We start from the raw sequence: 72,089 nt of genomic DNA, 5'->3' as shown, positions 1-72,089 counted from the left end.
ATCCATACATGACTACTGGAGAAACCATAGCCTTAACTAGACGGACCTTTGTTGGCAAAGTAATGTTTCTGCTTTTTAATATGCTATCTAAGTTGGTCATAACTTTCCTTCCAAGGAGTAAGCGTCTTTTAATTTCATGGCTGCAATCACCATCTGCAGTGATTTTGGAGCCCCCAAAAATAAAGTCTGACACTGTTTCCACTGTTTCTGCATCTATTTGCCATGAAGTGACGGGACCAGATGCCATGATCTTAGTTTTCTGAATGTTGAGTTTTAAGCCAACTTTTTCACTCTCCTCTTTCACTTTCATCAAGAGACTTTTTAGTTCCTCTTCACTTTGCCCTAAGGGTGGTGTCATCTGCATATCTGAGGTTATTGATATTTCTCCCAGCAATCTTGATTCCAACTTGTGCTTCTTCCAGCCCAGCATTTCTCATGATGTACTCTGCATAGAAGTTAAATAAGCAGAGTGGCAATATACAGCCTTGATGTACTCCTTTTCCTATTTGGAAGCAGTCTGTTGTTCCATGTCCAGTTCTAACTGTTGCTTACTGACCTGCATATAGGTTTCTCAAGAGGCAGGTCAGGTAGGTGTGTAATGACATCTCATTGTTGTTTTAACCCATAATTCCTTATGATGTATAATGTTAAGCGTATTTTTGTGTGCTCATTTTCCATGTGCATATCTTCTCTGATGAGGTTCTTGTTCAAATATTCTGCCCAACTTAAAGCTGGGTTGTTCATTTTCCTACTGTTGAGTTTTTAAGAGTAATTTATACATTTTAGATCACATTCCTTATCAGATAAGTCTTTTGCAAATTTTTTTCCACTTGTGGCTTGTCATTTCCAACAGTACCTTTTGAGGTGAGTATTTTAATTTTAATAAATTCCAACTTATCAAAATTTTTCATGAACTTTTTGATGTTTTATCTAAAACTTACCTTAAATCTTAGTTTTGAAGGATTATTTTTCCAGGAATTAGTCCATTTTTTTTACAGTGTTTTCTTTTTAATGCATTACATTTTCAACCCTAGATTTTTCTCTTTATTTTAGTTAGTTAGTTCAGTCTCTCAGTCATGTATGAGTCTTTGTGACCCCATGGACTGCAGCACACCGGGCTTTCCTGTCCATCACCAATTCTCGGAGCTTGCTCAAACTCATGTACATCAAGTCTGTGACGCCATCCAAGCATCTTATCCTCTGTCATCCCCTTCTCCTGCCTTCAATCTTTCCCAGCATCAGGGTCTTTTCCAATGAGTCAGTTCTTCACATCAGGTGGCCAAAGTATTGGAGTTTTAGCTTCAGCATCAATCCTTCCAATGAATATTCAGGACTGATTTCCTTTAGGATGGACTTGTTTGACCTCCTTTCAGTACAAGGGACTCTCAAGAGTCTTCTCCAACACCACAGTTCAAAAGAATCAATTCTTTATCACTCAGCTTTCTTCACAGTCTAACTCTCACATCCGTACATGACTACTGGAAAAACCACAGCTTTGACTAAATGGACCTTTGTTGGCAAGGTTATGCCTCTGTTTTGTAATATGCTGTCTAGGTTGGTCAGAGCTTTTCTTCCAGGGAGTAAGCACCTTTTAATTTCAGGGCTGCAGTCACCATCTGCAGTGATTTTGGAGCCCCCAAAAATAAAGTCTGTCACTGTTTCCATTGTTTCCCCATCTATTTGCCACGAAGAGATGGGACTGGATGCCATGATCTTGGTTTTCTGCATGTTGAGTATTAAGCCAACTTTTTCACTCTCCTCTTTCACTTTCATCAAGAGGCTCTTTAGTTCTTCTTTGCTTTCTGCCATAAGGGTGCTGTCATCTACATATCTGGCTCCCAGCAATCTTGATTCCAGCTTGGGCTCCATCCAGCTCAGCATTTCGCACTATGTATTCTGCATATAAGTTAAATGAGTAAGATGACAATATACAGCCTTGATGTATTCTTTCCCCAATTTTGAACCAGTCTGTTGTTCCATGTCCAGTTCTAACTGTTGCTTCTTGACCTGCATACAGATTTCTCAGGAGGCAGATAAGGTGGTCTGGTATTCTCATCTCTTGAAGAATTTTCCACAGTTTGTTGTGATCCACAGAGTCAAAGGCTTTGGCATAGTCAATGAAGCAGAAGTATATAGTTTTCTGAAACTCTCTCGCTTTTTCAATGATTCAAAGGATGTTGGCAATTTGATCTCTTGTTCCTCTGCCTTTTCTAAAACCAGCTTGGACATCTGGAGGTTCATGGTTCACATACTGTTGAAGCCTGGCTTGGAGAATTTTGAGCGTTACTTTGCTAGCATGTGAGATGAGTGCAATTGTGTGGTAGTTTGAGCATTCTTTGGCATTGTCTTTCTTTGGGATTGGGATGAAAAATGACCTTTCCAGTCCTGTGGCCACTGCTGAGTTTTCTAAATTTGCTGGCATATTGAGTGCAGCACTTTCACAACATCATCTTTTAGGATTTGAAATAGGTCAACTGGAATTCCATCACATCCACTAGCTTTGTTCGTAGTGATGCTTTCCAAGGCCCCCTTGACTTCACATTCCAGGATGTCTGGCTCTAGGTGAGTGATTACACCATTGTGGTTATCTGGGTCATGAAGATTATTTTTGTACAGTTCTTCTGTGTATTCTTGCCACCTCTTCTTAATATCTTCTGCATCTGTTAGATCCATACCATTTCTGGCCTTTATTGTGCCCCTTTTTGCATGAAATGTTCCCTTGGTATCTCTAATTTTTTTGAAGAGATCTCTACTCTTTCCCATTCTGTTGTTTTCCTCTATTTCTTTGCATTGATCACTGAGGAGGGCTTTCTTATCTCTCCTTCCTATTCTTTGGGACTCCACATTCAAATGAGTATATCTTTCCTTTTCTCCTTTGCCTTTAGGTTCTCTTCTTTTCTCGGCTATTTGTAAGGCCTCCTCAGACAAACATTTTGCCTTTTTGCATTTCTTTTTCTTGGGGATGGTCTTGATCCCTGCCTCCTGTACAATGTATGAACCTCTGTCCGTAGTTCTTTAGGCACTCAGTCTATCAGATCTAACCCCTTGAATTTATTTGTCACTTCTACTGTATAATCATAAGGGATTTGATTTAGGTCATACCTGGATGCTCTAGTGGTTTTCCCTACTTTCTTCAGTTTAAGTCTGAATTTGGCAATAAGGAGCTCATGATCTGAGCCTCAGTCAGCTCCCGGTCTTGTTTCTGTTGACTATATAGAGCTTCTCCATCTTTGGCTGCAAAGAATATAATCAATCTACTTTCAGTATTGACCATCTGGTGATGTATATGTGTAGAGTCTTCTCTTGTGTTGTTTGAAGAGGGTGTTTGCTATGACCGGTGCATTCTATTCGCAAAACTCTGTTAGCCTTTGCCCTGCTTCATTGTATACTCCAAGGCCAAATTTGTCTGTTACTCCCGGTATCTCTTGACTTCCTATTTTTGCATTCCAGTCCCCTATAATGAAAAGGCCATCTTTTTTGGGTGTTAGTTCTAGGAGGTCTTGTAGGTTTTCATAGAACTCTTTATTTTATATCCTCCTATTTTCTCTTCATTATGTTCATATTTTCTTTTGAATCCTCCCACATATTAATAACAGCTGTTTGAAAGTACTTGGCAGATGATTTCAAAATCTGTGTCATTCCTGGGTCTGTTTCTAATGACTAATATTTTCCTTGACTGTGATCTCATTTTTTGCTTCTTAGTCTAACTGGTAATTTTGGATTGGTTGTTGAACTTTGTGAATTTTACATAGTTGAGTTCTGGATTTTGTTGAATTTTCAAAGAAGAGGCCTGGGCTTTGTTCTGGAAGCCTGTTAAGGATCTTGAGGATGAGCTCCATCCTTTCAAGGCTTGTGTTTAGATTTTTTAAAGGGAGGTTCTAGATTAGCTTTTACTTTGGGTCTTTATTAATTTATTCCTACCCCTAGAGTGTGGTCCTTCTGCATTTTCTGCTATGTGTTCAAAACAAGGGCTCTTCACTTTGGCTCACTGGATCCAACATTTCCCAGTCTTACGTGTGAACTACGTGTTGTCCAGTTTTCCTTTGTCTGACTTCATGAGGTTTCATCCTGTGCACGTGAGGCTCCATGCCCAGTAAGACACTCGGGGAGATGCCTGTGCAGATTTGGGGAACTCCATTTCGGTACAGCGCTTTTGGTCCTGTGGTCCACACGCTTGATCTGCCTCAGCTTCCCCATCCTCTGAGTGCTCTGCTTAACTCATGATTCTGCTGTTCTCTACTTGTATTCACCCTCCTTGGGCTTCCCTGGTGGCTCCACTGGTAAAGAATGCACCTGCAATACAGAAGACCCCAGTTTGATCCCTGGATCAGAAAGATTCCCAGAAGACGAGATAGGCTACCCACTCCAGTTTTCTTGGGTTTCTCTGGTGGCTCAGAGGGTAAAGAATTTGCCTGTAATGAGAGAGACCTGGGTTTGATCCCTGGGTTTGAAAGATCCCCTGGAGAAGGGAATAGTTATATGTGTGGGTATATACATATTTTTTTTTCTTTTTTTTTTTTTTTTACAAAAGGGATCATACAGGATACACTGCTTGTAGTTAATTTTATGCACATCCTTCCAGGTCTGATCATGCATTTTTCTTTCTGTAAATCTTCAAAAATTTCATATTTACTGCTGGACATGAAGACCAGACCCTTGTCCTAGTATAGTTCTCCTTTCCTGTGTTCTCCTGGCATCCAATACCTCCCTCTGTCATGGCACTTTTTCTGTTCTGAATGGTAATCACTGACCTGCCCGCTCACCTATATTGACTGAAGCATGGGGCAGGCACCATGGCCAGTTATCTCCAAGACCTTTGCAATGTTTTTGACCCTTAGAAGTCTTAATACTTTTCTTGAAAATCAATTACTTATATTGATTAATGAAGGAATAATTTTGTTGCATTTTAGGCTAACATTTCCTGGGCATGCATCTGTGCTGGGAACCCTTCAAAGCTATTTTATGTATTTCTTATTTAATCCCCAAGTCATCCCAACGAGGTAGACACTATTTATGGAAGATTAGTAACTCAGTCATGCCTTTGCCATTCTAAGTAGTACAAGATTCCATTTCAGGCAGTCTGACACTAAAATCTGTGCTTGTAATCTGTACTCCATATTTTATTCTTGTCTTGATTGTTGCCATTCCCCAAACTCATAACCATATAGTAAAATCCTACATCGTATTTTTCCATTAGTTCTTCTAGTGTCAAAGGATCAAACCTTGGCAAACAGCCCATGGATATCACAGAGGAAGCTGCCAGAGCCCCAAAGAGCCACAGACAGCAGTTTACCCATTTAATTCTGCCAGGGTGAGATAGTCCTGGCAATTCATTCCATGCTCTCATTAGAGCAATTATCCAGCTAATTGCTCTGATCTGGATTTGGCTGAGGCAGTGACTGCAGCTGGGGAGCCCTGAAGAACAAACAGATGGACTGCAAGAGAGTTCTGAAGGAGGCCTGGGTGGGGGAGCTGGTCTCTGCGCCCCAAACATGCTGTTCCACACCAGTCATCCTGTGTTTATTCACAGGACTTGCTTCTCTTCTCTACCACCATCAGCAGATAAGGGCTTCTGGGAGGCTCTGGTAAAGGTGACCCCTGAAACTTGGAAACAGCAGAAACGAGGCTGTTATTTGAGAGGATGTCTATCTGATCATCAAGTCGTGGATTGGGCCAGAGATGTGCAAAGTCACCAAGGTGATGGAATTGTTCCCAGGCCAGTGAGGCTCGACTGTCACCCAACCTTTGTTAAAGCAGCTAAAAATAGGATGTTTCAATGAGAGATAGGGTGGAGGCTGGTTAGTGTTGCAACCATGTAGTTTGATTCTGTTTCTTCACTCCCTTACAGAAATTGTTCCTAAGAACACCTCCCCCCGCCCAATGATACTCCTTACTAGGTTCAAGGACCTACTCGGTGGTCATTTCTCTGACTCTGCAGCTTATGACTGGAACCTTTAACGTTGGTTAAATCCCCAGCTTGCTCCATGGTCTTTTGGGGTCAGAGCTATTATAGAGAGGATGTCTCTAGAACACCAGCCTTCTCTGGTCAAGAGTCAAAACCAAAATAAATTAAAACCAGCATGATATCCTGGGGGATGAGAGACACCCTTAAAGTTGTAATGTGTCTATATGTGCACTCAATTATGTCTGACTCTTTGCGACCCCACAGACTGTAGCCTGCCAGTATCCTCCCTTTGGATGAGTAAGGCAGAGCTCACCAGCTTTGAGTGGACCCAGAGTGGGTCCAGAGGTGGTACCAGCAGTTTGCCATGTGGGCCCCATGACCTGAAGGCCCTGGACAGCAGAGGTATCCTCGGTGGAAAAACACACCTAGAGGCTTTATGGTGAACTCAATAGAAGAGTCTCGGGTTCCAGAGCAAGGACATGCCCTCTGCAGCACGAAGGCTCCACTAAGACAGATTCGTTGCTGGTCTTGCTCACTCGGGATCCCCTGGGGCTCTGTCATTGTCAGTGAACTTGAATCTGGGGAATGAAAGTCCCTGCTGAGGCAGAAGCCCCCACATTCAGACCCCACTCGTCTCCTGGTCTTACTTCTCATTCAATCTGATTTCTTACCCACCTCCTGCTCCCATGCTCCAGCCCCACTGTCCCCTTGCTGTGGCTCAGGGTCCAGCCCCCCTGCTGCCCCCCCCCCCCCCCCGGGACACAGTCTAGATGGTCCATGGCCCTGCCCTCACTTCACTCAGCTCTGCTCCTGTGAGCGTGTCCACACACTGTGGGGGAAGGTCCAGCAGTCCTTGACTTCTTTGATTTTTCTCCAGTGAGCATCACGGCTGACTGTGTGTCTCCTTCCTAGAAAACAGGCCCAGGGGAGGGGGCAGGGGTTCATTGCTGCCCTCCCCCCCCAGGTCCCATAACATTGCCTGGCACACAGTCTGCACTCAATAAATATTTCTGGGATGCATGAAGTTCAAGGAGTGGCTGCGTGTAACAAAGTTGCACCAGACTCTTTGCTGCAAAGTTGCTCAGAGTCTTCAGCATGCAGTGTGCATGTGAGTTTCTTGAATGGGGGAGGCAGTAGGAAGAAGAATTTCCAAAACCCATTTCACTATGGAATCATCTTCAACAACTCCCAAGGCAGCAAATAGTGGGAAACTCTGTACTAAGGTACTTTCGGTCCAGGAGAGGGATGCTGGTAGGGAAAGGAGAGATGCTGGCAGGGAAGAGAGATAGTGGAAGGGCAGGGAGGGATGCTGGCCAGGAAGGGCTGGTTGGTCCTCTCCTGCAGTATCCTCTGTGCTTTCAATTCTTCCCCACCTGCTCTTCTAAAACTGACTCCACATTTGAGCCCATCGTCTTCCTTGGTCATTGTTCATCCTGGTGACCTTGGCATTCTTCTCTGCCACCAGGAACTGACCTTGATGCTAAGAATGAAAGTGAGCCCACGAGCCTACCAGTATTCCACATTGCTGCCTTACCTGTGTATCACCATCTACCTGCATGGATATCTACCTTCCTGCTTAGACACCCAGCTGGTTGATGATGGGAGACAGATACACTCTCATCAGAGGACTGAGCCAGTGGCTGTGAGATGAATGAACAGAACTACCCAGTCAGTCCCAATGGCTAAACTTCCTCTCTTTTTAGAAATCCTTTGGGCTTTCTACGAGCTCCTGTGGGTCTCAGGGAACAGGGATTTCATAGGATGAGTTTGTTTCAAGCCCAAATGGGGGTTCTGACGGGGGAGTGATTGGTGGGGAGCAGCCTTGAGAACAGGGGTGCTATTGGAAGAGATTTCCCTGTAATGGCCTGAGGCAGCAGCAGCCATACCTGGGGGCCAAGAAAAGTGCAAAGCTTTGACATCACATCCAGGGTGTTCTCAGCTTAGAAACTAAAGGGAAAGACATGGGTTCCAGGAATGGATTCCCAAGATGGGGAAACATGGAGCTGAGGCAGGGAGGCTCAGGAGTCCAGGCAGGTGGGCCCACAGGGGTCCCAGGACTCAATATACTCATTGCAGCTGGAGGCCAGTGCATGGAATGGGGCTGAGTAAGCTTTGAGAGAAAAACGTGTAAATGAATTGATCTTGGCAGCTGCAACAGAAGAAGGTGCTGGTTGGGGAAGACCTCAAACCAGAGTTCTGAAGATGCCTTCCCATAAGACCCATAGCGACTCTCTCCTGGTGTAAGTTCTCGGCAGTGGGCAAGGCTGGCCCTCTGTCCCCAGAATGATGCTTGCCGTTCCTATGACAGCTGACTCTGGTGGGGATGTGCTGTAGGGCATGGTTGTCTGGGCATTTCTCGGAGCTAGAAATGGCTTGGTTGGAAATAGACTGGACGGGTTTAAAACCCAGGGTGTGTGGCCCAAAGCCACAGGGCCGGGTTTGAGCTGTGTCACTTGTGCAAGCATCCAATGTGTTAAACTTCTGTTGACTCCTAGACTTAAGTGAGACAGTGATTATAAGGTGAATAGCAGTTTTTCCATTTATCATCATCATCACTAGTGTCTATTGAACTTTGACAATGAGTATGGATTGAGCAGATAAAATGAATTTTCAATGTTCTGGAATAGAAATAACAGGAGATGAGGGGACAAAAGTTCTTTTAAAAAGGTAGGGTTACCAGAAGTACAGGGGGTGCAGTGGTAAAGCATCCACCTGTCAAGCAGGTGATGCGGGCTCGACATTTGGGTCAGGAAGATCCCCCGGAGAGGGAAATGGCAACCCACTCCAGTATTCTTGCCTGCAGAATTCCATGGACAGAGGCGCCTGGTGGGCTACAGTCCATGGGGTCGCACAGAGTCGGACACGACTTAGCGACTAAGCACACATGCACTGCTTGCCTGCTTTTGGGCATTAAATGCGTTCTTTTGGATTCAATTTCTTACTTTCAGAAAAGTCTGTTCCATCATATAAAGACATGGCTGGTTTCATCTGGGTCTGTTGTTCTGCTGAGGAGTGGCTGTAGGTCTAAACGTGGCTCCTTTTCCAGGAAGTCTGTCTTTTCTCTCTTATCGACTTGGTCAGTGTCTTTTTGTCTTTGTGGTATTGTGCAGTTGCATTATAACACATCTGGACAGGTTTTATATTTATTTATACTTCTTGGGATCCAAACCCTCTAAATCTGAGGAGTTAATTCTTCCATCCATTCTGGAAAATTCACTGCTGCTACTTTCTCTAATAGTCCCTCCCCCTCAGCCTCCTTCTGCTAAACTTTGACATCTGTCGGGCCTTTTTCACTCTAATCCCATGTCTCTTAATGGCTCCTTCATAAAATTTTATTTTTAAACCTCCCCGTGCTCTGTGAGTGCATTCCTAGGTCTCCCCTCCAGCCACCCGTTTTGTCCTTTGGCTTTTAAACCCATCTGCTGAATTTTAAATTTTGGTGGTTGGTAGTTGATGTTGGTTTACACTGAAGTGTGATCTATCAGTTTAATTGGGGCCATATATTTCTCCCACAGTCCCCGCCGTGGGGCGGGCTCCTTGCCTGTGGGGTCTGTGGCCTCCTCCCTGCCTTGGGTGGGGTGTAGAGACCACACTGGGGTCCCTCCCTGGACTGCAGGTACACCAGGCCCAGACACGTTCATGCATAAGCAGTGGGACACACAGATATACACACATACACATACACAGACACATACAGTTACAAACATGCACAGATGCACACGTCCAGACAAACACACAGACACAGATACAGACACACAAGCCTAGAGACACACAAATGTACATGTGCATAATATGCGCAGACACACAAGCACACACACAGATGGCCACCTCGCTCCAGCCAGGGGCTGTGGCCTCGGCCTAGATGCTTCCAGCTCTGTTTGTCAGGACTTCTATTTCAGCCTCCAGGGCTTCCCTCCCCCGTGGAGAGCCCAGCTGTGAATTGACACGTCTGTTTGCATATTTGACCCTGGTCTGTAGGACTTTGCCATGGGAAGATGTCAGGTGAGTCTCACCATCCCAGAGGTGAGGTTTGGTGACTTTCAGACGCTCTGTGGGCCTCTCTGCATGAAGCTTTCCACCTTCGTGAGGAGTCTTGAGGGATGCTGGCCCCTGCACACCTGTGCCCTCTAGCCAGGTGAGTGGTGTGCCCACATCCTAGTCCCTTCAGTCTGTTGATGCACCTTGGTATTTTCCTTAAGTTTTGGTATTAATAAAAATTTTGTGTGTGTTTCTGTTCACATGCTTTCAGAGTTTCTCTGTGGTAGACACAGTGGTGGGTTAAATGGTTATTGTTGTGGGTGTTTAATCAGTCATGTCCAACTCTTTGCGACCCCAAGGACCCTAGCCTGCCAGGCTCCTCTGTCCATGGATTTCTCCAGCCAAGAATACTGGAGTGGGTTGCCATTTCTTTCTCCAGGGGATCTTCCTGACCCAGGGATCAAACCTGCGTCTCTTGCATTGGCAGGCAGATTGTTTACTGCTGAGCCATCAGGGAAGCTGTTGGGTTAAACAGTGCATCATGTTTAATTTGAAAACTATTCCCATATTTCTCCAAATAACAAGGTGGGTCCCCACTGACTGATGATGTTTGAGTGGCTTCACTTCACTCCAACCTCAACAAGACTTCTTAGTCTTGTTTGTTGTATGGTGACAGTGACCACTCAGGGAGAGAAAGCAGGGTAAGGGCACAGAGAGGTGGAGTCTTACACTGGGATTGGTGGTGCGGTTGCCTGCAGTGCGCAAGGGAGGGACCATGCAGACGACCCACCTGGGAGAGGCATTTCAGGAAAGGAACCAGAAAATGCAGAGGCCCTGGGGCAGCAGGTCCCAGGACAGGAGGCAGGGCAGAGAAAGAAAGGGGAGGGGTGAACTTAAGAAGGGGTGGGAGCAGGAATGGGGTCTGGAATTTCTCCGTGTGGATGCTGGAGGTGATTCCAAGCAAGCAGAAGACTATTTACAGCCTTTGAGCCAAGATGGGAAAACATTGCCTTTTGTCTTAGGAGGTCATTCTGGCTGTGGTGTCAGGACTGTGAGGGGACTGTGCAGATGTGCAGAAATCAGGCAGGAGGCTCCTGTGCAAACCAGGAGGCATATGGCAGACTTGGAGGGAACTGGTGCAAGTCACGAGAAAGTGAGTGATCGGGGAACTGTTTGAAGGTGGAGTCAACAGGATTTGCTGAAATTGTGTGTGTAGGTGTGTTTGAGATATGCATGAGTACTCAGATAGATGGTAGAAAGATATATACACAGATATTGGGTTGGCCAAAAAGTAACTTTGTAAGGGTTTTTCTGTAACATCTTATGGAAAAAAATTGAGTGAACTTTTTGACCAATCCAGTAGATAGATGCCTGTACATCCGTGCTCGTGTCCAACTCTGTGATGCCATGGACTATAGCCTGCCAGGCCTCCTGTCCATAGGATTCTCCAGGCAAGCATACTGGAGTGGATTGTCATTTCCTCCTCCAGGGGATCTTCCTGACCCAGGGATCGAACCTGCATCTTTGGCATCTCTTGCATTGGCAGGTGGGTTCTTTACTCCTGAACTACTGAGGATAGACAGATGCATTGACAGATAGATCAGTGGATAGATAGAGAGATAAATAGACAGATAAACAATAGGTTGATAATTGTGACAAATAGATGATAGATGCACAGATTGACAGACAGATACTAGATTGATATTATGCATAGATGGATGTATTCAGAGATGGATGGATGGATACTTGACAGGTTGCTAATAGGTAAGTAGAAAAGTGGAGAAAGGAAAAATAGAGAAGCCGGTGTGGGATGCAAAGTTTGGGGCCCATGTCAATGGGTGGCTGGGATGAAGTTTGATGAGATGGGGAAGAAAATGAGAAACAGGTGGGGGGGTGGTGTGAGTTTGCCCAGTTACCATGACAAAATTCCAACGACCTGTGCAGCTTGAACAACGGACATTGATCTTCTTCCAGTTCCACAGGCCACAAGTCCAAGACTAAGGTATGGGCAGATTCAGGGTCTGGTGAGGGCCCGCTCTCTGGCTTGTAGATGACTGTCTTCTCGCTGTGGGCTCTCATGGCTTTTCTGTGTGTGGGTGGAGAGAAAGCTCTAGTGTCTCCTCCTCTTCTTATAAGACACCAGTCCTATTGGATCAGGGTCTCCAAAAAGGTCCAGGAACCCAATTCCAGTGTGTGTGTGTGTGTGTGAAGGTCTCCCTACACCAATAAGTGATTCTTGGATGCCATCAGTGTCTCTGAGAAGCCCACTCAATTCTACTACTCTCTACGCAGAGATGAATCAGTTGCCACGTGTGCAGGACTCAGTCCCCAAAGACTACCCTCTACTTCAGATGCCAGCCCCAAACCCAAGCTGTCACCTGTGCTTCTGATGGCTGGCTATAAATCAAATCTTCCCATGACCACCATCTTGGGTTCACTTAATTTGATAGAACTGCTCACAGAACTCAAGAACACCAGCTTGGGGCTTCTCTGGTGGTCCAGTGGTTAGGACTTTGCCTTCTAATGCTGGGGGCGTGGGTTCCATCCCTGGTTGGGGAGCTAAAACCTCTCATGCCTTGTGGGCAAAACACCAGAACATAAGCAACAGAAGCAATATTGGAACAAATGCAATAAAGACTTAAAAAATAAAGAACACCAGTTAACTTACTAATTATTGATTTATTATAAAAGGATGTGATGAATAGATGAACAGGGCAAGGTGTGGAGGAAGGGCAGGGGCTCCCAAGACTCTCCAGGTTCCCATTCTTCCCAACCTCCGTGAGTTCAACTCGGAAGCTCTCCAAGCCACGTCCTTTTGGGTTATTATGGAGGTGTCATTAGAGACGTGATTGATTAAATCATTGGCCACTGGTGATTGGTTCAACTTCCAGCTCCTTTCCCCTCCCTAGAGGTCAAGGGTGAGACTGAAGTTTCCAAGCTTCTAACACAGGGTCAGTTCTCCTGGTGACCAGCCCCATCCTTGGGTGGAGTCCAAAGTCACCTTCCTTAAGCATATTCATGGATGGAGGACAAACACTCAGAGGCAGAATTTTAATTCCCTTGGTCTTGTTAATGTTGCAAACAAGACAACCATTTATCCTGGGGGCTGTCCTGGGCATTGTGAGAGGTCCAGCAGCATCCCAGCATTCCTGGTCTCCACTCACACGATGCCAGTATTAGCTCCCAATTGTGATGGCCAAGAATGTCTCCAGACATTGCCCCCCACCCCATCCCTGCTGAAAACTACCATCTGGTCTGGACCAACCTGATTTCCAAGGATGAGAACATTGCAGATCTATAGAGGATGACCATCTCCGGGTAGCCTTGTGTACATGTCCCGGTACCTGAGGGGAAAACGGATGGTGTCCTAGAACCACAGATCACATAGCATTCTGGCGTCTCCTGTCCTTACAAAATCACAGTGTGCACCCCCCAACTACACAACTCATTGTTTGTGAGAAAAAGCAAACATGATGATCGTGGCTTGAAAACTAAAAGTGTTAGTCGCTCGTCGTGTCCTACTCTTTGCAACCCCATGGACTGTAGCCCGCCAGGCTCATTTGTCCATGGAATTCTCCATGGCAAGAATACTGGAGTGGGTAGCCATTCTCTTCTCCAGGGGATCTTTCTGACCCAGGAATTGAACCTGGGTCTCCCACATTGCAGGTAGATTCGTTACCACCTGAGCCACAAGGGAAGCCCCCAATCATGGTTTAATAGACATAAAATAGTTTACTCTCATCAAATGATTACCTTGCCATCCATCCATGGACAAAAAGGTTGACTTCTGACACTCAGCCAGCCTGAGTTTAGCAGCTGACCACCGAGTCAATGGCTATCATGTTTTAATATGAATTATTTGCACACAGCTTGAGGAGTTTATCTAGCGCAAACTGTCAAACCTGGAAGATTTAAAAACCAAATCTTTTTGCATAATTAATCAGCCAAGGGGAAACTCTCTGAAATAAGGTGTTGGAAGCTCTTACTCTGGGAAGCTGAGGGCAGAGCAGGGCTGCAATGCAATTAGTGGAGAACTGTCCAGCCTGCCGGCCTCAGCTTGGGAACAATTAAATGATCTATTTCTCTGTCATTAGCCTCCAGCCCAGATGCTGAGGGCTTGAATCCTTACAAGAAGATCTGCAGAGATGCCCACACCACCTTCCCAGGATGCCTCTCTGAAGGATGCCCGTGAACTCTGCCTGACCTTAGGGCTCATTCTGGACCCCCTGGTCCCTCTGCCTCTGATGTTTCTAGTTGAGAAGGGACGAGGGTGCTAGACCACCAGTCTGGGACCCTGGACCCAGGAATGGAACAGCGCTCCCTGTGTTGAGGAGCTGTCCCTTTTCCTCTTACAAAGTGATGCTTCTCTTACTTTCTCTCATGGTTTTCAGGAAGAACATGAAGCAGAAATGTTCAGAAGAGCTGGTTCCTGCAAACCAGTAGCTGAACAATTGCAATGTGCTTGGGAGATGCTGGCTGTCCTTCTCCAAGGGGCAGGTGGCCCTGAGTCGGGGATCCGTTGGGCAGCAAGGGGTGAGCACTTCACCTCTGCCTCACCTGTGACTCACACATCTCTCTGAGCATCAATGTTGTCACCTGTGAAGTGGAGGAGTTACAGCTCCCACCCCCGGCTTCCTCTGTCCCATGACATTGTGGCCCCTCCCATCGGCAAGCCTGGGGGAAACTAGAAACATAGGAGGCTGGGACTGTGGACTTGGGTGCAAGCTTGGGGAACACAGAGGAAAGAGATGAATAAGGAGCCCACTCCTGGGGGTGACCGAGATGACCAAGTGGGGTGACATGCCAGGCACAGAGGACCTTCAACCAGGGCTAGCAATGTAGCACCCATGCTCCCTCCAGAAATTTGGGAGGATTTGTCCCTGACTGCCTGCACCTCTCAACTGGGAAAGAGGAAGAAGTCTCTATGTTAATTCGACTCAGGAGCTATGGTGAGGATGGGGGCCACCCTCGGGGTTAAGGTCACCTTCTTCAATGTTCCAACCCTGAGGGGTGAATTATCACCTTCAGGGTCTGCAGGGATTTCAGGCATGAATGAGGGGCAGTTGCTGTTTTGGGGGCAGGGACATTTTCTGGGAAGGGAGGGTGCAGATGGTCCCCGAGGAGCTGAGCTTCCAGCTCATGGACCCACTGGGGAGAACACATGGTCAGGAGGCTGGTTTTGTCCTCGGCCTCCTTCACTGGGGCTGGGCATGTGGCTAATCAGGAGCAAGTGTCTCACTTCATCAAGGACCATTCAATACCACGCACCCTGAGTGATGTAAGACCTAAAGCTCACCCTCAGTCCCCGAAGGTCTCCTGGTCTTGGGATGTGACGATGTGCAGTCAACTGGCCAGGCCCAGGGAACAGAGAGTCAGGCCTAAGAGTCACATTAGGTGGCCATGGGAGGGGAGGCTGCTGGGTGAGGGGTCTGCTGGAGAGGAGCCTGCATCTTAGAGGGACAGACAGAGATGCTGGAGCCTTCTCTGCAGCAGAGAGAACATTCTAGAAACTCACCCACCAGCCTAGCCCTCCCTGCCAGCCCCAGCGCCACTCTGCCCCTGGAGATGCATGTGTGTTGCTAAGTGCCTCAGTCATGTCTGACTCTTTGCGACCCCGTGGACTGTAGTCTGCCAGGCTCCTCTGTCCATGGGATTCTCCAGGCAAGAATACTGGAGTGGCTTGCCATTACCTACTCCAGGGGATCTTTCTGACCGAGGATTGAACCTACATCTCCTGTGACTCCTGATTTGCAGGTGGATTCTTTACCGCTGAGCCACTCTCATCCTACCCATCGCTTTGTTGTGTCTGTGTTTATCTGCTGTGCTTCTCTTCCCTCAATAACAGAACTCAAAGACTGAATTAATGTAGCAATATTCCATCACAGAAGCCTTGAAGCCATATTCCTTCCAAAGACCACTCTGAGAAGGGTGGGGGAGGCTTTGTCTCCCAGCTGGTCTCTGCTCAGGATGCCTTGTCATCCTTTTGCCCAGACAGACAGCCATGGCAGCATCTGCCTGACCTTGAAGCTGCAGTTATAGAGGCCATCTGATGGAGCCAATATCTGCTTTCCCTTCTTTATTCTCCCACCTCAGATTTTTCAAATAAAGCGGGAAAAGGCCAAAAGGAAAACAGCAAGAGTCAAAGGGATGAATGAATAAAAGCAGAGCCAGGCTGCATCCCCAGACCTCAGCCACGTCTGCAAACAAAGCATTTTTTGTTGAAAAGCCTCGGGTCCCCCCAAGTCATTGTCCGGGATAGGAGGTTATTTGCTCCATCATGGCTGGGCCAGCGCTCTGTTGGACATTTTCCTCGAGTAAAAGTGTTGGTTCCAGGATGATGAGAACTATGCTCTGTCCATGGTGCTCCGTATTGATTGTGTGGAAATTGGCTGTGGGTCCAGCCACTTGCTGGTTGATTTATTATTTTCAATCAAGCAGCTTGTTGGGCTGTTAAGGTCATTGGGGTCTCCAGGGCCTGGGCCTGATTCAGTTATTTCCATTATTGAGACACAACCCAAATTAACTGAACCATCTATGTTTTCTTTTAGTGGGAAGCTGGGGAGCAAATGCAAAATCCATCATGAGTTTTATTTTCCATGGAAACGTAACAGGGTAATGAGAAAGTGCCTAGTCCTCCAAGAGACACCCAGGGAGCAGGGAGTGGGGTATTCATTCGCCCCAACCAGCTTCCCAGTGTCATCAAGAAGCTGATGTGTGTGATGTGACAGAGATGTGACAACCCCCTGACGTGTGGGATCCTTAATGGACTTTTCCTCGTACCACCCAGGTGCATTCTTGTTTGGACACAGGCTTTACCTGGGGCTCTTTTTTTGGGGCACAGTGCTGAAAACCCAGCTCGCTTTCTCTGGGTTAAAGAATCAAGGCGGTACTGGCCTGAAGAGCAGAGAACCCCAGGACGGCTCCTGCTTCTGGCCAGGCTGGGTCAGGCTCACTGTTGTGGCTTCTGCCCTCAGGGTTGGCCTCATTCTCAGGCAGCCCTTGGAGCTATACCTGTCCCCTCTCAGGTTCATGAGAATCACACGAAACAGATTCTTCCAGTGTTGCCTGTAGAAGCCAGAGGGTCTTTCCTTTCCCATTAATTAGCCTGCAGGCAGGCCCCTTGGAGGTCACCTTGGGATGGATCCCATGACCATCCCCGAATCAGTCTCTCTTACCATAAGGCTGGACCTAGATCAGCTGACAGTGGTCCTGGTGAAACTTTGGAGACAGGGTTAATACCTTCTAATCCCATGACTGGGAGTTGAGGGGCTTTCTTCTCTGGGGCTGCCGGAGTGCTGGGGGGAAGGGAATCATGCCCACCATGAAGCCCCCTGCCCACTCTGCATGTGTCCCCAACACCCAGGGGGAGGAGAGCTGACTCTTCCACATCTTTCCAGTCTTGACAACAGAAGAGTTTGTAGGGCTCTGTCTTCAGGTGGGAAGGCTGAAAACTTCCCCAAATGTCCATCAGCTCCCAGGGACCCTCCACCACCCAGCTTCCCTCTTGGGGATGGTGACATTGCTCCGCAGTTGACTTCATACCCTGTGCCTCTTAACCTGGGCTCTAGGTGGGGTGTGGGGTGGATGGTCCCAGAACCAGGGTCAATCTCCACATCCCATGAACACTTCTTGACGGTCAGCCCAGGACCATGGGGATCACCTTTGCCTTGGCTTCTTTTCATCAGCTCCTCTCTTCCAAACTAACCTAAATATTAAAAGGAAATTTAACCATCACATGATTCATTTTTTGTCATAAATTCCAACCAGAGAAATATGATCACCTTGCCCCTCCCAATCCTGACCCTCTTCCTCAGGAGCAACCCCAGTTGAGACCTTTCTAGACATTTCTAAATGACATTTTTATTCTGTATTTCTTCTTGGAAGTTTCAAGATTTTGCTTTTAACACCTGCTCTGCAAAGCATTTCTTTCTTTCTTTCTTTAATGAGTTACTTATTTATTTGGCTGCATCAGGTATGAGAGATCTTTCATTGGGGCTCATAGACCCTCCAGTAGTGGTATGAGGGCTCAGCAGTTACGGTGTTCTGGCTTAGCTGCTTCGTGGCATGTGGGAACTTAGTTCCCCGACCAGGGATCAAACCCACGTCCCCTGCATTGGAAGGAGGATTGTTAATCACTGGACTGCCAAGGAAGTCCCCAAGCATTGCTTTCTGTAATTTACTTGACAGTATTCAGTTGAAGCTGTGAAACCCCGATCCAGGCTATTTGGACCTGGTGAAGGAGAGGTGTCAGCGGTTCACACTCCCAGACTTGCCCTTGTGTGACGAATGGGCCAAGCATCCCTGGGCTTCTGAACTTTTACCTTTGGCCAGGGGACCCTGCCCAAGACTGCACCCTGTGAGGTGTGGAGGGGGTCTTGCTGCAGAGCAGCTGTGGTCAGGAGCATGATGGACAGTGCATGGGTAAATGGCTATCAGGAGACTGGGAATTAAGCTGTCTTAGTGCTGAGGATGGGCAGGGAAGGCCTAATGCGGGGCACAGACCAGGCAGATGGAAGGGGCCCAGAACTCTGAGCAACGGGCCTGGAGAGCACAAGGCCATGGGGCAGTTCCTCCCCTGGTCGGTTGCTGCTCTCCTGTTGCCTTGCTTGTTCTCACCTGGAGTGTCCTTTTCCAAATGTGGTTCCCCCATGTTTCTCCTTTCCTCCTCTGCCCCTCCCTCTTTCCCTCCTTCCTTCTTTCCTTCCTGTTGTTTAAAGCCCTGCTCCACACTTGTGTTCTTGGGGGTTTTGTAAATGAGATAGCTCTCTGTCCTAATTGTTGACTCCTGGGTAATCAGCCAGCAGTTCAGCGATGATGCAGAGTAACTGCAAAGAGCAAGAGGGCCTACTTGGGGTTGTTGTTGTTCAGTCACTAACTTTGTGTCCGACTCTGCAACCACATGGACTGCAGCCCTGCTAGGCTTCCCTGTCCTTCTCCATCTCCCAGAGTTTGCACAAATTTGTGTCCATTGAGTTGGCAATGCCATCCAACCATCTCATCCTCTGTCATCCCCTTTTCCTCCTGCCTTCAATCTTCCCCAGTATCAGGGTCTTTCCCAATGAGTTGGCTCTTTGCGTCAAGTGACCAAAGTATTGGAGCTTCAGCATCAATCCTTCCAATGAATATTCAGGGTTGATTTCCTTTAGAATGGACTGGTTGGATCTCCTTGCAGTCCAAGGGACTCTCAAGAGTCTTCTGTTAACACCACAGTTCAAAAGCATCACTTCCTCGGCACTCAGCTTTCTTTATAGTCCAACTCTTACATCCATACATGGCTACTGGAAAAACCATAGCCTTGACTAGATGGACTTTTGTTGTTAAAGTAATGTCTCTGCTTTTTAATATACTGTCTAGGTTGGTCATAACTTTCCTTCCAAGGAGTAAGCATCTTTTAATTTCATGGCTGCAATCACCATCTGCTGTGATTTGGGAGCCCCCCAAAATAAAGTCAGCCACTGTTTCCACTGTTTCCCCACTTATTTGCCATAAAGTGATGGGACTGGATGCCATGATCTTAGTTTTCTGAGTGTTGAGCTTTAAGCCAACTTTTTCACTCTCCTCTTTCACTTTCATCAAGAGGCTCTTTAGTTCCTCTTCACTTTCTGCCATAAGGGGCTTTCTGCCACATTTGACTGTGTGGGTCACAATAAATTGTGGAAAATTCTGAAGGGATGGGAATACCAGACCACCTGACCTGCCTCTTGAGAAACCTGTATGCAGGTTAGGAAGCAACAGTTAGAACTGGACCTGGAACAACAGACTGGTTCCAAATAGGAAAAGGAGTACGTCAAGGCTGTATATTGTCATCCTGCTTATTTAACTCATATGCAGAGTACATCATGAGAAACACTGGGCTGGAAGAAGCACAAGCTGGAATCAAGATTGCTGGGAGAAATATCAATAACCTCAGATATGCAGATGACACCACCCTTATGGCAGAAAGTTGTTGCTTTAAGGGTTAGAATAAACATCCTTAGGTTTAACAGTCTACTTAAAGTTGATACTGAATGAGTTCACGTGTGATGTGGAAACCTTGCAACTTTGTAGATGCATTTAACTCTCCTGACCACCCTTATGCTGTAACAGTTGTGTGCACACATCTACATATGTTGGAATATATGAAGTGAGTTTATAACTTCACAAGACAATTGTTATGATTTTTGCCTAAATAATCATATGTATTTTAACAAAATTTAGAGGAAGACATAGTAGAGCTAGTAGTAAAGAACCCACCTGCCAATGCAGGAGACAATGAGGCATGGGTTTGATCCCTGGGTTGGGAGGATCCCTGGAGAAGGAAATGGCAACCCACTCCAGTATTCTTGCCTGGAGAATCCCATGGATAGAGCAGCCTGATGGGCTACAGTCCGTGGGGTTTCAAAGAGTTGGACACGACTGAAGCAGCTTAGCATGCATGTCAGTCTTTTATACGTACTCAAATATTTACTACTCATTATCCTCTTTTTTGTTTTCTGAAGATGCAAATTTCTCTCTGGCATCATTTTGACTTCCTTCAGTTTGACAACTTTCTTCAGTATTTTTGTAGCGCATGTGTGCTGACAATGAATTCTGAGGGTTTCTTAAAATGTCTTTATTTCCCCTTCAGTTTTGAAATTTATTCTGTGTATAGGATCCTCTGTTGATAGTGTTTTCATCCTTTAGGATTTTAAAGGTGCTGTTTCACTGTCAGTCAAATGGTCAAGTAGTTTCTGGTGAGAAGTCTTGAATAATTCAAATTATTTTTTCTGTGTATGTGACCTATTTATCTGATTGCTTTTAGGATTTCTGCTTCATATTCTTTTTTTAAAAAAATTATGAAACTAGGCACATATTTTTGGCATTATACTATTTGTGGTTTGCTGAACTTCTTTAAATTGTATATTTACATCTTTCACCAGTTTGGGAAGTTGTGGGCCATTATTACTTCAAATGTTTTTTTCTATTCGTTCTTTCTCATGTCTCCTCTAGAATTGCTTATATTTTAAAGTCAGTCCCAGAGATTCAATTAATTTCTTTTCTAATGTTTTTCTCTTTATTCTTTAGATTGGATAATTTCTATTGATCTATTTTCAGGTTCATTGACTTTCCTTTTAAACACAATGTATAACATTGTTTTTATGCTTAGAATGTTTAACACGATGATATCCTACTGTTTCATTGGTTTGCAATTCGTGTTTTTCCACCTAACATTGTGTGAGAAATCTAATTTTTTAAATTGATCTATTCTGCTATTAAACCCATTATGAAGCCCATAATTTCAGATATCCTAATTTTTAGCTCTAAAGTTTCCATTTGATTTGTTTTAACATTTAAATTTCTCTCCTGAGAGTTCCTATAATATCTTTTCACTTATTCCTTTCCCTCCTGTAGCCTTGTTAGAATGGCTGTGTTGTAGACTTTGTTAATTTCAGCATTTGGGTCATGATGGTGGTTGGTTCTCTTTTTACATGAGAATGAGTTCCACTCTCATGGTTTCTTGTATACTGAATAATTTTGGATAGCATCCTGGATGTTGTGATTACTGTGTGTGGAGACTGTGGTTTCGGTTATGTTTTTCCATGAAGTATTATTTCTTTGTTTCAGCAGAAAAGTAATTCAGACAGAATCAAACCACAAACTCTGTCTCATCTACAGGTGGTGACAGCTCTGATCTCAGCTCATTTCTTTGTGGGTTCTATTGCTGCTGTTTTCATTTTTAATTGGGTCGGTTGCAGTCTGCAGCATGAATGGAGCATTTCAGGTCATTCAAAGACTTGGGCAGAGTTTACATGCAGAGCCTGGACTTCCCCCTTTTGCTCCAGCCTTTACGAGTTTCCCTTCTCACTCACGAGCATCAGCAACCTTGTGACTCCCTTTTCCTGGGCAGAGAGATGGTGGGTTTTCTATCAGAGATTCAGCTGCACTGAATCTTGATGGAAGCAACACAAAGATGGGGCACTCTTCATGTGCTGATTCCTTGTTCCAGGTTTAGGCTTCCTTCCCACCTTTGTTTACTTTCTAGAGACTTGAAGTAGGTTTTTGTTTTGGCTAAATTTATTGTTGTTTTCTGTGTAAGGGTCATTTCTCTTGTTTGCTCAACTTTTAAATTAATCTTGTCTTTAAACTCCTGGGTGATGAGAAACTATGCCTCCAGTTCTGCCAGGAATGGGATGAGGCTTGAAGGGGAAGGGTTGGGAAGGACAACATGAGAAAGTGAAAAGTGCTGGCAATTTATGGCCTGAATCCCTGCTTCCATCACAGCAAATTGGAATTTTTTTTCTTTGTTCTTTTATATATGGACATTTCAAGTAAGAGATATTATAAAATTGGTATTGGCTAAAGCATACTTGAAAACCACTCTGTTTAAATACTCTCCAAGTTCTGAAGGTCTAAGAAACCTGCTGGCTTCAAGGGACTTTAGGAATGCTGTGTTTAGAAGCCTAATCCTTGAGCCAGACTGACTTGCATTTGAATCTATTTGCCACTTACTAGTTGTGTAGCCTGGGGCTAGTTCCTTACCACCAGTATCTTCTATTTTTCATCTTTAAGATGGAGAGAGCCATAATGTACTATAGAATGGTGTGAGAATCCAAAGAGATGATGAATATTTAAGTTTTGGCAGAGGGATGGCATATGGTAAGAGTGTTTTAAGGACTGAATATTTGTATCCCCTCAGTTTCATAAGTTGAAGTCTTACATTGATTAAAAAAAGATGCACAGCATAACAGTTGCAAATTAAGTTTTATTTGGGAGCAAAATCAGGACTGTAGCCTGGGAGACAGCACCTCAGATAGCTCTGAGAGATTGCTCCAAAGAGGTGGGGGGGTAGGGTGGGGAAGGTCAATATATAAGATTTTGGTAAAGGAGGAGTTCAATGTAATCAAGCATTTATCTCATTAAGTGTTTTCTGTGAGTTACAAGGAGCTGATGTCACCATGAAGGGATTTAGCACTTTTCTAGTTATGAGGAGATGCAAGGATTGGGATCATGAAATCGGTTCCTGAAAATATCTAAAGACCTGTTCTACCAGTTTCCCTAGGACACATGGTGGAAGTGACAAATAGATTCAAGGGATCAGATCTGACAGAGAGCCTGAAGAACTATGGACACGGGTTCATAACATTACACAGGAGATGGTAATCAAAACCATACTCAAGAAAAAGAAATGCAAAAATGCAAAATGGTTGCCTGAGGCAGCCTTACAAATAGCTGAGAAAAGAAGAGAAGCTAAAGGCAAAGGAAAGATACACTCATCTGAATGCAGAGTTCCAGAGAATAGCAAGGAGAGATAAGAAGCCTTCCTAAGTGAACAATGCAAAGAAATAGAGGAAAACAATAGAATGGGAAAGACTAGAGATCTCTTCAAGAAAATCAGCAATACCAAGGGAACATTTCATGCAAAGATGGGCACAATAAAGGCCAGAAACGGTATGGACCTAACAGATGCAGAAGATATTAAGAAGAGGTGGCAAGAACACACAGAAGAACTATACAAAAAGATCTTCATGACCCAGATAATCACGATGGTGTGATCACTGACCTAGAGCCAGACATCCTGGAATGTGAAGTCAAGTGGGCCTTAAGAAGCATCACTATGAACAAAGCTAGTGGAGGTGATGGAATTCCAATTGAGCTATTTCAAGTACTAAAAGATGTGAAAATGCTGCACTCAATATGCCAGCAGATTTGGAAAACTCAGCAGTGCCACAGGACTGGAGAAGGTCAGTTTTCATTCCAATCCCAAAGAAAGGCAAGGCCAAAGAATGCTCAAACTACCACACAATTGCACTCATCTCACATGCTAGCAAAGATAATGCTCAAAATTCTCTAAGTCAGACTTCAACAGTATGTGAACTGAGAACTTCCAGATGTTCATGCTGTATTTAGAAAAGACAGATGAAGTAGAGATCAAATTACCAACATCCACTGGATCATTGAAAAAGCAAGAGAGTTCCAGAAAAATATCTACTTCTGCTTTATTGACTACTCTAAAACCTTTGACCATGTGGGTCACAGCAAACTGTGGAAAATTCTTCAAGAGAGGGGAATACCAGATCACCTTACCTGCCTCCTGAGAAATCTGTATGTAGGTCAAGAAGCAACACTTAGAATGGGACATGGAACAATAGACTGGTTCAAAATTGGGAAAGGAGTACATCAAGACTGTATACTGTTACTCTGATTATTTAACTTATATGCAGAGTGCATCAGGTGAAATGCCAGGCTGAATGAAGCACAAACTGGAATGAAGATTGCTGGAAGAAATATCAATAACCTCATATTAGGCAGATGACACTACCCTTATGGCAGAAAGCAAAGAGGAACTAAAGAGCCTCTTGATGAAGGTGAAAGAGGAGAGTGAAAAAGCTGGCTTAAAATTCAGCATTCAAAAAATGAAGATCATGGCATTTGGTCCCATCACTTCATGGCAAATAGGTGGGGAAACAATGACAACAGTGACAGACTTTATTTTCTTGGTCTCCAAAATCACCACAGATGATGACTGTGGCCATGAAATTAAAAGACTCTTGCAACTTGAAAGAAAATCTATGACAAACCTAGACAGTGTATTAAAAAGCAGGGACATTATTTTGCCAACAAATGTCCCTATAGTCAAAGCTATGGTTTTTCCAGTAGTCATGTATGGATGTGAGAGTTGGACCGTAAAGAAGGCTGATGCTGAAGAATTGATGCTTTCGAACTGTGGTGCTTGAGAAGACTCTTGAGGGTCCCTTGGACAGCAATGAGATCAAACCAGTCAGTTCTAAAGGAAGTCAACCCTGAACCTTCATGCTAAAGCTGAAGGTGCAATCCTTTGGCCACCTGATTGGAAGAGCAGACTCACTGGAAAAGAGACAGTGATGCTCTTAAAGACCGAAGCCAAGTGGAGAAGGGGGCAAGAGAGGATGAGATGCTTGGATGGGATCACCAACTCCACGGATGTTTTAGCAAGCTCCAGGAGATGGTGAAGGACAGGGAAGCCTGGCTTGCTGCAGTCCACGGGGTCACAAAGAGTCAGACACGACTGAGCGACTGAACACAGTGCCTCACTCTTCACCCTGAACTCCCTTGAAGGGATGTTGAAGTTTGGCAGCTGCAGCATCACAGGGTTCAGTCTGCACAGAGGCAGATGGCCAATGCCTTTGGCAAGCACCAATTTGCACTTGACATCTACTTCCCAAATGTATGATCTTGGTGTGTGAGGAGGGAGATGGCTCATGATGGTATTAGTGCCTTTGTAAGAGACACCAGAGAGCTTTCTCTCTTTCATATGCACACACAGCAAGAAGGTGGCTTTCTACAAGCCACCACGTGGGTCCTCACCAGAACCTGACTATGCTGGCATTACAGCCTCTAGAACTAAATTAGAGAGAAAATAAACACATGAGAAAATAAAGGTGTGCTGTTTAAGTCCTCCAGAGTGTGATATTTTGTTAAGGCAGCCTGGGATTTACTAAGACATTTTGTATGCCACTGATAAGTATTCATTATCAAATGTGTATGGATGCTTCTGTGAGCAAAAGTGAAGGCACTGGAGAGTCTGGTGAGTTTCCAGAGAGAGCAAAGGAAGGGCCCTTTCACCGGCCCCACAAAGGCAATTGTATCCTTGGGACACTGATGCAGCTTTCGCCTGGAGCTCCCAGGACAGAGTTTCTCACTCATTATCAGAGACATGGCAGCTGCCACTTGGTCACTTTAGAATTGACAATCACGGGTCCCATTCATGACAGTTCCATTTCTCAGGATGAACTTGCCAGGAAGATTGCCTCTCTAACAGGTCACCTCCTGGGATGCAGCATATAGAAAATCTGGATTTAGAAAAAACACAGTGAGATTCCAGCGTGTGAGGGGGCAGCATCCATTGTACATCCCTCATGTCCCATTGCAAATAGCTGGCTTTCTTCTGATTCCTATTTGAGGAGTTTAAGTGGTGTGTCCAAACTGATGTTGGGAAAGATTGAAGGCAGGAAGAGGAGGAGGGAGAAGAAGGGGGTGGCAGAGGATGTGATGGTTAGATGGTATCATTGACTCGATGGACATAAATTTGAGCAAACTTCAGGAGATAGTGAAGGACAGGGAAGCCTGATACGATGCTGTCCATGCGGTCACAAAGCCGGACACGACTGAGCAACTGAACAACAACCAAACTGAAATCTGCTGTAGACTGAGTGGTGAGCACACTGCACTGTGTCTGCTCTCCCAAGAAGGCTCTGAGTGGGAAGGCAGGAGGTGATGTTGGGAGGGCCAGGAAGAAGAAAGATGTCAGGCTGACCAGGTCCAGCTTTTTCGCAAGGTCATCATCAAATGTGATTTTCCGAGTGCCACCTCATTGCTGCTGGCACAAATGAGACCCGGAGATTATTGGAAATCTGTAAGAAAATCTTGTCCTATGTCAGGCTCCTGACTAAGCCCATTCTTTTCCCCTCCCTGAGCAAAGGAAAGCTAACCCAAAAGGAAGCAGGAAAAACGTTTTGCTTTGGTCCAAACCTTTAAATCTTTTGTAGCTCGGAGGCTTGTCCTCATTTACAGAACAGGATTTAAACTTTGTGGGCCATAGTGGGGAGTTGGGAAGGAGAGAAGTCAGGGTTTAAGCTCAGCACCAAGAGAGCCCCCCTAAAAACTGAGGCCACTCTGGTGTGGTCCATGTTCTTATTTATCTTGACAAGTTTCCTTCATCACCTAACACTTCCCAGTATGAAAAAAGATTTCTTCCCCAGACTCAGAAGGTAAAATTTGCTTAATTTCAAGTCTGAGCTCACCCTCCTTTACCCACAGGGTTCCAGGGTCTGCAGTCTCATAGCAGAGAGATCGTAAAATCTGATAAGTGTTTTTCGACATCAGCAAAGGTCTCTGATAAGTACTTTTTGCTTTTTGTTTGTTTTCACCAAAATCAGCCCTTGTTTCCTGAAAAGACCAAGTGATAGGAGATGCCCTTTGCAAAGTTAGTGCACTCCACTGCCCTCCCTGCAATCTAGGTTTGCATGACAGGAAGGGTGTTTGTCTCTCTCTCTCTTTTTTTTTGGTGGTGGTGGTGGGGGGGGGGTTGTTGCTCAAATTTACAACTGTAGGAACAGGGTTTGGTGTCTGTGCCTTGAAGGATCTTGGAAAGGGAGATCCAGGGCCCAGAAAGAGGCAAGAGCTCACTCTATTCTACTCAGATTGAGAAGTCCCTGCTGCTGGAACAAACCAGGGCTCTAAGGCAAGGGGAAAAGAAATGTAGCTAATGGATGAAAAGTCAGGGCATTCCATCTGGGACGTATCTCAGAGAAGTGGGGCTCTGGGGAAGGGCCAGTACATCACAGGCACTCAGTAAGTGAATGACAAATGAATGAGTGACCTAATGAGTGAATGAGTCAGGGGACTCTGCCACACACATCTTTTTGTCGCCCACACGTCCTGACTCAGGGATGTGCATATAGAATTGCTTGATAAATGTTGAGTTAATAATGGGGCTGTTTTCAGTACTACAGGAATTCAGAGCCTTTACCATCCTAGGGGCTATGCACAAGCCTCAAGCTGCAGCTTTGGTTTCCTTGATGGAAGCAGAGAGGCTCCAAGTCCCTCCACCTGCTTCTAGAGTCACAGAACTGATGGAAGGACCATACTTCAGCTGATTTGCTTTCCAGCAATTTCCAGCCTCTTCTTTGCTAGTCCTATGGTGAATTGGACATGAATTTGAACAAACTCTAGGAGATACTGAAGGACAGAGGAGCCTGGTGTGTTGCAGTCCATGGGGTCATAAAGAGTCAGACATGACTTAATGACTGAACAACAAGAACAACATCGTGAATATTTGCCTATACTTTGGTCATTCTCTCAGACTCTACTGAATGATTCCAAACTTGTATACTGATTCGTAACAAGTAATTCATGGAACACCAAACCCTGTTCCTACAGTTGTAAATTTGAGCAACAACTCCCCCCTTCCAAAAAGAAAGAGAGAGAGAGGAAGACAAACACCCTTCCTGTCATGCAAACCTAGATTGCAGGGAGGGCAGTGGAGTGCACTAACTTTGCAAAGGGCATCTCCTATCACTTGGTCTTTTCAGGAAACAAGGGCTGATTTTGGTGAAAACAAACACAAAGCAAAAAGTACTTATCAGAGACCTTTGCTGATGTTGAAAAACACTTATCAGTGTAGAAATACAGATGTCACTTTCTACACTAGGGATTTTTAGGAAGGTTTAGGGTGAGATCTGGGGTGATGTTTTTGCCACTGTTGCCATATGTGGGGAAAGATTTCAGGGCAGTCTTGGCAGTTTTGAACTCATCTGTAGCACACAGGGTCATGTGTCTCCCTCTATTTGACCCAAATTCCCACCCCTCAGGGGTGGATCCAGACAAGCACACCAGGCCTCTGTGTCTGCATCTGAAGTTGGGAAGTTGGGTTTCACCACAGAACTTGGGCAGAAACTCTGCCTGAACTAATTTTCCTCCAGGCAACTTCATTGGAACCAAGTTTTATGTGGTAGATAATGAGAAAAGCAGCTGTAAAATCCTAAAGGAGTGAAAAATAATTTCCAAAGAGATCCTGAAAATCTCTTAGAATAAGAAAGTTGCATCAATTCTCTCAATTACTATGGGGAACATGCATCTGTAACACGCATTTTAATAGGCATTAAAGACATTTTAATGAGAAAACAACTTAAAAGTTGATAAATGTGTATCTTTTGTTGATACCCGGTAGAGACTTTTTGGGGAGGAGGGTAGAGATTGGGGGAGTCATTAGCATCAGGTTGCTTGATTAGGTGTTATATTGTTCTGAATAATTTAGCTGCTGAAGTTCAGGCTTGGATGCCTGCAGATTTGGGTGTGATTATCAAGAAGCTCTGAATTGATGCCTTTACACTGTGGTGCTGGAGAAGACTCTTGAAAGTCCCTTGCACAGCAAGGAGATCAAACCAATCCAACCTAAAGGATATCAAACCCTGAATGTTCGTTGGAAGAACTGCTGCTGAAGCTCCTATATTTTGGCTACCTGATGTGAAGAGGTGACTCATTGGGAAAGACCCACTTGCTGGGAAAGATTGAAGGCATAAGGAGAAGGGGGCAACAGAGGATGAGATGGTTAGATGGCATCATCACTTTAATGGACATGAGTTTGAGAAAACTCTGGGAAATGATGAAGGACAGGAGAGCCTGTTGTGCTGGAGTCCATGGGGTTGCAAAGAGTCAGACATGGCTTAACAACTGAACAACAATCAAGAGGCTCTGAGACTGTGATAAGATGGAGAACATCTATTTCTGAGATTGGGATTATGTCAAACCCTGGGACATGGGTGTCCAGCAGCCAACATCATAGAGTTCAAAACACTCCTTATTCTGCTCAAAACCAATTAGGCTGGAGAAGCAGGCCAAAAAGTCTGGGCTTATTGAAAAACTCAGGCCTGGTCAGGCTCAGGTTACCCTGACATGGGAAAGTGAAAACTTTGGAGACTGTTGGCCAGATTCCGTCCCTTGGTGTGGCCTGCAAGCCCCCTCCAGCACTGTGGGAAGAGCACTGGTTGGTCCTACACCACCACATGATGTCTGGTCCCCAGGCTGGGACAGCTGGATGAGGCAGGAGGCAACAGTGCCTTAGAGGCATCACCCACCTAATCATGTGACAGTTATTAACAGTAGCTATAGCCCAGCTACATTTAGACGCCATGCTCAGCATCCTACCTGGATTTCAACATTAGCTTTCTATTGCTCCATAACCAGAACCACATTTGGTGGCTTAAAGCATTATCCATTTATTATCTCAGTGCTTCTGTGGTCAAGAGTCCAGAACATGGCTTAACTTGGTTCTCTGCTCAAGATCTCATGAGGCTGCAAGTCAAGGTATCAGGTAGGATGTATTCTCATCAGGGGCCTGACTGGGGAAGAAACTGCATTTACATTTCCTAAGCTGGTTGATAGAATTGGTTGAATTCATTCCCTTGTGGTTGTAGGACTCAAGGTGACTTTCTTCTTTGTGGCCAGGAGAAGAGCCTGTTGCTGAATGTTCTGACTTCAGGGAGGGCTCCTGCCTATCACCTGATTAGGCCAGGACTGCGCAGGGTGATCTCTCTTTTGATTAATTAAATTTAACTGACTAGAGACCTTACTTACATCTGCAAAGTTCCTTCATCTTAGCTGTTTCCTATTTATTAGAAACAGGCTTCCCAGGTGACTCAGTGTACAGAATCTACCTGTCAATGTAGGAGGCACAAGAGATGCAGGTTCCATCTCTGGGTTGGGAAGATGCCCTGGAGTAGGAAATGGCAAACAGCTCCAGTATTCTTGCCTGAAAAATTCCATGGACAGAGGAGTCTGGTGAGCTACAGTCCATGGGGTTGCAAAGAGCTGAACATGACTGAACGACTGAGCAAATCACATTTATTATAATAGAAACAAGTCTTAAGTCCCATCCATATTTAAGGGGTGGGGTTTACACAAAAGCATGGATATTGGGAGCAGGAACCAATAAGGTCACTCTTGGGCATGTCCACCACAATTAGAATTATTCTCCCAAACCTCCGAGCTATCCTGTTCTCATCCCCATTCTGCCAACAAGGAAACCAAGGTCACAGAGATGCAGTGATTGTCCAATGACACCCAGCTAGAAATGGGTTGAATTCAAACCCAGAAGATCTGATTCCAGAGTCATGCACAGTAACAGCCTGTGTTCCTCGGTTAGAAAGTAGTGAAGCAGGGAAGTCCTACAGGAAAGGTCATGGTGGCTTTGCCATGTGTAATGTGTAGCATAAAAATAATAGGTTGTTTGCTCGTTGACATAAGCAAGCCCTGAATAAATGTTAATGACTACCTTGATGATTGTCATGTTTTTATTTTTTCAACTGAAGAAGTAAAGTGCAATGGAATTTCTACGGCTGGTAGAAATACACACAGTAGCTGGAGTGAGACAGCATTAGAGGAGTCAAGGTTAACAGAAGTTTACAAGAGAGGCATCACAACTCAAACTGTATTTCATTGTTGAGCATGATAAGACAGTCAGGGCAGCCCTTTCACTGAGCAACCCAGAGCCTTTTACACAGTGATCTCATATATTGTTCCAAACATTTGTCTGAGCATTTCTGTTATTCCCAAGTGAAGGATGAGGACTGGGGGTGATGGGTCACTCCTGCAGGGTCCACCAGATAAGTGGCAGAGGTAAGATGTGAATCCTAGTCCAGGGTTAGGTCCACTGTTCCGTTTCTGTGTAGAGTAACAATGACAGGCTGTGATCTATAATTCATCTGTAACTTGCCTTTGCTCATATAGCACCTGAGTTTCTTGAGGGCTGGACCCATTCTTGTACCTTGTGTCCTGCATGGAGCTTGGGGATGGCACTGGGGCTGACCTATTTCACAGAGGAGGTACATGGATCTAAGAGGCAATGGAGACCAGCATGCTACACCCCAGGGTTCTCTACTCTGAGCAGGCAATGATGGAGATTTACCATCTAGAAGGTGAGCTGGACAGCAGCCAAGTGAGCTGATGTGGGCCTGGGGACAAGGTGGTTGGCCAGCTCACATTTACTTTCTGGGTTTGTATTGGCTGTGGGATGAGAGTGGGTGTGCAGGTGGGCACAGGGATCCAGGGTGGATGGCGAAGGGCCTCCCCTTCTTGGCCTCGGCCATCTCTTTGGGGTTTGGGTTTGTCTTCCTTGCTTCTGGATGGGTGCATCACGGAGCAGGGATGTGGATTCTGGTCTGGACACCTGCCTGCCACTTGAGCTTCATAGTCTTTTCTTAGGGCCTACCTCTGCCTGGATGGGGTCTTCTCTGCTTCCTGGGTGACCAATATGGAGGATGAAATGGGTTCCAGACCCTGGATGAGTCACACCTTCTAAACTCTTCCAGGCATGCACTCAGCATTGTCTTTCCTTCCACCTGCAGGAATTAGGGCCATAAATACCTTATCAGATCAGGCTGCTACTTCCCTCCACCTAGATCCCCAGCCCCTCAGATCCTCTGCAGGTCCAGGGAGGGCCAGAGACAGGAGGGTGTTGGAAGTGCAGTGAATTGATATCAGAATAAAAGTGGGAGCTCACTGCAGATGCATTTTCTATGTGTAGGAATATTCAAGAAAAAATGACTCCTAGAATCCACAGAGAGAGAGAGAGAGAGAGAAGAGAGAGAGAAGAGAGAGACGAGGTCTACCAGAAGGCTCTGAGAATTACAAACATAGGCGATGGCTTATGATCCATCCACTGCTTTCAACACCTTCTCCATGGAGCTGCCAGACACACGAGCTATTGGTAATTAAACTTCCAGGAGCTAAATTCAACAGTTACATGTATTTTACAGAGAGCACAGTTTCCTTTGTCTTTCTTGCTCTCATTTTCTGTCTCTTCTTGTCCCACTCTGTCTAAATTTTGTGTGCTTAAGAGAGAAAGATGTGGACATAACAGAGAATTAATAGCATTTGAGCAGTGACTGGTATATGCAGTCTTACAAATGGCCTCCAAGCAATCTTGCTTCCTTGATTTTTACTACAGAAGCTCATCTAATGACCACTATTGGCAGAGATTCTATTAACCTCAATCACCACCTCCCCACTAGATGGCAGATCCTTTGGTGCCAAGAATTCCTGTCTTATCCTTCTTAGGAACTACAGCCACTCCAGGTTAATACCTGATGCAGGAAAGTCTCCATAAATGTTTGCTGGTTGATTTAAAATGAACTCACATGAAATAGGATTTCAGAAAAAGGAGCAATTGGTATTGGGTGAAATAGTCTCATATTTCAACTCCTTAATATAGTAGAGCAATCTGCAAGATGTCCAAGCATCCTGTGAGGGACATTTCTATGACTATAATATGACACATGGGCTTCCCAGGTGGCTCAGAGGTAAAGAATCTTCCTGCAATGTAGGAGACCTGGGTTCTATCCCTGGGCTGGGAAGATCCCTTCAAGAAGGAAATGGCAACCGCTACAGTATTCTTACCTGGAAAATCCTATGGACAGAGCCTGGCGGGCTACAGTCCATGGGGTCACAGAGTTGGACACAACTTAGTGACTGAGCGTGCACATATAATATGACTGACACACACACACATTGTATGTGCAGAATGGTGATCTGGGAGGGGATATGATAGCATTAGCTTAGGTTAACATCTGGTACCTCCCATATACCATGAAGGGTCACATGTGGCTCCTTATCGAGTTTGTTTGATGTGACACATGCCTAACGGGAACTATAGCCATGAGACCCAGCTATGGTCAATGAGATCCAAATGAAGTTATTGCAGAGAGTGGCCCTTCCCAAACACAAATCAAAGCCTTGCTGGAAGAAGGCTCTTTGTCCTTCACCCCTTCAACCTCCCCTTTTACTCCTCCCTGGAAGTGATGGCTGGAGGCATAGCAGCCACTCTGGGGCAATAAGCATAAAAGCCATAGTAATGATGGTAGAGCAGAAGAGGGAAGAACCTGCATCTTTGATCACCACGGATGGGCCCACAAGTTCAGGATTTCCCACCCTGTTGCATATGTTAAGTTTAACCCCCTGGGATTTCAGTTCAAGATGGTGGAATAGAAGGATGGGTGCTTATATCCTCTTGCAAGAGCACCAAAATCACAACTAGCTGTTGAACATCCATTGAACAGGAGGATGCTGGAACCTGCCACAGGGAACTATAGTCAATATCTTATAATAACCTATAATGGAAAATAATTTCAAAAATATTATATATGTATATGTATAACTGAATCACCTTGCTGTGCTTGACCTGAAACATTGTAAGTCAACTATGCTCCAATAAAATATATATATTAAGGAAAGAAAAAAGAAAAAATTTTTTAACCCCCTCACAGTTTCAGCCACTATAAGCAGGTTCCCTGTTATTTGCAGCTGAATGAAGTCCCGAGTACTTCCATGGTGACTCTTTCTGTTAATCCCATCTATTGGATATTATTAATCATGTTTTTCAAGCAAGAAAGTCAAGTTCAAGGAGGTAGATAAGAAGCCTAAGATCACAGAACCAGTGAGTGGTAACTCTGGACATTAGTGTTTTATTCCAAAGCTTCTATTCTGTATTTTCTCCCTGGGTATAAAGAGAGAGGGTCATATCTATACAAGGGGTCCCTTCTTGCCTAGAAAATGGCATTAATTCATCAGGTCATTCAGACAACAAATACTCCTTGAGCTCAGCCTATGGCTGCGTTCTCCTGAGCACTGGGCCTGTCCCCAGAGGATCCTCCAGCCTGAAGGCCTCCTCTTCCCAAGCTCTTCTCTCTCTGGGGAGTTTTGTCCTTTGGTATTTACTAAGGGAGAAGGCTCTGTCACACACCATTCTGTTCCCTATCCTCTGCCCCAGGCTTTCTATATTCTTGCTGGAGCAATAGCACCCCAGGGAAAGGAGCAGTAGAGGGAAATCAGGGCCAGCAAGTTTTATTCATTTGTTACGTACTGAATCACAGACACCGATTGTTAACTTGGTGTTTTCAATTAAAAAAACCAAAACAAAACACTAGGGACCAGCATCCGAATGCTGATGTAGTTGCCAAGAAGAAAGCACTATAAATCCAGTAGGTTGTCACTGACTGCTGCTTTCAAGTTTGGACCAGAGGGAATGTGGGATGAAGTCTCCATCTCTGTTTGCACACGTTCCTCTTGGTCTTGGCGGGAATCTAAAGGTTAGCGATAGGAATGCCATATTCAAATGGTGTGGTTGCTGCAGAATTAAGGGACTTACAATAAAAGCTAATCAAAGCAAACATTAAGAGCTTACTTTGGCTCTCTCATAGTCACTGGCTCTGTGTTAAGCATGTTAACAGTATTGTTTCACTTTTCCCCATGGCAACTACATCAAAATGTCAGTTGCTCAGTCTTGTCCAACTCTTTGCAACCCTATGGACTGTAGCCCGCCAGGCTCCTCTGTCCATGGAATTCTCCAGGCAAGAATACTGGGGCAGGTTGCCATTTCCTTCTGCAGGGGATCTTTCCAACCCAGGGACTGAATCCGAGTCACCTGCAGTGCAGGTAGATTCTTTACCATCTGAGCCACCAAGGAAGCCCACGACTTCATGGGGTTGTTATTATTGTGATTGTCATTTTAGATGTGAGGAGTAATGGGTGGGACCACATGACCAGGTCAACATCCCTCAGGTCCAGACCCTCTTCCCTTGTATCTGGGAAGTGCAGGCTGAAGCTGTTGCAAAAGGCAAATATTCTGGCTACCATTAAATAAGCATCCTTGATAAATGCTTAGAATACAAAATGAGTAAGACCAGACCCTATCTTCCAGGGACCCTAGACTGAGGCAGGAGGTGATGAATTCACTGAGAAAACAGGTCAGATATTATATGGGAAAGTATCTCCAAGTCTTCTGTGAGAATTGATGAAGCCATCAATTCTCTTGTAACAACCCATTTCCCCTAAGTCAGGAACTCAACTACTTCTTGAGACCAACGATACATAAGATTTACTGACTACTTCCTATGAGCTTGATTTTATTTGGTTTACCTCATTTAATCCTCACAACCACCCTAGGAAGACTCTCTCTGTTTAGGCTTTTCTCAGAAGCAGATTCTGAGATGATGATTCAAATGCAAATCATTTATATGGAAAGGGTATAGGGAACTGATGCAAGGGAAGAAGTTATTGAACCAGCTCCCACTATTGTGTCGGGAACCTAAACCTACAGGGATCCTCTGGGAAATGAAACAAAGCACATTTCTCTAATTTACTATGTAATTTTACTACGATGATAATGGTGAGAATGAAGATGAAGATGATGTTAAGGGTGGGGATGGTAATGGTGGTGATGAAGATGATGGTGATAGTGACGGTGGTGATGATAAAGTTTATGGTGATGATGGTGATGGTGACAGCAATGCTTATGATGATGGTGACAGCTGTGATGATAGTAATGAGGACAGTTATGATCATGATCTTGATGGTGGTGATGATGATGCTGATGATGATGACTTTTTTAAGTGCTGAGTATATTTTGGTGGAGTTCTGTTTACATGGGCTCCCCTGGTGGCTCAGATGGTAAAAAATCTCCCTGCAACGCAGGAGACCTGGTTCAGGAAAATCCCCTGGAGAAGGGAATGGCCACCCACTCCAGTACTCTTGCCTGGAGGATTCCATGGACAGAGGAGCCTGAAGGGCTATAGTCTGTGGGGTCACAAAGAGTCAGACACGACTGAGCAACTAACACTTTCACATTTTGTCTACATAGAAGAAATTTTTGAATGTCAAAGCCTCCAAGTAGAAGATTCAGTTAAAAAATTTAAAATCACATGCTATTTTCATGATAAGTAGATAAATTTATCCCAAGTATGCTCTGAAATCAAGAGAAGTTCAGTCTGATCTCTTATACCTTCCAGAGCATGGCTGTAAGATATTAATCCCCATGAAAGTCAGAAGTCAATACTGCACTGAAGCACCTAGCACGTGGCTGACATACTGTAGCCCCCGATAAACCTTTGCTGAATGAAGGATGCGTGTAAACCATCGAGTTGATGATGGCCTCATGGAAACCCAGAGGGCCTTTTGTATTAGAAACTGTTAAGTTTCAGGATCAGTTTTTGTTTTGCTTTGCTTTGTTTGTAAATGTTTGTGTTAAATTAGAGTACAACATAAATACAGTGAATTGTGTGAATCCTAAATTCTTGAATTCTTCCAAAGGGAGTATACTCATGTCACCACCACTAAGACCAAGGTATGGGGCATCGCCTGAACCCCAGAAATCTTCCTCATGCCTGTTCCCATCATTATCCCCCAGAGTAACCCCATTCTTGACGTCTTGCTCTGTAAGATACTTCTGCCTAGTTTAAAATATCATTAACTGCATCTTGCAATATTGCTTCTTTGGTCAAATTATGTGCATGAAATTCACTCATATTTTTGCATGTCATGGTGCCTAGTTCTTCTTCATTGTTCTGTAGATTCCACTATACAAATATACTATGATTATTTATCTGTCCTTTTATTGTTGGATGTTTGAGTTATTTCCAGCTTTTTGTTATTGTGATAAAGATGTTATGAACATGCTGGTACATTTCTTTTGGAGGATACAGGTGCTTATTTTTCTTAGGTATTTATCAAGGCACAGAGCCCCTGGGTCCCAGGGGAAGAGCATGTTTAGCTGTAATAGGTTCAGGCACATACTCTTATGGAATAGTCCTACAAATATGCACTCGGCTGGCAGTGCGTGTCCTGGCTCTGTCATCCGTCTTATGCAGGTGTGCGTTTTGTTCTTGCTGCTTCTCAGCTGTGTGATATTAGAACTTTGCGAGGTTCAACAACTTGCCCTTTGATGACTACGAAATGGGAATCATAGTTCATTTACTTTATATGAAATGAATGTGTTTACATACATAGATGCATGTATACAGAAGGCATGTGTTTACATGCATAGAAAAATACCGTAATGCAGTCCTGGCTTTTCGTACATACTGAAAAATGACAGCTGTGATTATTCTTATTAGTATTTATCTAGAATATTTAGTGACCACGCTATTCTCTTCTGAAAAGATGCAAACATGGCATAGTTATTTCATTTTGATGTTTAACAAGCATAGAGACAGAGGTTGAGACTTAAGGTGGGCATGAGGGGTCTGAACCCACACAGGAGCCCGCCCTCTTGGGGACCCTGCAGATTGTCTCACATGACATAGTTTTGTAGAACATGGATTTTCCACGAAAGCCCTATCAAGGGTAGAGTAATTATTCTCTGTGACAGAAAACATCAGTCAGCTAAAATTATCATTCTAGCCAAGCATGTAAGTAAGATTAGCTAAATATGCAATCATGAAAAATGTCTACGAGCTGGAAGATTTTTCTTCTCTCTCACACGGTTGTTGGGGTCACAAATAAATGACTGTCCTGCCAGCTCCAATCCTACCAGCCCCACCCCCCTCCACCCTCGCCCCATTGATAGGGTGTGCTGAGCTCTGCTGCAGCTCAGACTCTCAGCCAGCACTGTATGCCTCTTCTCTGCCCAGTGATTTTGTTTTCAGCCCAGGGCTTAGACTCCTCAGCTCAGACCCCTCCTCCCTCTTGCTGCCCCTTGAGCTGCAAAGGTGATCATCTCCCCGCTTCTTGCAGGTGCCCTGACTCAGCCACCTGCTGCTTACCTTTGCCTCCTCTGGTGCCCTAGAGGAGTCTCAAAGGCAGGATTTTTTTTTTCCTGCACTGAAGCTTCATTGCCGCATGTGAGCTTTCTCTAGTTGCAGTGCACAGGTTTCTCCCTGCAGTGATTTCTCTTGTTGTGGAGCACGGGCTCTAGGGTGTGCGGGCTTCAGTAGTTGGATCACTTGGGCTTAGTTCTCCCATGACTTGTGGTACCTTCCTGGACCAGGGATGGTCTGCCCTGCAGTGGCAGGCAGGTTCTTAACCACTGGACCACCAGAGAGGTCTAAAACCAGGTATTTTAAGATTCACGTTTGTTTCTCCAGTTGCCTATCCAGTAAGCAGTTGAATTACTGTTGCTGTTCAGTTGATAAGTTGTGTCCGACTCTTTTTAGCTCAGAACATAAAATAAGACATCCCTGTGATCCCTCCTAACTCTAACTTCCATCCTGCTCTGTTCTAGTTCTTGCAGAACTTTGGTTTCTTGATCAATCTTGTCTTTAGAGTCCCTTGGACTGCAAGGAGATCAAACCAGTCAATCCTAAAGGAAATCAACTATGAATATTCATTGGAAGGACTGCTGCTGAAGCTGAAGCTCCAATACTTTGGCCACCTGATGTGAAGAGTCAACTCACTGAAAAAGACCATGATGTTGGGAAAAACTGAGGGCAGGAGGAGAAGGGGAGACAGAGGATGAGATGGTTGGATGGCATCGCTGACTCAGTGGACATCAGTTTTAGCGAACTCTGAGATAGTGAAGGATAGGGAAGCCTGGCATGCTGCAGTCCATGGGGTCACTAACAGTGGGACACGACTTAGTGATTGAGCAAGGAAATGAACACTTTAAAACTGAAAAACACTTTAGTTTATTTCCTGTATGATTTTTTTCATTCTTATGCCACCCTTAAAGATCAATATTCCCATTTACAGATAAGCATTAATTAGCATATGAAAGATGTTTCTTAAGATCAACTGTGTACCAAACAAAACGACTGCATAATTTATTTTATTCTGTAGTTGCCTTGATGTCTTCAAAATGTGGTCCCCAAATATCCCTAGATAAAGTCCCAGGATTAGATCCATTGGAAAGGCTAATCTCTTCCTTAAAATAATGTGCTTCAGTTATTGACTTATCATCTTGCTGAGTGACTTTGAGTGATGTAACATTGTTTGAAAAGCTTTGCAGAGCTTGTCTTTTAGTTAATTGGCTTGTGGTTGAATATATTGTTATTTCTCCAGCTGTTTTCTGTTGTACTGCCCTCACCTTACTCATTTGTGCAATGAGTGGAAATGGGAAAGATGGAAAGTTTCACATGAGACACTCCCTAAATGCAACCTCTTGTTTGTTTCTGCCCCAGTGCTTAAAAAAAGTCTCACTGGGCACTGACTGTGTTTCAGGCCCTTTAGGGAGAGCCATGGTCAAGCACGTGGGCTCCGGATGCAGACACTTTCGGGAATCTGCCTCTGAGGCTTCTAAACTGTGTGGCCTCGGTCAGGCTGCTTGACCTCTCTGGACCTCAGTGTAGGATGCCCCAGGGATTCAGCTGGGCACCTATTCACGATGGCTTCCTAGTGTCCACAGGTAGGAGACTGACAATCTCCTCCAAGGCGTAGATGACAAGGGCCCTTTGAGAACCAGGTTCCTGCAGAAGACGATGACTTAATTGTCAGGAGAACCTAGGACATGGCCTCCACACCCAGGTTGGGGGCATTTGGGTGGAATATTCCTGGGAACACACAAGAGGCGATCATGGGGCCAATTGCTGAAAGCTGTGTGGTCAAAGGATGAACACTAGAAATACATCAAGAGCAGAAGAGAAAATGTTTATTTTTTAGTAGATGTTCAAACTCTTCTTGACCTGGCACCTGACATGCATGAAAGTTGTTGATTTTCCTTCAAGGCCAGAATCAGAAAGGTGGAATGACATCACCCCCCTCCCTCCGTGAAATTCAACCCCGGGTTCCTGAAGATGCCTGACGAGGGGCTGAGTGGGTGGGACTTTTCACTCTCCATCATCCGGCCTGATATCCCCAAGTGCTTGTGAAAATGGCTTTCTAAATCTGACATTTTGATCCTTCTTCTCCCAGGACTAAATGACAAGATAATAGGAAAAATTAGGCACTATCACCCTGCTGGCAGAAGCCACATAATAACTGCTGATAAAAAGGACACATTGAGGGTGCCTGTTAGCAGGTTTCCACGAGGAACTGAAGAGCTGCAACCCCATGACTGGTTGGGGCCAGTGTCCTGAGCTGTCAGCCCTGCTCAGGGCTGCCTTCCTGGACTCTGTAGCCTGGGGGACCAGCTCAGGGTTTCACAACAGACCAGTGGCTTCAGAGACCATGAAGAGATACTCCCAATGATGAAAAGAAAACCGCCACTATCAGCACAAGGGAAACTGCGGAGCACCCCTCCTCAGCCTCCAGGGACTCAGGTGATGGCCATCAGGGCAGGACTCATGGGCCACCCGGAGGTGCAGAGGCTATCAAGCACTTTTCCCAGGGCAGGGGCCAGGGTGGTCCTCCAGGGTGGTCCCACTCTCTTGCTGGTGTCTTTGGGACCTGCATGTCCTCTGTATGGGGACCTGGCAGGGTGACCAACTGTTCTGGTTTGCCCATCACTGAGGGGGTGTCTGGGGTGTGGGATTTTTGGTTTTAGAATCAGGACAGTCCCACACACACCCTCGGATGTGGGACTGTGATGCTATAAACACACATGTCCCACATAAAGAGGAGGAGTCGGTGCCCTGGTCTGGGAGCAGGGCAGGAGGATTGATCTTGGTTTGTATCTGCCCCCATCATCCTGCAGGGATGGCTCTGCCTCAGACCCCTTGTGTCTTGGTTCCCAGACCAGCTTGGGGCCTCATGTCCTCACAGCTGCCCTTGCTCTTGGAGCATTTATCCCTGCTCCTGGAGCCCTCACTCCTGGAGCCCCTGACTCATGCCCTTCAGCCTCTGACCAGTAGGGGTGGCTCTTTGCCCTGAGGTCCACCTCTTACCTTGAGTGCCAGCCCTTGCCTTGGTGTTGCTGTTTATTGATTAAAGCAGATTTCTAAGTGAAGATGGGGGTCAGAAGTGACCCTTCCCTCCATGGCAGCCTCCCCTCCCGCCTCCATTTCACAGCAAATCCTATAATGGCAATGCCCCTCAAAGAAGCCACCTGGGTGGTATCCCTGGGCCAGGGCCAGGGAATGAAAATCAAAATCTACCAAACTCCTCTGTGGCCTAAACACTTCATCAATAAATGAGACCTGAGACCCCAGGAACATCTCACTTCTCTGAGCTCCTCAAATGTAAAATGAGCTCACGATAGCATCTACTTTTTAAGGTGTTTGTAAAGAGAGATGTGAAGCTCTGAGTCTGACCCGTGGTGTAAAGTAAGCACGAAGCAGAGTTAGCTCTTCTTATTGCTCTTGCCTTTCTCCATCTACCCAGTGATCCATCCACCCCTTGTCCATCCATTCCTTCATCCATCCACCCGCCCATCCACTTACCCATCCAGATAGCCATCCGTCTACCCATCCATCCATCCATCCACTCACCCAACCACCCATCCACTTATCCATCAGGCAGCCATCCATCCACTTACCAACCTAGACAGCCACCATCTACCCATTCATTCATCCATCCATCCATCTACCCATTTACTTATCCATCCAGGCAGCCATCCATCCTTCCATCTATCTACCATCCATCCATCCATTTATCCCTACTTCCATCCATCCATCCATCCACCTCATGAATTCTCACCTAGAGATGCTCTTCTGGGAACTGTAGGCCTGTTATAAACAAGATAGCATCTCTGTCTTCACTGAACCTATATTGTCATGGAAGGACCTGAAAATAAACAAGTAAATAGATAATTACTTCAAGTGTGGGGAATACTGGGGAGGCAACAAACAGTGGGGAGGAGGGGATGATGGTCATTTTTAGAGAGGGAGGGACAGGAGGCTCTCTGAGGTGCTGAGATCAGAAAGAGCTGGAGCCGGTCAGGGGAAAGGGTGGGCAGGGCCATGCCTTCCTGTCTCAGTGATACACATCAGGCCCTGGATGGGTGGACAGAGGTCAGTGAGCGGAGGATTTGGGGTTCACATGGTGACATGCCACAGGCAGCCTGCCAGGCCCTCAGGTCCTGTGGGCTGCGGAGAGCACTGAGGCCCAGTTCCTACAATGAGAGCTACTAGAGGTAGCTAAGCTGAGAGGGCAGATGTGAGTTGCTTTAAGAAGATTCTGGGTGGAAAGTGGGTTAACAGGTGGGAGTATAGCATTGGGGGTCCAAACAAGAGGGTCTGGCAGTCATCTGGGCACCAGGTGGCGGTACCTGGATGAAGGGGAGGCCTGGAGGCAGAGGGGTGGGTCTGCGATTGTCATGCGTGGAAGCAGCAGCACTGGGGCTGTGGGAGAGGAGGTGTCAGAGGTCACAGCCAACTTCCAGGCTGGACAGCTGGAGGATGCAGCTGCCACCACCTGAGGTGGGGTCGCAGGGTGGGGGCAGGAAGAGCTTGGGGTTGGGGATAAGCGGACCAGGAACACACGTTCATTCTGTGCTGTCAGAGACCTAGCATGGAGTCATCAAGCTCTCGGTTGGAAACATGAGTGGGGTCACACGGTAGATCTCAGGAGGTGTGAAGTTGAGTCGAGACGCTGTGCTCAGGACGAGAGTGCCAGACACGGTGACATGAAGGGTCAACCTGCTGGGACAGCAGCCCGTGAGAGGGGTGGGCTCCTGCCCCACTGTGGAGGGTGCCACTTCAAGGGGCTGGTCCGGAGGAGCACAGGGGAGGGGCAGAGCAGGGCAGAAGTCTGAGGGCATGGCGGGGATGTGGCAAGGACGCCGATGCGGCGGGTGGTGGGGGGTGGGGCGCAGCGAGGATGCCGTGGGGAAGGTGGAGAAGATGGCTTCTGGAGGGAGTGCCCTTTCAAGTGGCCTCCATGCCCTGGGGTGCAGGGTGAGCCCCCCTGTAGCTTGCAGGCAGCTGCCTTCTGAATTCACTCAGAGGCTCCTTCTCAGGATGACTGCCTTGGGCTGTCAGATACAGAACCCCAGTTGCAGGGGGAGTCTTTGGGCTTGTGGCTGTGGTGGCCTCACTGGTGTGGCCACAGGAGATGCTTCAGTGGGAACTTTATGCTGAGTTCTCTACAACTGACCCGACTCAAGGTATTTCCACTGCTCCCTGGGCAGTGAGGGACAGAACAGTGGGGTGGGGGGTAGTCATGACTTTTTTAATGACAGGGATGGGGATAAAAGGAGTGGGGATGCAGCTTCTGTGTCTTCCTGGGCCTGGACCACCTAGTCCCCCCCACCCCCTCTAAAGGACATGGCGGGGGAGGGAGCTGCCTGAAACTCCTTGGAATTAGACAGTACTTTCATGCGGGATCTGCCTCTACACAGAGATAATTATGTTACTGAGCAAAAATTTCCCCCAATAAAAGTAACGCACTTGCCCTACTGAGAATTTTATGGGGACATGAGCTAAAGGCAACATTCTAAGTGGCTGTCAGGGGGAAAAAAATAAAACCTGTAATTAGGTGTCTAAGTCTATTCCAAAATGCCAGATCGGACTCATTATTTCCGAAGATTTCCAGCATCCAATTCAGATGGGCTGGGGGGATGAAGGCAGCCCCGTCCAGTGTTAAATGAATCTCGCCTTCTTATCTCCGGGGAGTTTGTTTCCACAATGAAAGCTCCAAGAGGTGATAAATACATCCATTGATTTTTTTTTTTTTTTTAGCTTGCATGCTTTCCAGGTGATTGTCTTTTTAGAAGAGCAATGATAAAATACACTTGGATAACAATCCTGCTCTGCTAAATGCCTGCAACTATTGGAAGCAGTCTCTGAAAATGCAAATCTTCTGGCTTTGCAGTTGTGGAGGGTCAGGGCTGAGGTGGGACTGTTCCAAGGAAGATACAGGGTTGTAGGCTCCTCCCAGGCCACCAGCACCTGCCAGATCATCCTAGGTGCTCAGTCAAGTCTCCTTATCTGGCAAAGATTGTCTGACCCTTGGCTGGGGACTCAGGAAGGGTGGGAAGCTGGCTGCCAGCCCCTGGTCCAGGGCCTGATTAGTGGCTGGGGGGCTGACCTGGCAGGGGAGCGAGGGTCACACCTTGTCTTCCCATGAGCTGGGCAAGCCCAGAGGCGTTTCTCTCCCACTTACGTTTTCCCTGCCTAAAGGCCCAGGGGGGATGCGAAGGAGAAACAGGCAACACATATGTCAACATATTTTATTCTCCATCTATTTTGATAAACCTTTTTGCTTGGGGCTTCGATTTTGAATTAGTATCTTCTGGAAATTAAAAGAAAAAAATTCAGGAGTCTGACAGGAACAAACAGTCGTAAACAAGTCATTACAGTTTTGCTGTTATTCCAGCTGCCTCTGAAGTTTATGTCTCAGAGTTGGGTGGCGGAGAGGGGAGAGGAGGGGGGATGGAGGAACTCAGTCAGAGTGGAGCTGGTCCCGGCTCCGGCCCCAGGCAGCGCAGCCCGATTCCATCCCCCCTCCTCCTGGAGCCCACAGAGAAGCCTTTCCCGTGGTTCACCCGGACTGTCCTGCAAGGTGTCTGCATCCAGGGCTGTGGGTGGGGAGGTCGGGGTGGGTGTGTTATAATGGAAACTGGGCTTTGTTCTAACCAGGTGTGGTAGGACACATGTCAGGAAGGAAGAAGTTTATACTCACAGATCCAGAAATGGGAGGTGTGCCACAGGAGGCCACTTGGAGCAGCAACAGAGTCAGCCAGGGGTTGGGGGCAGGGAGGGGAATGTAGGCAGGAGTCTTTACTGTGGTTTCTGCAAAAAGGAAGGATGAGTCAGGATACACAGACACAGGATTGGCTAGGTTTTTTTTTCATTACAAGTTATTACAAGATAATGAATATAGTTTCCTTTGCTATAGTAGGACCTTGTTTATCCATTTTATATAGTTTGTATCAGCTAATTCCGAATTCCTAATTTATCTTCCTTTCCTTTCCCCTTGGGCTTCCCAGGTGGCACAGTGCCAAAGAATCCACTCTTGCCCATGCAGGAGATGAAAGAGACTTGGGTTCCACCTCTGGGTCCAAAGGATCCCCTGGAGGAGGAAATGGCAACACACTCCAGTATTCTTGCCTGGAAAATTCCTTGGACAGAGGAGCCTGGTAGACTATAGACCATAGGGTCACCAAGATTTGGTCACCAATGAATTGCCAGCCCTGAGCTCAAGGCCAGACCCTGTCTGGACACTGCAAACCTGTTCACAGGGGAATGGGGGTACGATGGTGGGGGGCAGGTGGTGACCCAGGGACCACAGGGCCATGGGTTCAATTCAACTCATAGATGTCCACAGTGATGCAAATGGAGACTGACCTCTCTTCGACCAAATGGTTGCTTTTAGAGGAAATACAGCTTTTCCTTTTGAGGCCTTTTGGGAACTTGGCTGCATCAGGCCGGTGTGAGGAGTGGTGTTTCTCAGACCCCAAATGTACATTTGCATTCCTGAAAGTGCCCTCTTGTTTGCCCCTCAAGTATTGGGTCTCAGGACCCAGAGGAGAATGTCTCACTAATAATCAGAGTCCTAACCAGTGTTCTCAACTGATGCTTTTGAACTGTGATGTTGGAGAAGATTCTTGAGAGTCCCTTGGACTGCAAGGAGATCAAACCAGTCAATCCTAGAGGAAGTCAACCCTGAATATTCATTGGAAGGACTGATACTGAAGCTGAAACTCTAATACTTTGGCAACCTGATGTGAAGAACTGACTCACTGGAAAAGACCCTGATGCTGGGAAAGGTTGAAGGCAGGAGGCGAAGGGGACAACAGAGGACAAGATGGTTGGATGGCATCACCGACTCAATGGACATGAGTTTGAGCAAACTCCCAGAGATGGTGAAGGACAGGGAAGCCTGGCGTGCTGCAGTCCAAGGGGTCACAAAGAGTCAGACAGACATGACTTAGCAACTGAACAACAACAACAAAAACCGGCGTCCTCTGCCGTGGAAACTGCCAGCTGCCCTTTGAAGCCCATGCGCTAAGTTGGCCAGGAAGGATGAAGGGAAATGGAGGCCCACTGTGCTTGGGGACCCAGAGCCAGAGCCATGGCCTGGACCTCCTCCCCACCTCCCTTCAGATGCCACCTTGCCAAGGTAATGCCAGGAAGGGGCGGGGTCTCTGGAGGGAGTGCTGGGGGCTGTGGGGACCACTGAGGATGATGTGGGTCATGGAGACAGCATCTCGGCCCCAGGGAGCTTCCACTGACATTGGGAGGGTCGCCAGCACCTGGTAGGTGGGAACCAGCTCCCCTTCCTCCTGCTTCTGAGTGGCAGCCATGAGCAAGGGAAGCCTGTACAAACTGCACCCCTGCCCATGTGGACTTCCAGTCCTGTGGATGCCAACCGGACAAACAGACACACTGGGGCTCGAGGTGGGCCAGTTCGAAGGACACCAGCCTTCCTGTAGCTGGTCTCCTCTGCGCCGCGCTCCTTTCTGCCCAGGGCCTGGCTGCTCCCTCCAAGAACCCTCTGGAAGCAAGTCCATTGCTATTCCCAGTGCTTTTGGCCCCTCCTGTCCTGTGGCTTTCCCACCCAGACCAGCAAATGCTGATGAAGTCCCCACTTCTTCTACTAGTTGGGACATCTCAGGGGCCTGGACTCTCTCTTGGGCTGTCCCTCCAGATTCTGACCCCCCGGTTGGGCCCCCAGAAGGTGCCAGGTAAATATTCTGGTGATAAGTGAGTGATGTATCCTCATAGCATTTAACAAGAGAGCGATAGATCCCTAGAGAAATGACAGGCGACTAGTCTTTGAGCTTCTAAGGCAGCAAGTGATCTGAGGGCAAATATACAGAGGACCTAGTGGGAACGAAGGGCCAAAGAGTAAGGCTTGTCGTGTGGATTACTCTGGGCTGGTTGGGGTCCAGTGTTGCCTCCAGGGGTTAACGTCTGTCCTTTCGGGCTGGGGAGAGGGGGACATGTTCACAAATTTCTGTCCTACTTTTAGGTAAATGGGGGGGAGGAAACAGAGCTTTTCTTGTATGTGCTTTTTCTGTTACTTTCAGCTCAAAATAATTCCTCTGCCAAAGTGGCTTATGTTGGGGGGTCCCATACTGCTGCCCTTCACAAGCTGGGGGAGACTTTAGCACCTGCTGTGGGGTTCAGCTACTGCTGGCAGTAGCCAGGGAGTAGAGCCTCCCTCTGCTCTTTGCAGAAGGTAACGTGGTGGACATGGTCCACCAGCCACCGAGGCTGTCGCGTGGCTGGGGAGGCTGTCTGTGTGTGGCGGAGGAGGCTGTCTGTGTAGCTGGGGATGGTGTGTGTGACTGGGGAGGCTGTGTGTGGCTGGGGAGGCTGTCTGTGTGTGGCGGAGGAGGCTGTCTTTGTGACTGTGGAGGCTGTGTGTGGCTGGGGAGGCTGTCTTTGTGACTGGGGATGGTGTGTGTGGCTGGGGAGGCTGTATGTGACTGGGGAGGCTGTCTGTGTGACTGGGGATGGTGTGTGTGACTGGGGAGGCTGTGTGTGGCTGGGGAGGCTGTGTGTGGCTGGGGAGGCTGTGTGTGACTGGGGATGGTGTGTGTGACTGGGGAGGCTGTGTGTGGCTGGGGAGGCTGTCTGTGTGTGGCTGGGGAGGCTGTGTGTGACTGGGGATGGTGTGTGTGACTGGGGAGGCTATGTGTGGCTGGGGAGGCTGTGTGTGACTGGGGAGGCTGTCTGTGTGTGACTGGCATGGCATTTATTTCCCCGGCATGCACATGCCTGCTCTTCCCTCCTCATCTGTTTCCACCAGGTTTCCATTTAATCTGAGGGCTGCCGCCTTGACTTGTTTTCCATGCGCAGGCTTTGCTGGCTTCTCATGTTCCATTAATTCTTACTGACCTTTCTCTCTCTCTCTCTCTCCTTCCCTTTTGCAAGCTACCTCAGCATCACAATTAGAGATCCATGAACACAGTTTTCATCCTGAGTTCATTATTTGTCTTCCAGCCTTCTTTGGGAAGGAGTGGCTGGCAAACGTCATTAGCTCAACACTTAAACATTCTCCCCTTACCTCGGTGCTTAGCCCATTGGCATCAGTGCCCAGAGGGGAAGACTGGGTTTCCCTCCACGTCTGCACAGGGCTGGACTCCCAGGCGATGAGGGCAGGGTGCACGGGTGTGGTGTGTTGGGGTGTATGGGTTTGGTTTTTCTGAGTTTGCTGAGCTGGGGTATGCCCAACCCTCTTCTCCAGAGCTGCAAATATTCTGCACAGACCTCTGAGGTCCTTCCGGGTGGGGACTGGCCTGAGCACAGGCAGAGAGCTCACAGCTCTTGAGTTTCCTCTAGGGCTGGCCAAGAGGCCCAGCACTCCCTCCCCAGGATGGGGCCCCACTCAGGCCCCTCAGGGGGAGTTCCTCACCCTGGGAGGGAGGGGCTTCAAGTTCCCTTGTGCTGGAAACTCATCAAGGTCTCTGAAGTTCTGACCAAAGGACTTTGTTCCTTCCAAACTGCACAGAGTAACCAAGTTTGCAAAGATTTTAGGGGCTTTGTGGAACATCCAAGGTCCATCCAACAACTCCCTACTAGGAATTAAGATTCCCTGATCTAGAGGGACTTTACCTAAAGCATCAGGGCCCCACCCGCTGTTACCTCCTACTGGTGCATGCTCAGCCCCACATGGGTGTGGCTGTTACCAACCAGGGTTTTTGGTCCCCAAGCCAGGTTTCAGCAGTACATGAACCATGAACTTCCAGATGTTCAAGCTGGATTTAGAAAAGGCAGAGGAAGCAGAGATCAAATTGCCAACATCCGTTGGATCATTGAAAAAGCAAGAGAGCTCCAGAAAAACATCTACTTCTGCTTTATTGACTATGCCAAAGCCTTTGACTGTGTGGATCACAACAAACTGTGAAAAATTCTTCAAGAGATGGAAATACCTGACCTGTCTCTTTAGAAATCTGTATGCAGATCAGGAAGCAACAGTTAGAACTGGACATGGAACAACAGACTGGTTCCAAATAGGAAAAGGTATACGTCAAGGCTGTATATTGTCACCCTGCTTATTTAACTTATATGCAGAGTACACCATGGGAAATGCCAGGTTGGATGAAGCACAAGTTGGAATCAAGATTGCTGGGAGAAATGTCAATAACCTCAGATATGCAGATAACACCACCTTTTTGGCAGAAAGTGAAGAACTAAAGAGCTTCTTGATGAAAGTGAAAGAGGAGAGTGAAAAAGTTGGCTTAAAACTCAACATTCAGAAAACTAAGATCATGGCATCTGGTCCCATCACTTCATGGGAAATAGATGGGGAAACAGTGGAAACAGTGACAGACTTTATTTTTTTGGCTCCCAAATCACTGCAGATGGTGACTGCAGCCATGAAATTAAAAGACACTTGCTCCTTGGAACAAAAGTTATGACCAACCTAGACAGCATATTAAAAAGCAGAGACATTATTTTGCCAACAAAGGACTGTCTAGTCAAAGCTATGGTTTTTCCAGTAGTCATGATTTGGACTATAAAGAAAGCTAAGCACCGAAGAATTGATGCTTTTTTTTTTTTTTAAACTTTAAAAATTGTGTTAGTTTTGCCAAATATCAAAATGAATCCGCCACAGGTATACATGTGTTCCCCATCCTGAACCCTCCTCCCTCCTCCCTCCCCATACCCTCCCTCTGGGTCGTCCCAGTGCACCAGCCCCAAGCATCCAGTACTGTACATTGAACCTGGACTGGCAACTTGTTTCATACATGATATTATACATGTTTCAATGCCATTCTCCCAAATCTTCCCACCCTCTCCCTCTGCAACAGAGTCCATAAAACTGTTCTATACATCAGTGTCTCTTTTGCTGTCTCATACACAGGGTTATTGTTATCATCTTTCTAAATTCCATATATATGCATTAGTATACTGTATTGGTGTTTTTCTTTCTGGCTTACTTCACTCTGTATAATAGGCTCCAGTTTCATCCACCTCATTAAAACTGATTCAAATGTATTCTTTTTAATGGCTGAGTAATACTCCATTGTGTATATGTACCACAGCTTTCTTATCCATTCATCTGCTGATGACATCTAGGTTGCTTCCATGTCCTGGCTATTGTAAACAGTGCTGCGATGAACATTGGGGTACACGTGTCTCTTTCCCTTCTGGTTTCCTCAGTGTGTATGCCCAGCAGTGGGATTGCTGGATCATAAGGCAGTTCTATTTCCAGTTTTTTAAGGAATCTCCACACTGTTCTCCATAGTGGCTGTACTAGTTTGCATTCCCACCAACAGTGTAAGAGGGTTCCCTTTTCTCCACACCCTCTCCAGTTTTGAACAGTGGTTTTGGAGAAGACTCTTGGGAGTCCCTTGGACTGCAAGGTGATCCAGTCCATCCTAAAGGAAATCAGTCCTGAATATTCATTGGAAGGACTGACGCTGAAACTGAAACTCCAATACTTTGGCCACCTGATGTGAAGAACTGACTCATTGGAAAAGACCCTGATGCTGGGAAAGATTGAGGGCAGGAGGAGAAGGGGACGACAGAGGATGAGATGGTTGGATGGCATCACTGACTCAATGGATGTGAGTTTGAGTAAACTCCGGGAGTTGGTGATGGATGGGGAAGCCTGGTGTGCTGCAGTCCATGGGGTCACAAAGAGTTGAACACGACTGAGCAACTGAACTGAATGGAAATTGATCAGAGGCCAGAAAGGAAATCCAGGCTTTACTGGGGCCCCTGCTACAGCAGGGGGAGTGAGATCAAGTAAGAGATTCCTTGCTGGCTCCCTGAGAAGGGAAGAGCTGGTTCCTTTTACGGGGTGAGGGTAGGGGTATGTTGATGGGTCTGGCCAGAGGGGTGGCTTGGGTGGTTTGCCCACCTCTCTGGTAGTTGAATGCAGGGGGCGTGGGCAGCCCTTGCTTTTGTTCCCAACAGTCTTGGCTTTTTTTGGCTTCCCAGGTGGTGCTAGTGGTAAAGAATCCACCTGCCAATGCAGGAGATGCAAGAGACACTGATTTGATCCCTGGGTCAGGAAGATCCCCTGGAGTAGGAAGTGGCAATCCACTTCAGTATTCTTGCCTGAGGAATCCCATGGACGGAGGAGCCTGATGGGCTGCAGTCCATGGGTCCGCAAAGAACTGGACATGACCAAGCACAGTGCACGCATAGGAAGTCACTCCAGTTCTTTCTGTGACCATCCGCATGTCTCCCACCAGCTGTGGGGCTGCAGCAGGGAGTGGGCCCCATCTTTAGGGGTCCCTTTATCAACTCAAATTTTCAATGGCTTTTAATGCTGTCTTCTCTCCTGCACCTCCAGGTAGATTCCGATCTGGACAGGAAAACCTATCCAGGCATCTCTTGCGCTGCTGTCTTTCTCCAGCGTTGTCCCCTTGGGGGGCAGATGGGACCATGTTTCAAGCCCAGCAGGTCACTGGAAGCCCACGTGGTCGCCACAGGGAGGCTGGGTGCTACCTCCTCTGCGTATGGAAGGCTGTCCACACACCAGGCCTCAGCGACAAGGGAGGGGGGTCCTGGAGAAGCCACTTTGATCTCTTCTTCCTCAGAGATGGAACTTCAGCTCAAGGCAGAGCTGAGATTGAGACACTGAAAGAGTCACATGCCAGCTCCAGCCGCCTGCTGTCTGGGACGAGCTGAGAGATGCTGGAGGAAAAGAAATGTCAAGGCAGCTGCCATTGGAGGAGGAGATACTGCAGCCTCAGTGAACATGGGGACCAGGACAGGGCCTGCTCAGAGGCTGTGCTAGGTCCTCAGGCTGCTTGCCCCTGTGGAGCTTGTTTGAAAGGTCCATCTCTGAGGACCATAAGCACTGTCTCAACCTTGACTGGGAGGGCTCAGGGAGAATCGGGTCTGCATTTACTCCTCACTTTAAGCAAAATCCCTGGGCCATCTCAGTCCCTCTGGGGCTCTGGGTTCCCAGCCTGCACAGTGCCATGGATGGGGGCTGGGCGGGAGGGCAGACTCTCTAGAGCATCTCTGTCACTGGGGCCATGTCCCTGCCCCCACAGGACACTGGGCTCCACTTCCTTTCTAAGAGGTTTGGAACTCAGGCCATGAGACACCCCCTAGGGGACTAGAGCTGGTTCTTGTCACTGAAGGTCCTCAAAACCAGCCAGATTCTCCCCAAGTGGGTAGGACAAAAAGCTCTGGCAGAGTCAGGGCCCTCAGCAGGGAAGGGATGGGCTAAGGGTCCAGGGCGAATGCTCCAGGGTCCAGGGTGTGTAGTCCTACATGGTGGCCAGTGGATACCCACAGCCGCCCAAATCTAAAATCAGATTAATGAAATTATGCTAAAAGTTAACTTTGCTATGTTGTTCAGTCATTTAGTCATGTCTGACTCTTTGCAACCCCATGGACTGCAGCAAGCCAGGCTCCCCTGTCTTCACTAACTCCCAGAGCTTGCTCAAACTCATGTCCATTGAGTTGGTAATGCCACCCAACCTTCTCATCCTCTGTCGCCCCTTCTCCTCCTGCCTTCAATCTTTCCTGGCATCAGGGTCTTTTCCAGTGAGGTGGCTCTTTGCATCAGGTGGACAAATTATTGGAGCTTCAGCTTCAGCATTATGGCCACATTAGTTACACATCACACGATCAATGGCCACATCATAGAACAGGTTCATCAACCCAGAAACTTCTACCGCACATCACTGCCCCCCCCCACAAATATTGCCTTTTCTCTTAATTGACAGACTCCTGGTCAAGGTCCATCCAGTGCTGTCATCCTATTGTGGCCAAGCTGAGATTCAGAGATGCCTTGAGCACTTGTGACACTGTCCCCTGTCCCCACATGTCCCAAGGGGCCTGTGTGTCAGAGTCAGCATGGATGGGGGCAGAAGTGTCCCTTGGGCCTCTGAGGCTGTCAGACCATTCCCTCTCAATAGACTGCTGTGGGGGCCAGCTGCTGGCTCCTTTCTGGAACTCCCCTGCTTCAGGGGACTCCTGGCAGCCCCTCTCCAGATCCCTCTGGTTCAGCCCCAGAGGATGACAGGAGGCTGCCTGCCATGGTGTGGATCTCAGAGCAGGTGGCCTGCCCAAGGCCAGAGTGGGTCGGACAGCCAGCCACCAGGAACATTATGCCTATGGTCACTCGTTCATCGAGGGGACACTTGAGTGTGTGTCCCCCTGGCACAGGTTTGCTGGAGGGGGAGTTAAACTCACAGAGCCTGGGAGTGAGCTGTAATTCCCAACATTCAGGTGATCAGTGGTTCTGGAGACAAGTGCTTCACCCAAGAGCTTTGTCTGGTACTTGGAAGCTGTGGGTTTGCAACGTGGCCACACAGGAAGTAGTCTTCTCTGTGTTGGGAATCTCGGGTTCTTGCTGCTACCTCAGAACTGATGACATTTTTCCTGTTTGGATCCACGGGCCTGGGCCCCATGGTGTTGGGGGTGGTAGCCAAGAGCTAGTCAGCTAAAAGCCCGGGCATTCTAGGCTGAAGTTCTGCCTGGAGGTATCAAGGAAAGGGTGGGCTTTACCTCCCACCACCCTGGTTTACCTCCTCCCTCCCTATTCACTCAACGTTGTCGAGTCGGTTGTCCTCCCCTTAGAATGGGATAATAATGGTGACCCTCCCTAGTTGTCATGAAAATGTTAGTCGTTCTGTCATGTCCGACTCTTTGGGACCCCATGAACTATAAACTGCCAGGCACCTCTGTCCATGGGATTTTCCAGGACATAGAATATGGGCAACCCATGGAGTGGATTGCCATTCCATTCTCCAGCAGATTTTCCTGACCCAGGGATCAAACCAACATTGCAGGCAGATTTACCGACTGAGTCACCAAGGAAGCCCTTGGTTGTCGTGGGATTTACACCGATTAACAGAAAGCAGCCCAAGCCTAGGTGAGAGTGCGGTGGCGAGAGCTCTGTGTCTGGGTTGCCTGCTTGGTGTTTGCAGCTTCGGTGAGAGGCTCTCACAGGCTTGCTGATTCTGGCCATTCCGAATGGCCTTGGTGTGCAGGGTTCTCATTGTGATTGTAGTTGCACAAGTGGCTGGTGATCTGGAGCAACTTTCCCCGTACTTCTTGTTCACACAGTTGCTCCTGTCTCTTCCTCATGGCGGGGGGCGGGGGTCGGGGGGTGGATTATATCAGTTTTTACAGATCTGTGGGCATCCTTTGTAAACACTGCGTGTGAGTTCTTCCTCCGACATATGTATTGGAAGTATTTTCTCTCAGTGTGGCTCATATTTCCATTTTCTTAGTAGAGTCCTTTGATGGAAAAGAGGCCTACACGTAGAACAAAGATCAAAGTTATTAGGTTTTGGTAATGGATAGTGTAATGGTGAGCCCTAAGGGACCTTTGTGTACCCCAAGACCATAAAAACCCTGTCCTACATTTTCTTCTAGAAGTTTCATAACTTGGGCTTTCAAATTTAAGTTTACGATCCATCTGAAATTAAGTTTTGTGTGTCGTGTAAGGTAGCGGTCAGTGGTTTTTTGTTTTCTTGTGGATATCTAGTTATTTCGGTACCATTTGTGGAAAACATTTTCTTTTGTCGTTTAAGCTGAGTTGGTGTCTTTTACGATTAGTTAATACTTACACATCTGCATGCAGGCTTCCCTGGAGGCTCAGACAGTAAAGAGTCTGTGTGATGTGGAGACGTGGGTTCAATCCTTGGGTTGAGAAGATCCACTGGAGAAGGAAATGGCAACCCACTCCAGTATTCTTGCCTGGAAAATCCCATGGACAGAGGAGCCTGGCGGGCTACAGTCCACAGGGTCACAACAACTGAACAACTAACATTCACTCACTCTCACACATCTACACACACATACACACAAATATCTACATATACATACATGTACATGCAGAGTTACACATACACACGTGTTTCATATACATTCATCTACAGACACATATTTATATATGATTATTTGTTTGGCTGCACTGGGTCTCAGTGCCATGGGGCACATGGATCCTTTAGTTGTGGTATGTGGGATCCAGTTCCCTGACTAGGGATCAGACCCAGGCCCCTTGCACTGGGAGCTTAGAGTCTTAGTCCCTGGACTACCAGGGAAGTTCCCACCTACACACACATAGGTGCATGCATATGCACACTTCTGGAGTCACTGCTTTGTTCTATTTGTCTAGTCTTTTGCGAGTACCTCACTGTCTTAACTACTGTCACTTTTCAGTACATCTTGAAATAAGGTAGAATAAACCCTCCAACTTTATTCTCTTTTTAAGAGTAAATTGGCTATTTGTTCCCCGTCTCCTAAAATTTACAAATAAAACTTGAAACCAGCTTGCCAATTTCTACCAAAGCACCTGCTGGGATTCTGATTGGAATAACATTGGATTCACAGATAAATTGGGGGCAGATTGATTGCTTAGAAATATGAACACTTCCCAACCACAATCTCTCTCCATTCATTTAGACCATCTGTAATTTCTCTCAGCAACGTTTGGTGGTTGTAAATGTACAAGTCCCACACATCTTTTGTTAAGTTTAATGCTATTATTATAGAGGGTATTTTAATTTCATTTTCCAGTTGTTGGTTGTAAGTTCATAGACATGTCATTTACTTTGTGTTTTAATCTTGTGTCCAGCAACTTTGCTGAATTCACTTGTTAAATTTGATAATTTGTATATGGCTTTGTATTTTACATATATTTACATACATGCAGTACAATCTTATCTTTTGGGCATGTAGACAGTTTACCAATCATTATGTCTTTGCTCTGTGAATTACTCTTTGGCAAATATTTGCTTCTCTTCCCCTGGCTGTGCATTGAGGACCCTCTCTGACTTATTACCTGGGCTTGGCCGTGAGGCTTGTTCTGGCTAAAGAGATATGGTTGGTGTGATGCTAGCTGACGGCTTAAGCAAGTCACGCAGTTTGGCCTCTTGTGTGCTAGATACCCCACAGAGACCTTCTGTCACAGCCCAGGCCTTGGGACAAACACACCTTGTTGGGACAAACACACCTTGTTGGGACAAACACCTAGCCTGTAGTGTGGTGTCTATCCACCCATCTGATCCAGTCAAACCAGTCAGCCCAGGAAGACATGAGTGTGGGAATGCACACAGATTGCCATGAGCCCCTCAGTTGGGGGTCATTTCTTATGCAGCATTACTACAGTAGTCATGTACGGATGTGAGAGCTGGACCATAAAGAAGACTGAGCACCAAAGAATTGATGCTTTCAGACTTTGGTGCTTGAGAAGACTCTTGAGAGTCCCTTGGACAGCAAGGAAATCAAGCCAGACAATCCTAAAGAAAATTAACCCTAATATTCATTGGAAAGGCTGATGCTGAAGCTCCAATAATTTGGCTACCTGATGCAAAGAGCCAACTTATTGGAAAAGACCCTGATGCTGGGAAAGATTGAGGGCAGGAGAAAACAGTGACAGAGGATGAGATGGTTGGATGGCATCACTGACTCAATGGACATGAGTTTGAGCAAACTCTGGGAGACAGTGAAGGACAGAGAAGCCTGGCATGCTGTAGTCCATGGGGTCACAAAGAGTTGGACATGACTGAGCGACTGAACAACAACAATGACACGCTAGGTTCAAGACTTCTGTCAGACGTTCAGATGCATGCGCCTTGGGTTGGGGATGGCAGAAGCTGTACATATCTGCAGTTCAGGGCAGGTCAGGCTGGATGGACAGAAACAGCAGATGGTGGGTGGCATGTGAATTCGTGGGTGAGAACTCAAAGTAGAAAATGCGTAGGGAGATGATAGCTGGATTCTGAGGCTTGCGATGAGGGGAAGGTGAGCAGGACTCAGCAAAGGAGATGTCACGGAGGCACCAGGCAAGTTAAGGGGAAGACAGGTACGTGGGTTTGCATCCTGGAAGAAAGAATCATTTTATGAAGGAGACCTGAATGGATCCTGTGGAAATACTGGGAAGACTACTCAGCGAGAACAGACAGAGGGTGTTTTCTCAGAGCTTCCTCGGCAAAGGTCAGCATTTGCAGAGCCCCAAGGGAAGGGGAGAGCCTCACAAGGGGAACAGCCCAGGAGATGCACAATGTCATCCAGGGAGCCGGAGGTGGCCACACAGGAGTGGGGGCCCATTGACCACTTTGGGGAGCATGCTGCTTGGCCTTGAATTGGGAGATCGAGTGAGAGGTTGGCAAGCTGCAGTCTTCAACTGAGTCCTGACTGTCATGGCCCAGTGGCTGCAGAGTTTGTGGCTGGGTTGCTGGGCTGGCTGCTGCAGGGCTGGTGGTCAGAGTTCAGTTTTTAAAAGTGCTCTGACCATCGCGTGTATTAATATGTTCAGCCTTTCAACTGTGTCGAATGGTGTCTAGCGGTGGAGAGAAAGCAGAAAAAGGAGTTGACAATGTGTAGGTGTCTGAGGAGTCTGCTCAGGGCCTTTTGGTGGTGCAACAGGGATGTGGGCCTGGGAAGGGGAGGGCTGGAGCTGTAGACAGGGAAGGGAGAACAGGGGAAGTGGGGACTTTGCTGCCCAGGGGAGGGAGGGAGCTGGGGCGTGTGGGGGCACACTTTCAGGGTTTTCTGTAACTCTGTGATGGCCGTCTTAGGTCCAGGCTTTGTGGCAGGTTTGCAGTCAGGTGGGGTGACCCTGTGGGGAGGGAGAAGTTGATGAGGCAAAAGAGGAGAAATTGTGAGGACGAGAGGTGTGGGGTCCACAGTGTTGGGGGCCCTGAGTGGGTTGAATTGTGACCCCACCCAAGTAACATTTACCCAGACCCTTAGAATGGTACCTGATAGGAAATAGGATCTTTAAAGATATTATTAGCTAAGGATCTCAAGATGAACTCATACTGGATTTCAGTTCAGTTCAGTTGCTCAGTCGAGTTCGACTCTTTGCGACCCCATGAATCACAGCACGCCAGGCCTCCCTGTCTATTACCAACTCCCGGAGTTCACTCAAACCCATGTCTATTGAGTCGGTGATGCCATCCAGCCATCTTATCCTCTGTCGTCCCCTTCTCCTCCTGCCCCCAATCCCTCCCAGAATCAGGGTCTTTTCCAATGAGTCAACTCTTTGCATGAAGTGGCCAAAATATTGGAGTTTCAGCTTCAGCTTCAGTTCCTCCAATGAACACCCAGGACTGATCTCCTTTAGGATGGACTGGTTGGATCTCCTTGCAGTCCAAGGGACTCCCAAGAGTTTTCTCCAACACCACAGTTCAAAAGCATCAGTTCTTCAGTGCTCAGCTTTCTTCACAGTCCAACTCTCACATCCATACATGACCACTGGAAAAACGATAGCCTTGATTAGACGGACCTTTGTTGGCAAAGTAATATCTCTGCTTTTCAATATGCTATCTAGGTTGGTCATAACTTTCCTTCCAAGGAGTAAGCGTCTTTTAATTTTATGGCTGCAAACACCATCTGAAGTGATTTTGGAGCCCCAAAAATAAAGTCTGACACTGTTTCCACTGTTTCCCTATCTATTTGCCATGAAGTGATGGGGCCAGAAAAGCCATGACAAACCAACACAGCATATTAAAAAGCAGAGAGACATTGCTTTACCAACAAAGGTCCAGACAGTCAAAGCTATGGTTTTTCCAGTAGTCATGTATGGATGTGAGAGTTGGACCATAGAAAAAGCTGAGCACCAAAGAACTGATGCTTTTGAACTGTGGTGTTGGAGAAGACTCTTGAGAGTCCCTTGGACTGCAAGGAGATCAAACTAGTCAGTCCTAAAGGAAATCAGTCCTGAATATTCGTTGGAAGGACTGATGCTGAAACTGAAACACCAATACTTTGGTCACCTGATGCAAAGAACTGACTCATTGGAAAAGACCCTGATGCTGGGAAAGATTGAAGGCAGGAGGAGAAGGGGATGACAGAGGATGAGATGGTTGGATGGCATCACAGACTCGATGGACACGAGTTTGAGCAAGCTTCAGGTGTTGGTGATGGATAGGGAAGCCTGGTGTTCTGCAGTCCATGGGGTCACAAAGAGTTGGACATGACTGAGCGGCTGAACTGAACTGAACTGAACTGGACTGTAGCCCACCAGACTCCTCTGTCCATAGGGATTCTCCAGGCAAGAATACTGGAGTGGGTAGCCATTCCCTTCTCCAGGGGATATTCCTGACCCAGGGATTGAACTCAGGTCTCCTGCATTGCAGGCAGATTCTTTACTGTTTGAGCCACCAGGGAAGCCCAAGGTGGATGGGTTTTAGAGGGTGGTAATCAGCAGGCATGGGCTTCCCCAGTGGCTCAGTGGTAACAAATCTGCCTGCCAAAGTAGGAGATCTGGGTTCAGTCTCTAGGTCAGGAAGATCTCCTGGAGAAGGGAATGACAACCCACTCCAGTATTCTTGTCTGGAGAATCCCACGGACAGAGGAGCCTGGCGGGTTACAGTCCATGGGGTCACAAAGAATCGGATAAGACTGAGCGACTGAACCACAATCAGCAGGCCCACCAGCCATGTCTGAGCTTTGCTCCTGGTCAGCTGCACGTGTGGGGGACACACCTGAATCTGAGGGCGGGGCAGAGGGAGTGGGGTCAGGAGGGACCAGAAACCCGTGCTCACCTTCTGCCCTGTGTGTTGTTCCCGCCACTACCTTAACCTTCCTCCTCATCCCCTCCTCCAGCTTCGGCACCAGCAGAAAATCAGTCTCTTTCACTTTGCTCTTCCTTACTTTCCATCCAACACAAACCCACGTCATCCTGAAGGGCCTTTCTGGGTGATGGCATCCCCTGACCGTGCGGGGCTGTGTGCTGTGCTCACCCTCCTGCCCCCACCTTCTACGGTTGTGCTTTTGCTCCTGACACATTCAGGAAAGTCATCTCTTCTGTGTGGCTTTTCCCATGATGTGTGTCATCACAGATCTCTGAGATCTGAGACTGAGGCCCAGATTTCCTCAGCGTCCCCATGGGGCCCCGCCTGTCCCCAGCCTCTGCCTTGTCCACTCTGCAATGAAAAGTGAAAGTGAAACTGTTAGTCACTCAACCTTGTCCGACTCTTTGTGATCCCATGAACTGTAGCCCTCCAGGCTCCTCTGTCCATGGATTTCCCAGGCGAGAATACTGGAGTGGGTAGCCATTCCCTTCTCCAGGGGATGTTCCAGACCCAGTAATGAAACCCGGGACTCGACATTGCAGGTGGATTCTTTACCATGTGAGCCACCAGGGAAGCCCCGACTGTGCCATGGGTACCCACAAATGCCCACTACTGCTCGAAAATGCTCATTTGCCTTACTTTTCATGGAAATTCCCTTTGTTTGGCCTCCTGAAATTTTAGGGAGCTTCTCATTCAGGCAAATCAACTTCCTGAAACTGAATTAGAAAGAATTTTGCGTGTCCAGGCTGGTCTAGTAATCAACACTGCATGTAGACTCTGAGTTTCAGGAAATTCAGTATTGACATTTCCATACCACCCTTCTCTGTGACTATCCTCCCATCCTCTGAGAATGAGGGATGGATGGTGTTAATTTCCCAGGGGCTTTTCTGAAATCTCGGGGCTTTGGTCTGCATGCCCCATTCCACTGCACAAACTGCCCCTCTAATAACTCAACCATATTTGGGGAAATTACTCCTCCACCGCCCCAACCTACTATCTCGTGAAAGGAGAGCCTGTGCCTGTTGGGACTTGACTCGTCACCCATGCACCTGTACAGGTGAGTTTTCTGCTCCTGTTTTTTCTCAGCCAGGGAGTAGGGTCACGATCCTGTAAGCCATGAATTCACCCAACCAGTGAGCATTCACTGACCATGTTAGGGACACTATGGGTCTGGGGAATGAGAGGTTTCCTGGGACCTGGGACTTTCAGTGCTAATGCTGGAGAGTTCCAGGCCCTGGGGAAGTCACCCATCTTAGAGGACCCACCACTGCACTGGGTTCTGGGGCTGCTCTGGGTGGGAGGCAGAAAGGTGCTTCTCCCATGGAGCTCACAGTCTATGGGGAAGAGGTATGAGTCTGGAAGGACTTACATTGCTGCAGAGCCACCAAGGAGAACTGGGGGCTCAGGGAAGGTTTCCTGTTGGCCACAAGGTCAGGGCTTCCTACAGTGCCCGGGCCTCTCGTGTGTGTATGTGTGTGTATGTGTGTGTTTGTGTGTGTGTGAAGAGGGCATCTCCTCTGCTTCTCTGTACTGCAGAAATGAGGGGTTTCACTCCCCTGCCCTGGACGGGGAAGGAGAAGGGAGCACTTCCTCCTCTCACTGACAAGGGCCTGGTCCGCAGGGTGTGCCCTAGGCTTCTGTTCACTGTGCTTGGGGTGCTGGTGGGGATCGGTGAGGGGTCCGTCACCCCGTAGAGCTGGTGGCTCTTCACTGTGGCCAACAGCCCACTCCTCTTCCAGCTTTTACTGCTGATAATAACTGACTGATTTCTTTGTCTCTCTCAACTGACTTCATTCAAACTCTTGGTAAGGAAAAGGGTTTATTTACTGGCCACTTGAAGCCCCAGCATAGAGAAAAACAAAACCCAACACTTGTTTCCTATCCATAGGCTGCAACTGACCCCAGAGGCCAGAAGCAGAGGGCTGATGCAGGAGGAGATGAGGGAGGTGCAGAAGGAGCAGGGCTGGTGCAGAGAGGGAGAGGCTGGTGGGGGGGGCGGGGCTGGTGTAGGGGGCAGGGCTGGGGTTGGGGGGCTGGGCTGGTAAGGAGGTGGGGCTGGTGCAGGCGGTGGTGAAGGTGGTGCAGGGGGAGCAGGACTTATGTAGGGATTAGGGCTGGTACAGGGGGTGGGCTGGTGCAGTGGTAGGGGTGGCTGGGCAGTGTAAGCATCCTCTCTCTGACTCCTGGGAGCACCCAGAAGGTTGGGACCAGGTTGGTACATCTTTGCCTCTCCTGCACCAACCTTTACTGAGTCTAGAAGCATAACACGTCTGTCTGAACTGTTTTTCCAGTATTTATTTATTTGCTTTTCTTTGAAGGAGTACACTCTCTCTCATTTCTCCTGTTCCTTAGGATGATGGAGATGATGTGGACCCCTGGTCTTAGAGGCAGGACTGCTGAAATGCCCTGCAGCTATGGAGAGCAGCCTCCCTGGAGGTGGGTGCAGGGGAGAGGACAGTGTCCAGTACTACACTTCCCCTTTCTCAGGGCTCTGGGCACAGTGCTGCCTGAGGGTCAGATCCTAAGGACCACTCCCTTGGAAGCCCTTCTTGAGGTTGACACTTCCTGCCTGAGCCAGACCCTCCTCGTGCTTTTTGGGGGCGGTCCCTAGGTGTTCACTGGACAGCGGCCAGAGAAAGAGAAAATAATGGACAGTCATAACCTGAGAAAAGCACCAGGCATAGGGACCCATGCAAGGATTTGCCCACCCTAGTCGCCACCCATCACCCCACACCATCACCTCCTACCAGGGGAGGGGGTTTCAGAGAGCAAGAAGGAAAGGCAGAGAAGACATAGGCTCCTCGGTGGACACAGGGCCCTGAGATGCGAGCAGCACTGGCTGGTGATTCACACATCAGGATCTGCCAACCCACCATCTCCACCAGGTCACCCCCGCTCATGTCCTCCTCAACCAGAAATGACGAAGGGACCCTCTTCCTGCTCCAGGAGCCCCTGGAACAGAGAGTTGTGTTTTAAGGATTTAGGACAAAGGTCAGTGCTGGTATCATCCATTCTGTACCCCAGGCTCACTGACCACCTTTGGCGGGCATTCATTCATTCAAGGTCTCTTCACTGAACGTCATTTTTGTCTTGGGCACTGTTCTGGGCACAGAGCATAATGATGAGTGAAACAGACCAACCACCGGCCCCAAGAGCCTTTGACCCAGTGAGAGGAGCCCAGCAATGACCATGGGATCAGACCCCGGGGAGACTGTCAGGCACATCTCCACCACCCAGTGGCCCTACTGCCCGCATGCGCTGCCTTTCTGCTTCCTGCTTCCAGATCTCAAATCCCTACCCCCTCTCTCTGCTTCCCATCACAAACAACAGAACATCACCTGGGACCGCATGGCTCAGAGGAATTCTCCAGAAGGGAGCTACCTCTGGCCTTCCTGCTAGGGGTGCCCTTCCAGGAGGGATGAGGGTGCCCTGGCCCCATCCAAGCCTCTGCTGCGAGAATGCTGGAGCGTTTTGGAATGGTTTGGCCTTGCCAATCAGCCTGTTAGCTTTGTCAGGGCTGGACCTTTTCATTTGTGTGTGCCCACTTGTGTAACACTTGCTTAAATTCTTGCTTTGGATAGATTTCCCAGTATGTGATTGTGGATCTGATATCCAAATATTAAGCAACGTTTAGGACATACTCATCAGATAAAGACAGAATGTGAAATACCCAGGAAATGCCTATCTTGGGAGATGGAGCAGAAAGGTTGTCAGAGGGTAAATTCCAAGGGTGGTCTTGGTAAGGGGCTTGGGTGACTGGACTCGGAGGAGGAGGAATGTGTAGGGCAGTCCAAGGTGAAAGATGCTGTGAGCCCTGCCTGCCTCTCCCTGCATTCATCTTGCTGCAAATATTAGTTACCTGAGCTAGAGAAGTGAGTGTTTAAGTCTCTCCACTTTCTCCTCTATTTTTAGCAAGGTGGATTGTGATAGATTTAGAGGGGGAATAAAGGTTGCCCTTCACCACCAAGGTATGAGTTCCCTTAACAATTTTTCAAGGAAAGGATAACAATGAGGCATGTAAAAATAGTTATTTCCCAATTTGACCCAGTTGCAAATGATCTAATCAGAGGAAGGCCAGAGTTTCTTGTTTTCAAAAGTGTTTGCTGAGGGTGTTTCCAGTTAGACAGTGAATAGAATTAGAGAAGTGTCATGAAAAGGAGGGGAGGGGATGACAGAAGTCAGGGGCTGAGTTGGAGGAAGACCAAACCCAGGAATGCCCCCTGCCTCCCCCCCCCCCAAAAAAAACTCCTGGGGCCCAACAGGAGTTGATCAATCATTCCTCAAGTGAACAGACAGTTAGCTGTGATGATAATACTGCCGTGTTAATCTATTTCGCTGAAGACGAACATTTATGACACCAGGGCCTTCAATAACCTTTCCTCCATTATTTTACTGCCTGTGGATGGTTTTCTCACCGACTTTGCCCTTCTTAAAAGGAGGGTGATATATATGTTTGAAGTATGATTATCTTTTTCATTCCCATAGTGAGAGTGCTGCTCTCATGTTACAGTTAAGATAGGCATCCTGCCTTCCAACATCCTTCACCCTCCTCATATCAGCTGGCCCATCCTCACTTGTCTTTCTTGACTTCTGAGCTGACCTGGGAGAGTTTCTGGGGGGAATTCCAGGGGAATAAGAGCTTTGGCAAAGGTTCAGTGACAGCAGCAGCCCGGTGTGCAGGGAGAGCACATGGTTCAGGGTCATCACAGCAGGATGGAGACACTGCAGAAGCAGGGACAGGAGGTGAACTCAGCTGAGGAAACCAGGTTCCAGGGGTGGTGGGGCATTGGTCCAGTGTCAGAGATTATCTAGATCTGATGTATCTGAGTCTATGCTCTGGTGCATGTGAGGGGCCTGGGACTGGATTGTCCACGTGACTTCTGCCTGTTTCATTTGCGTGTAGAGCCCAAGCATACACCTGGAGCAGCTCCTGGTGTGAGTGCCACCTGCCATATACTCCATAGAGGAAGGGGTAGAAGGCTGGGGATTCCATCAGGGTTGTATAACTCCAGTTTGAATGTTGGGTGGTCAGAGAAAGTGTCAAGAAACAACAGTCAGGAAGGTCTTCCAGAATCCAAGTGAGAGGTGATGGGAGACGGGGAGCAGGTAGGCCAATCAGAGGATGTTGAAGAGGTTAGACTGGTCCCAGTTGACAGCAGGCAAGAACTGGGAAAGCTCCATCTGTGAGTTTGGGCTTCTCATGTAGCTCAGTCAGTAAAGCATCTGCCTGCAATGCAGAAGATCTGGGTTCAGTTCCTGGGTTGGGAAGTTCCCCTGGAGAAGAAAATGGCAGTTCACTTCAGTGTTCTTGCCTGGAGAATTCCATGGACAGAGAAGCCTGGCAGACTACAGTTCATGGGATTGCAAGAGTTGGACACAACTTAGCACTATCTTTCTCCTCCTTTTCTTTCTTTTCATCTCTGAGTTTGGGTCTGGAGACAGGGTACATGAGCAGCTATGTAGGGATGGAGCCCAGGACGTTGGCTGAGGGTCCAGAGGAAGGGATCCTTGCCATGGTGTAAACACTCAGGACAACCTGCAACTGCGAGTAGTCTACAGAGGGGCCTGAGCTTCTGCTCCTTGTTGGGCAAGATGGCAGCCCCATGCACTTCCAATATTCCTGGAAATCCCTTCCCAAAATGATCCACTTTGAGCCCCGGGAAGAAAACAGCATGACCCACGGCTGCATTGTCCTTCGTGTTGGAAGACCCTAAGCCAGCTGCCCCTCTGTGCAGAGTGTCCATTTCCTGGGGCCCTAGGGAAATTCTGCCTAGGTGAGCATTGTGGTTACTGGGGACCTGAATATACTCTGCTCAGCTGCACACACATCTCATCTTCCTTTAGAGAGTATGCATTTCGCTAATGCGGAGCTTTTAAATGAAGACCTTATTACTCCAAGTAAAAATAGCAGCTGCGCTAGGGCAGTGGGATTTCACACCATTCTCATATCTTTAAAATTCTTTTAATACTGCTTCTTCATCACTTTCTCAGTGATTACTTTTGAAATGTACAATAGAAAAGGAAGGTGTTATGGCTGTGCAGGTCTTCTGCCAAGCGCAGCAGAACAAAGGGCTAGAGGAAGACAGCTGTTTTGATGGGCAGTTTCGGTGAAATATGGAATTGAGCCTCCCCGAGGTTCCATTTGGGCTTATCTGGGTCTCTGCCAAATTCTCACCTTGGGATAAGAGCAGCGGGGGGCTGCTGTCTCCAGCAGTCTAATTTTATATTAGCAGGAAGCTGCGGCTCTGTGTCTTTACAGACAGGGGCCTCAAGTCACTTCTGAACTGTGAAAAGCCAGGATGTCAAGGGGAAGATGGGAGGCGGTGGATAAAAGAGTGGTGGGCTTTTTGTGAAGTTGCATAACGTGTTCTGAAGAATCATCTAAGGAAGGAAATGGGGTGGAGGAAGTGGAGGGAATGATGACAAGGGAGAAAACATAAAAATGAGTCAGGAAAACCAGGCCGCATGTTGCAAAAGTCTACAAGGTCCATTTAGAAAAAAAAACAAATCAATAAGAACTGTATTTCCAGTAGAACCAGCCTGAGGATAAGGCAAGTGAAGCAAAAAGAAACATAAGACAAAGGAGATGTATGACTGTTAATTTGATGTATTGACTCAACTGGGCTGCAGGGGCCCAGACACTGAGTCAAACATGATTCTGAATGGTCTGGGAAGGGGTTTCTGGATAAGACAAACACTGGAATCAGTAGACTCAGTAAAGCAGATTGCTTTCCCCAGTGTGGTGGGCCGCACCCAATCAGTTGAAGGCCTGAATAGCTCTAAAGTCTGCCCTCCTTCAAGCAAGGGGAAACTCCTCTTGCTGGCTGCCATTGAACAGGGACAGTAACTTTTTTCTGTCTTCAGGCTTGAACTGGAACCATTGGCTATCTTGGGTCCCCAGCTTGCTGACGACTGGTTTTAGGATGTCAGCCTCCACAAATGCATAAGCCTATCCCTCATAATAAGTTAGGGGTGTGTGTGTGTGTGTGTGTGTGTGTGTGTGTGTATAGGCTTCTCAAGTGGCACTAGTGGTAAAGAACCCGCTTGACAACGCAGGAGAAAGTGCTTCTGGGTGGGTGACAATAAGAAACGCAGGTTTGATCCCTGGGTAAGGAAGTTCCCCTGGAGGAGGGCATGGCAACCCACTCCAGTATTCTTGCCTGGTGAATCCCATGGACAGAGGAGCCTGGTGGGCTACAGTCCATAGGATCACAGAGTTAGATATGACTGACGTCACTTAGCACAGCATATCATATATATGTATATATACACATATATGTGGTATTATATGGAGACCCCTGACCATTACAGGAGGGTGGGAAATGAGCAGTCACAGTTACAACATTTTTGTACTTATGGGTTCAAGGGAAAAGCCACAGAACAGAAACCAGAACTCTGTTTTTGGTAGGGAGAAAAACATACAATTTTAACATTTATGATTAGGAAAAGAAAACAAAAACTGACTTAGAACATCAAGCCTGCAGATGACAAAATTGAAGTACATAAAATATTTATCTGTTTGTCTTTGCGGTGGCCAGCCATGCGCACAGGGTAGCCATGCTAAGTTTCTGGGCATCATTCTACTCCCTCTCCCTTCCCTGCAATGAGCTTGAGCAATTTGGTAAATGGGAGCTGAATGCAGAGTTCATTTTTCACATTCCATTAATGTTTCTTTCTAATACTCTTTTCAGGATAAATTTAAAAACAGAGTGGGAGTTGGGTCTCAATCATTCTTCCCTATTAAGAGGAAAATGAAATTTCTTCTCGGTGGGTCGTCAGGAAGTACCCTGTGGAGGAGCCCAAGCTTGTGGGACAGGGTCTTACTTTGTGGCTTCCCTCCTCCCCATCTCACCCTTCTCAGAAAGGTGTCCCTTTCTGAGCACAAGTGACCCCTGCAGACTCCACTCTCAGCACCACTGAGAAACAGCTCAGGGTGGCCTTTGGGATGTCCATGCTGGAACTGTAGTCTCTGAACAACCTGAGCTCCAGCACAAATGCACATGCATGATGCACGTACACGTTACGGCTGCAGGGCACACAGAAGCAGACAGCATATTCCTAGGAACACATCTACAAGGACACATCCGACTGCCCATGGTGGCCGTGCATGGAGAAGGGGAGGCTGTTGGAGCAGGCTGGAGGCCCACGCTCGATGTCTCTCTCTGTTGAGAGGCTGTCTGTGTAAATGGTAGTAGTCAGAGGGCAATGGCACCCCACTCCAGTACTCTTGCCTGGAAAATCCCATGGACGGAGGAGCCTGGTAGGCTGTAGTCCATGGGGTCGCTAGGAGTCGGACACGACTGAGAGACTTCACTTTTACTTTTCACTTTCCTGCATTGGAGAAGGAAATGGCAACCCACTCCAGTGTTCTTGCCTGGAGAATCCCAGGGACGGGGGAGCCTGGTGGGCTGCCGTTTATGGGGTCGCACAGAGTCAGGACACGACTGAAGTGACTTAGCAGCAGACCGTATTTAAAAGGAGAACTCTGACCCATGACCTACAGCAACCAGCCCAGGAAGCCAGTCCTTGTGCACAGGGATTAGCCCAGGAAGCTGTCAAGAGTCAGATTTGTAGGAAGTTGGATTATTATCTCTGGTAATAATACACGAGGGCAAACCGCAACTTCTGTAACAAGTGTCACCAAACAGCCAACATTTGATGAATAACAGCTTAATTTCTATCTCTGCTCCCAACTCAGGACCAGCCAGAGAAAGCCAGGTGTGCCCCCAACCAATCCTTTGGGGAACCCCATTCTGGTTAGTGCCTCAAGCTCCCCCAGGCCCTTGGCCCCCATCAGAACACACCTGGACCTCCCTTTTCCAACATGAAGCTCCCCCACTCCTGTCTGTTTGGGGGTGTCTCAGGCAAATGCAGGACAGGGTGTCGGACACCCTTGCCACATTGAGCTCTGAATAAATGGCCTTTGCTTGCTCTCATGTCAGGGGTGGGTGTCTTCCTTTATTTCCACATTGTGCTTGTTTTACTACAACACAGAAGCATCTTCGAATCTCTTTTTAGTGGTGAAAACAGCAAAACGCTTGAGGGGTTAACACAAATTTCTTCAGTGACATTAGTTGGGTGCCATCTCCTCCTTGGATTCAGCTAGAGGGGGGAAATGAGGGTCCTGAGCTCCCAGCCCAGCTGGGAGGTGGGTAAGAATGATGAGGGGTGAGAAGTGTGTTTAGGGGTTCAGTGGGATGGGCTACCCATGGAAGCCTAGAGTGGGATGCCAGCCCAGACTTAGGGTGGGAACTGCTGGTTCATAATGGCCAGTGTTTTCAGAGGTTTACTTTATCCCAGGCTGTGTTTGCGAGTTAACTCGTATAATCATCATTAAATTTAATCGTCCTTGTCAGGAGGCACTATAATTATTCCCGTTGTCCAGTAATGGGGGTGGAGGGCCAGCATGCTTGGCATCGCACAGCTCAGCTCTGCGCCTGTGCTCTCTGCCCTCCCACTGTCTCCCCAGGGATCCTGGAGGGAGAGGGGAGTTGAGGAGGTCAGGAGTGGCTGTGGAGGGTAGAGAGGGGCTCCTGAGGAACTGGGATGGGGAAAGTGCAGACAGGGACTAGATGAAGAAGAGGGAAGCTGGGTGAGGAAGTGGAGGCCAGAGATGTGTTAGATGAGGAGGACTTTAAGGAGATGCTGTGGGAACCCAGCTTAGAGGAGGAGGGAGATCTGTGAGGAGAGCACGTGTGTGGTGGAGAAAGCCAGAGGTGGAGGCAGGGAGGTGGCAGGAAGCAGGCAGGCTCAAGGTATGTAATGGAGGTTCATTCAGCAGGACATGGGGGTCATCCAAAAGAAGAGGTATTGGGGTTCACTTCTAGGTCTCTGATGAAGGACTGTGTGGGTCATGGAGACATTTTACCAGGATGAGGTTTTCAGGACGGTAGAGAGTTCTGAGACAGGTGATATTTGAGATGCTGTGAACTCTCCTAATGGGAGTGGCAAGTGAGCACGACATAGATGTACCAGGACCACAGATGAGGGGTCAGGGCTAGAGGTGGGGATGCGAGAGCCACGGCCTGTGACTTGTCCAATCCAGGCTGGGACTGTGTGAGGAGAGAGTGTAGTGCTACCCTGTATGGAACCATAGCCCCCAGTCACCCATGGCCATTTACATGGAAAATATTTACAACTGCATGATGCGCTCAGGCCCTGCGTCACGCTGGCCATATTTCTAATGCTCAGAGTAATGTTGTCTGGAATGTTTCCATCATCACTGAGAGTTCCACTGGGCAGCACTGGGGGGACAGAGGACAGAGAAGAAGAGAGTCAAGGGCCAGCACCCGTGGAATATCCATCTTAGGGGTGGTGCTATGGACTGTGTCCCCTGAGAATTCTTATGCTGAAGCTGTAACCTCCAGAGAGGTTGTATTTGGAGATGGAACCTCTAAGAAAGTAATTAAGGTTAAATAAGGTCACAAGGTGGGGCCCTGATCCTATAGGATTAGTGTCCTTATAAGTAGAGACCTCAGAGAGCGCTCTCTCTCCATATGCAGGCACCAAAGAAAGGCCATGTGAGGATAAAGCAAGGTCACCACCTGCAAACCAGAGTCCTTGCCAGGAACTAAATCAGGAAGAGAGGCCTCACCAAGAACTAAATTAGAATCCTTACCAGGAACTAAGCCATGGAGACCTCTCACTAGGAACTGAATCAGAGTCCTCACCAGGAAAGTTGATCCTGGACTTCTGGCCTCCAGAACTGTGATGAACAACTTTCTGTTGTTTAAACCACCCAGCCCATGGTGCTTTGTCATGTAGCCTTAACTGACTAACCCAGGTTGTAAGAAACTCACCGATGGGGTGTGGGGGAAGGAAGGAGAATGTTGGCCTCTGGAAGCTGAGAGAACTAGGAGTTTAAGGAAGGCAGGAGTGGGAAAGTGTGCTGAAAGTAAAATAGGATTATAAAGTGTTCACTGAAATTATCAGCAGCCTAGGTGACCTTGGCAAGCTCAAGATCAACAGAATGGTGAGGATGGAATCCAGGCCACAGGGGTTGGAGTGCGGAGTGACAGATGATAAAGTGTGTGAGCCCTCTCAGGAAGCATGTTATTCACAAGTCAGAAAACTAAGCCTTCACAAGGTGAAGCAACTTGCCCAAAGCCATAGGCACAAAACAGCACGATGAGGGTTGAACCAGCGTAGCCTGACACCCTGGAATGGGCTTCAGTCACAATACCAGAGAACACCCCACCAACAGAACTCCCAACAAGCCAACCATGGTATCCAAATGCTCTGTTCTTGGCTGTTCAAGGTTGTCTGGGATGGAACCACTGAACACCAGAACCAACTCTGTGTCCACAGGGCCTGGGCTGGAAAGGGACATCCATCCAGAGACATCAAGCCAGTGGAGCAAATCTGCAGGCAAGATATGGTTCAGAGCCTTTAGAGGCCATCTTAAAGGAAGCTGAGGAATGAGTAAGGCAAGGAACTGCTTACAAGGGGATTGTGTGCATCAGTGCTAAGTCGCTTCAGTCATGTCTGACTCTTTGTGACTCTATGGACTGTAGCCTGACAGGCTCCTCTGTCCATGGGATTCTCCAGGCAAGAATACTGAAGTGGTCTCCATGCCCTCCTCCCAGGGATCCTGACCCAGGGATTTAACCCATGCCTCTTATGTCTCCAGCATTGGCAGGCAAATTCTTTACCACTAGTGCCACCTGGGAAGCCCGCAAGGGGATTGGAATCTAGCAATTTTCATGTTGGCAGGGGAGGGGAAGGAGGAAGGGAGATAAAACCTCTGTGCAGGCCAGCCTGGTGGGTAGACATGACTTCCTTTTCCTTGTGGCCCCCAAGGACTATGGCCTACATGAGTCAGGGCTCCCTGTGTGGCTGAAGCAGGCACATTTTCAGCTCCTTAAGGCACAACTGTCTGTTCAGCTGGCTCTGGCCCAAGGTGCCAGCCTGCTGTGAGCCACTCACCAATTTCAGTCTGCTTAGTGGGATGTGGGCTTCCCAAGTGGCTCAGTGGGAAAGAATCTGCATGCAATGCAGGAGACTCAGGTTTGATCCCTGAGTTGGGGAGATATCTCAGAGAAGGGAATGGCAACCCAGTCCAATCTTCTTGTCTTGAGAATCCCATGGACAGAGGAGCCCGGCAGACTACAGTCCACGGGGCTGCAAACAGTCAGACGTGACTGAAGTGACTTAACACAGTGGGATTTGCAGTCGGCTTCATGTCACATCCTCTGAGCCCATGAAGATGCTTATCTTCTCCATACAGGGTCTGCAAGTCACCAGGAGAAGTGTCCTGTCTCTGGGGAGTGCCAGCAGAGTGTGATTCCTTTTCTGCCCAGCCCCCACACCAGAAGAGCCCACTCTTATGGCACAGCTTTCCTTACATCCTCCAGCTCTTGTGATCCTGAGCTGCTCAGGGGCCTTGTCCCAGTGAGGGAGAGGTGAGCAGGGAGTGCCTTGGCTGTGGCTGGCCTTTGCTCCTCTGTGATCATAGTTGTAACCACAGCTTAGGGGCTTCCATGTACACTCTCCACTCTCCCTGCAAGGCCAACATCATTACTCCCACTTTACAGATTAGGAAATGGAGGCTCAGAGAGTTCAGGATGACTCTGGATTCACTACCATTCTTCCTGGTGAGCCGATCCCTCTGCCCATGAGGAACCAAAGTTAAGTCCTTCCAATAGTCATGTACAGATGTGAGAGGTGGACCATAAAGAAAGCTGAATGCTGAGCAATTTATGCTTTCAAATTGTGGTGTTGGAGAAGACTTGAGAG

Source organism: Bos javanicus, chromosome 16 (assembly GCF_032452875.1).
Source record: "Bos javanicus breed banteng chromosome 16, ARS-OSU_banteng_1.0, whole genome shotgun sequence".
Classification (NCBI taxonomy): Eukaryota; Metazoa; Chordata; class Mammalia; order Artiodactyla; family Bovidae; genus Bos; species Bos javanicus.
This window is presented reverse-complemented; position numbering follows the sequence as displayed.